Here is a 72089-nt window from a genome sequence, read left to right on the forward strand (position 1 = left end):
TGTTTCAGGTTAAAGTACCTTTCATATAACCAACACAGTGAGACTTACTCGCCCCAAAGTGCTCTCATGTCTTTTTTTTTAAAATTTGAATTATGATAAAACCACACAGTAGGCCCTACATGTATACATAATGATGAGTATTATACAAAATATCTGTTTTATGATCGAAGCAGGAAAACAATACATTTTTAATGTGAGTGCCGAACTTCCAGTGTTTAGAAGCCACGGAGTGCTCTGTTTTGTATTTCAAACGAATGAAAGAAATGAGGTGATCAAAACAAGGCAAGTTATTTTGAAATTTACATCTGTATAGGTATAAAATCGTTTACACAGGATGAAGAAATCGATACTAGTACATAAAGGCCAATAGCTGTGCCAAAAACCTTCCTCTCATGACCATGGAGAAAACATTTAAATGAATTGATACTCCCGTTGCTGAAACCTAAACCACGTGATTACAATATTCTAAATTACAATACAAAGCTCTCAAAATATGGAAACATAGCAAACCTGAAGACAAGAGACACAATTTTCTTCTACACTGATTGTAGCAGGTGTTCATTTCTTTTTATTGGATAGAATATAGAATGGTATTACAATGGACATTCCTAATAATGCATTTTCGTTTTCCATTTTTACATGCACTTCTCTTCTGCGTATAAACATTCTGGACAATCGTCATGCTGAATCTACTTTGTGAAGATGCATAAAATGGGAATTCAGCTTGAGATGTGATAATGAAAATAACTTTATTATTTCTGATATGGTATAGCCTATAAGACTTATCAATTTATCTATTCTTATTCATTTATTGTACAGTTAATGTGCAAAGCATCTACACAATTTTAGATGTGATATGCAAAGTAAACAGATCCACGTCTGGCCAATGACTGCTATAAAAATTTGAAATGTATGAGTTATTACGAAGTGTGGAAATAGAAGGATTATATAACTTTGATACAACATAGAAAATGGATATGCTCGAAGGTATTGAAATTAATGACTGCCCAATCTGGCCATTTTCGGCAAGATGAATGGTCAGAAATGTCATCGAAGAGAATGAATAGATATCAAAAGACATCAGTACCATTTTACAGATTGTCATTCCTCTAGGTTTACGTAATCTTTATGCAAATAAATGTTATTTGAAAATTCAGAAAGAAGACAAAAATATAGTGGTACATTTTTGTATGACTTATACAATATACACTAAGTTTACGTTATGGTCTTAACATACGAGAACTAAATGTATTATAGCTGGAACCAAAATTTCGTCCCTTTATTTTCTGAAAGATATCTCCGCGTGATGCATTGACGGCATTAACAGAACATGAAATGAAAGGGATTCTGTTTTGTTTTTGTTTTGCTTTGATTCGACTAAAAATCTGAAGTAATTAAGTATTTGATTTGGTCATAAAATTTTGATGAACGGTATTCACATTCAAACTAAATTAGCAGGTTTTCCCTTCTTAGAAATACTCAAACTTTGTTTGCCATAACCTACAATATTTGAGATGATCTGTTCCCAAAGCGGTTGTCTTCAGTACTTAAAACAGACAAGACCTGAATTCCGATTAAAAAGTATTTTGTCTCATTGCAATATCACAAGTTCCATTCCGAGTATCATTAGGCCTACCGACGTTGGTGACCGAGATTAAAATTATTATGAAATGTATTCGCGTGAAAAAAAAATCGCGTATACATGAACCTTGTATAATTTTCCTTATCTAGTGATAGGGTGTCTAATCTATCAAACTCATGTTGAAAGATTCAAGTGAATTTCACATCTGGAGCCCTGTATGCAAATGAGTTTCCCTTGTCTTTCTAGCATCCAGCTGAGTGGTGTTTCTTCTTCATGACGAAGGCAAAGCAAGCTGACATCGACAAGACGAGAACGACGACGATAAGGGCGCCGGTTGTCGATGGTTTTTGGATGAACCCTTTCGAATGCTGCCAAGGATTGATATCCGCTATGACTGTTTGGAGAGACGAGAGTAGGAAAATTTAGTGGTTAGAACAATTCAATTTTCGTGCAAGTAACCGTTTCGTTCTGTGGTAATTCATTACTGAACTTGTAAAATATTTTTCTCAACTTATACGCTGCAAAAAGGTCACGTAGACGATGTTTAAGAAATATAAAAAGCCTTCACAAAGTAACCATGATTAAAACGCAGACATCAAAAAGTGCTTCTAACAGTAATATATGATTTTACTGGTTAAGAATATACTTGATTGTGTTACTTCATATCCTGTACAAATATTTCATGACCTAGAAATATTCAAAACTGTCAGATGTAGGTTGATTTGATTTTTGATTTATTCACAAAATGTAGTACACTACACACATATATAAACGTTTTTATTTTTTCCTACTTGGAATAGTCATAAAAATGTATATATATATATATATATATATAGGTCCTATATGATATATATATATATATAGGTCCTATATGATATATATATATATATATATATATATATATATATATATAAATACATATTATATTATACTCTATATGAATTAGGAGTGGATCGTCATAAGCAATTCAGAGCTTGACTGTGACGTCCATGCAGTGTTATACATCTATGTACACAAACATTATACAAGAAATAATTGCATAGTATATATATATATATATATATATATATATATATTATGCGTTCAGTCACATAATATCATAATGACATACTTCCGGGAACTGGAAAGACATCTGTTATATTGCAGTTGTGTGTCATAATTAATATTCTACAATAGAATGCGCCGTGTTCATTATGTGTTCATTATCGCAAAAGGTTTTTCAATTGTACTTTTGGGCAACAAAGTCAAACTATCTTCTAGAATGATATTGCTTTACCTAGATATTCCTTTCGGTGTATTTATCTTGTTTAAATACTTCTGACCTATAAGGTGACAAAAGATTGCTAATCTCTTTTATAGACAGATATTTATTGGAGTTCGAAATCATCAATCAAATTGACTACTTTCGGGACGTATTTACAACGAAACGGCGGATGTTATCCCATAAAGTAATGTTTGTGATTTTTTTCTATTGATTAGGATTTCGAATTTTTACTAGTTTTTCAAAAAATTACTCACGACATGGGTTACACAGATAGTGATTTTGTTATGCATTATTCGAACACTGGTATCTTTTTCTCCTGTAAACGGCGTCAAAATTGTTTCCATAACTGTGCTGTCACTCCTGTGTTCATTTGATTTACTTTACAGTGCAAACCCGCTATAACGACCACGGTTATAATTCTGGTTACAGCGAAATGAAAATTTAGGTCCCAAAATCACCGTCTATAAATTATATCGTCATATTTTAATATTCGGCTTCAGCAAAATATCGATATAACGAAAGAAAACCACCGATCCAGAGGACTTCATTACAACGGGAGTGCACTTTAATTGTACCTGTAGGGCAGAATGTTCTTGACTTTGTGGTTGATCCGAAGTCGTTTTGACCTGTACAGGTCACCCTGGTGCAGGTCTCAGGACGAGGGTCAAGGGTCACAGATGACGAGTTTGACGATGACAGTATTATACCACTTGCTGTGATGAGAAAGGTGTTGATTGGTGGGGTGGGCTGATACCGATCTTCAACGTGACAGGAAATCGAGAGCACGTTCCGATAATCTTCCCCTATCAGCTCCTCAAACTCAATATCTAGAACATCGCCTGTCCAATTTGTAAAGTAAAAATAAAAGACCTAAAGATAGCCAAGAATTGAAAAGAGGCAACACAAAAATAAAAAGTTACAGGGATGTATCCTGCACAAACATTGTACTAGTATTCAGTAATATCCCTACTGGAAAGAACACAGTGTCCTACAGTGTTTTCACAATCAGTGACAATGTGGTCACATTGTTGATTTTGTGAAAACGCTAGAATTTAACAGTGTGAAATGACATCAGATTAATTGTGGTGTGGTTTTTCACAGAGTGTTCAAACAGTAATGCTCTGTTCACCTTGTTTAGTGATGATTCACACTGTGTACTGATTATTCACAATGTGTTCACGTTGTTAAAACGCATTAAATCTTTACAAGTGAGCTAAACGTACAATAGTTAATATCCTTTCTATTGAAAAGAAATGATACAAGACTGTCAGCGGGGATTTGTCACTCCGTAAGCTTTGGCAAAATATTTCAAACGGATCTGTCTTAGTGACAAATTAATGTCCTCTCATTCATCTCCGTGTTAGAGAATTCTTCATTAAATTCATTTATTAAATATGTATTAAAGATATTCAAAACTGACTTTAGTCATATCTATTTCCCAGACGTTAATACCTCCTCGGCAATATATATCGGAAGAAGTCGTCGCACCTAGGGCGTTTCTCCCCGTACACACCACGTTGATACACCTATCCGAACGTGACGTAAAGACGGCGTAAGGTGCATCTGAAGACGACACAACGACGTCATCGATCTCGATCGTGTATGAGTCGATAGGTATCGGTGATTGATGGACAGGATCGATATGACAAGTGATCGTCAGGTTGTTGTTGTTTTCTTCTGGTTCCTCCGTGTATTGTATGGTTATGATATCTTCAGCAGGAGGGGCTGAAAAAGAGGAATTAACATTAAACAGTCTTATCTCCTATTCAAGATTTCAAAACAAATCTACAACATCACAACTTTGGCAGCTTGTTGGGATATAGTTATTGAATGTCTTCAAAGACATATTCCAGTTAAGCTTTCGATGTCATCATTATTTTTGATGACATGCATTATATATCTTTATACACATTTAAAAAAAATGAAATAAAGATATATTTGTCTGGCCACAGAGATTAGATTCACATTTTTCCCAAAGACTAATCAAAGAAGGAGAAACAAAGAAAAAGCACAAGGAAAACAATGATGACACTTTGTATCAAGAGAAATCATAAAGCTCCGGAAAACTGCATCTAGGACTGCATAATCTAAACATAAACCTTTCGATACATACCTCCTGGACAGTAAGATGAATTTGATGTCGTCATTCCGTACTGGTTTCTACCAATGCATGTGATATCAATGCATTTATTTGGCCCAGGAGATATGATGACGAAAGACTGGTTATGTGAAGCTCGAAGCGTGCTTTCCTCAGTCTGGACCTCATATTCCTCTATAGGAGGATATGGTTGGTCGGCAGGATCTACGTTGCAATGTATAGTTATGTTGCCTGGATAGTCCGCCTGTCGATTTTCTGTAACTCGTATTGATATGATGTTAGCTGCTGGTGAATCTAGAAAGTGGAATGACGAAATAGGATTTTGATAAGCTGAAGGTCATAAAAGCTCACCGAGCAAAGATGAATCTGGTTCTGGAACCTCGAGTGGGGATAGAGTTTTTGTTTTTGTTTGCTTTTTCTATGAAGTAAGGTTGTTATTGGAGTCGGTTCCGCAGCCCATAATCTTTTAAATTTGTTTTACCCTACCTACTGTTTAATGCAAAAATTACATTTGGCACTATCACCAGTTTTGTGTAAAATCACGGCAAATAAGCAATCAACAATAGCAGTATCATAGTCATCATTATTAACTATCATGATAGAAGTTTATGCTGTTCAATGATTACCTTGAGGGCAAAAGTTTCTGGAGCTCCTCGATGATCCGATGTCGTTCAACACGGTACAGCTGACGTCGATACATCTGTTGGGACGAGGGGCGAGGAGGGCTACGGAGCTGTTCGACGATGACAGGGTAATCTCGTCGACTTCGATCTCGTAGGTGTGGATGTACGGGTTGGGCTGGTCGTTGACACCGACGTTACATGTTATGAGTAGACTTTTCAGGGCGGTGCATTCTTCAAACTCCCGAATGTCAATAGAGACAGAGTTCGGACTAGGTGGGTCTATACAAATTCAAATGGTTGCATTATAAATCACTGTGTTCTTCGTGTAAAGCATGTAAAACTTTTTTTTTTCAGAGGTAATGTTTCTTTTTTAGTCTAATTCATTAGAATCACGCCCCCATACAATTATGGTGTTGTCCTCGACAAATTTCAATTGAAAACATTACAGTCGGTCCTACGTCACGCGAAAAAAAATCAAACGCCATGCCACATCATCTTCGATCGAAACTAACAATGAATCTAACAAAGGTATGGAAGAAGTAGTAACGAGTCGGTGATTTTACATCTTCATCAAACAGGAGGAAGCTAGTAAAGTTAGGTGCTTGTTAATGGGAGACCTATAATCATAGACGCTGCATCACCATCTCATCAAATCTATATTAATATTTTGTTGTTGCAACTAATACTAATGTTATGTGAAAGCACGTGAAACTTCAAATCCCTTGAATCCTTGTCTTTTACGCTCGATTCTCTTGGAACTATTATTGTATTTGAACAGCTCATTCAGCTTTTCTATTTCCCTTTATCTTACTCAAATTATCAAAATTAATGTAGATATTCAGAGGTCTCGTGCTTAAATCATTAAATCGGGTAATACTAAACTTACACTGAACGTCCAAGACGTGTGCCGTTTGGTTTCCATAGACATTACACTGGAGAAGCTTTCCATTGAAATCAGAGTTGGGCGTGAATGTCCAAACGCTGAGGACGTTGTACTGTTTAGCCTGATAGTCAGTGTACGTTGCAACCCTGTTGTTGTTACTTTCAACTCACGGCGCAAAGTAGGAACAAACAAGCAAGCAAACAAACAAACTTTTATACTCTTATACTTTTATTGGGGCCTATTGGATTTTGCCGGTGACACATCGTGGAATGAAATGACAGGATTTTGTAGAGCGCAGGGAAATGAATCGGAGATTGCAGTAGACTAACCAACGTCTCTCACCCTGTTATATGGGAAGAATGTATCAGATACTGCTTTTCTTTATAGGTCATTTAACAAGAAAAACAACAAGAAATAAGATCACCCCATCTTTCTTTTCTTAAGAAAACAGTAGACATGTGTGGTCAAAGTAAAACTGCTATCATTAACAAATGATAGCATGCGGGGACTTGGAAGAATACGTTTGATCAACAAGACAGTAATCGAGATTACCAGGAAGCAAAGGAAGTACGAAGTAATAATATTCAATGAGTGATGCGATCTTGTTGAGGTAAATTACGAGTTGCACTGCATTCACATTTTCGTTTTTTTATGCAGGAATACTAACCCCCCTAAAAAAAAAAATAGAGAAAGAATAAGATAAGACGGAATTGAAATGAATACACTGTAGTGCACCATGCCACCTGCATGCCGTGCTAGCTGGGCTCCTGTGAACTTCTTGAACTACTTTATCTGAAGGCACGGTACAATCTTGTCACATCAAAATTTCGACATTTTTACCGGGGCTTATTGCGATTACTATACTTACTGCGTCTTCCACTGCACCTTACACCAACGTCTTCACTGTGGACATCGTCACTATCTTTGCATACCCACGCCCTGTGGAAGCAATCTCCGAAGAAATTCTCATAACCAGAACAATATGGTCCGTCCAGCCAGATTTTGCCCGTCCCTTGTCCAAAATGAAAAGTATTGTCTCCAAAGAACCTCTCTGCAGATTCGAACCCCAGCTGTCTGCACACTACCCGTGCGTCACGAATGTCCCAAGCGTCGTCGGTCAGTGTGCCCCAAACACCATTACACAGAATCTCAACTCGACCCTCGTGATTTCCAGAGCCCCCTTCAAGTCTCACTAGCAAGGTCGAAAGTGACAAAAACAGACACAGTGATTATCTATAGTAATCCCTTGCAGTGACATTGAAGCGATGCATAGATACTGTCAGATGCAAATTTAATTTTAAGTCCGAAACTGGAGCGTTTTGTATTATCATGTTTACAGATTGAAAATGTTGACCAAGCTCGGAAAATTCCTCTTTGTGAGGTGAAGCAATACATTGTGAAAGGAGTTCATATGAATTACTTGGAAAAACACTTGAATAGAAGTATCTCCTCCTAACACGCCCATGACATAATTTAATGCATCTTAATCCTTTGATCTTTCCAATGAATTGAACGAATATTTTAAATTCGTACATTGTTACACAAAAATATGAATTCTGCAAGCTATCAGAATACTTTTACACATGTCCTTATCTATTCATTTCAACACGAAATTTCAGTAGGACCGTGCATAAGATTCATAACAATGTACAATTTAAAGGTAAAAACGGATAAAAACAAACTATACGTGTACAGTGTACATCAAAACAGGAGATGTATACAACATAAGGAAATGTAAAAAGAAAAAAAAATCGTACATAAAATTATCATTTACATGAGGTTGTAATATCATAGTGCAAGTAAAATGAATCAAAAATAAAATAAAAAAGAAAAAGAAAAAGAAATAACATCGGGGAAAGCGGAACATTATGAAATACAAAAGAAAAAATGAAAATAGGACTACCTATTATGATAGTGGTCAGTTTCGTTTGGCAAATAAAAAACAGAAATATATCGCTTTATTTGACTGCAAGGTAAAGAATAACATAATAAATAATATCACATCACAATATCTCCACTAGATACAATCACATATAAATAATATACCTAACATAAATATACAGTTATTCATATAGGCTACATTATATGCTAAAAATTTCCAAATCTACAATCTATTTTTTGAAAGTGTGATTTAAAAGATTCAAAATTAGTAGTACTTATTTCTATCAGGTACTTTGATATCATGTTCCAAACCTTAACCCCTCTATAAAATAAACGTTTATGCATAAAATTAGTCCGAGCTTTTGGTAATGAAAAAATAATTTTCGGACATGACCCTCTGATAATATATTGCACATTAATTATATAAAATCTATCTAAGAGATATACAGGAGCGAAAAATGAGATATCTTATACATCATACTGAATAACTGCTTCTCTCTTCCGAAATCTCATATTAATGTCATCCAGACAGAGGGCTCATTACAGCTTTTGTTGTAAAGACAGTTCATCAAAAAGTGGCAATGATATAGATTGCAACATTCATTGCTTTGTTGAAGCCTAAAGAAGCGATTGTTTGCACCTTTCCGCATGAGCCTTTTAAAAGTAAAAACTAATAGCTTTACAATCCGTTACTGGCATCTTTCCAAATGATACAGGATACTCACGTTTTCCGCCTTGGCACGACCTATCACAGCGTTCATATAGCACGTCCGATGACTTGCGCTCACTTTGTGTCTTCTGTCCTACACGGAGAGGGGTAATTAAGTGTCCGAGTAAAGTGAGAATAAAACGACTGATATTCACAAATTGACGAAAATGGAAGCAACCGAGTGAACCAAATTGGAAACGTTATGACCACCATATAACAAAATACACACGTTTAGATTCATTCGCAATCTCACACTACCAAAATTGCAAATTTAATTGAACTTCATGAGATGATGGACACTGATTAAGAATTAATTGTATCGATGGGTAAAAACTAGCAAAGTAGCAATAGTTGTCGATGTAATTCTGGCAATAATGCTTTTTATGGAACCATTACAAGAGTTTCTTTTCTTTAAGGATTTGATAATTGCGACAATATAGATAAGTTAAGTCACAAAAGCATGATTTATTGAGTTTCAATATACCTGGACATCAGTGTGCCTAAGCTAATGCACTTTTTGAGGAAGAAAAGTCAGCTACATTAACCATTACAAATCTAACGATAATGCATAAAGCCTTGTGTTTACAATTGCATTGATTTTGTGATTTTAATACTGGATAAATTCTTGGCATTATGGACAATGATTTCGAACATTGCAGCCATTTTCAAAAAAAAAAAACAATTCCGGTCATGCTAGCAATAACGCCTTAGAAAGTACGCTGAACAGGCTCAGCCGTCTGCTCGCTGTTTAAAAGATCGCGTTGGCTTTTTGGACATTAAAAAAACCAATTTGTAGACTACCATGGAGATGGTGGTGATCATTTAGGGAGTTTTCAGACATTTTGCTCTGTTTTTGAGAAAAGCATTTAATGATTTAAGACGTTTGTCTAGCCTAAATCGTTGAATATCCACGTCAATATCAGAGACGCGTAGTGAATCATATCCGTCTGTCATTTATTGAATCAACCAGTATTCCTTCAACGTTAGCGAGCCCTCATTGACAACATGATTGTAATGGGTTTTATGCTGACAACCATTATACGCGTTTCTTAGTGAAAAAGGGGAAGAAAATTGAAGCATGAATTTGAAATATATCAGGCATTTCTAGCTATGTACTGTACTTAATGCCTCCGAAAAGTCTTTCAATGAGTAGCTAACCTTAAATACATAAAGCCCGCTCAATTTGGCAAGTATCTTTGGAAAGGCTGCTTTCTAAGCGGTGCCGTTATTGTAAAATATAGCATATCCGCTGACATTTTTGTCGTTTCATCATCAATTACTACTATTGAAAGATATCATTTCTCTTGCTTTTTCCATCTCATACTGTAAAAATATCAGATATACATTTCGCATCCTAACGCCACCCAAATCAATAAAAAGTAGAGAACATCTTTACAACATTTTTCGCAGTTCAAGCCAGGTATTCACAGAGGAATTGCCTGTCAAAATGACTGACGCTCCACTGGATATAGGGGTGACTTCCGTCTTCGAAATTTCAATGTTTGACAAAGGAAGTACTCCTCGTATCACTACGATGGTTCAGACAAACATGATATTGCACAGAAACACTCGACGTTCCTATAACGTTTCTCATTTATAGTAGAGGGAGTATTATCATCAAGTATTAAAGCTTTAGTGTCGATGGATCATGGTTTGGACAAGTTGGACGGGGTTGTGTTTCATCAACATGGGGTGCTGCCCCTTCCGACATCAGAGCACGTACGTACCTTGACGGCAAAAAGAACGAAATAATGCCATATATTGTAGTACTTGTAGAGGAATTTTAAGCAATTTTTCAAAAAAACTTTTGGTTTGAGGTTCCACAATCCTGAATGTATCTCAGATGAACGATCACATCACACAGTCTACATTCTTCAAAAAGAATGTTTTGTTATTTGTCCGTCGTGTCTATGTTTCAATGTAGCCATTTTCTTCAAACGTGGTGTCCACGCCATTTGTAATTTGGACGCCGTCCAAGTACCACGTCATGTCCGTGGAAGCATCGACGCTTGTAGCCGTGCAGACAGCCGTTGTCTGCCGGTTGGCGCGGAGAGGGGTTGAAACTTCCATTTCTATCGTCGTGGAACCTGAAAGAATAAAATACGTTTCAGATAATGACTATACTTGACATCATTTTCATTCGTGCATATCGTGACAATTTTTCACGTAATCATTTACTGCTGTATATTTGTTAGTACTTTACATGCTCTAGATTGTGACAACTGTTGTTAATGCTGTTGGAGAATGTGTTGTATACTATCATGGCACAATAAAAATGCACTTACCACTAATTTGAATGAGCAGTTGTAGGAAGCCAAGAATTAGCAAGGTTCGGCTTTCCATCTTGCTTCTTACAGCCCTGAAAGAGAGGGATGAGAAAGAACATTATCAAAACTGACAAAATTAATGAAATATTGGCAAGCAATTCGTACTGTCCATAACAATCCATAAAGTCTAGAACATCCTTCGCGAAATAGAAAAAAAGGAGGGGAAATAATCATAATGATATCACAAAACAACCACGGATCATGGATATTAATATAATGTCAAATATCTATCACCTGGATACGAACTACTGGATCATAGGCAGACTCCAAAATGCAGACGTGTATCTCATGAAATCTCTATGCCAGCTGATGGCCGGAAAGGCTGTGACAAAGGTATACGCCTTGCGAACATGGTTAACAAGCATGTTATATAAGTCCACATTGCATATCAATCCGCGGTGTAAACCGCCCTCAATATTCTTTCGCCGATATAGAAGAGCTCGTGATGATGTCAGCGCGGGTTGTGTCTCGTGTCAGATTAGATCGCGTCAGTTTGTTAACAAGGGGAAAAAATATTGCATATCGTCAGTCCGCCGCGCAAAGCGTTCCCAACTTTGAATATTCAAGTTGCATACAACAAAATATCGATTGAAATATGAATATAAATGTCCGCCCGATGCGTGCTGTCAAAGTCTGTTAAACCCTCTCTTCGATATCTTTAATACAATGGTATATTCGAAAGTAGTCAATGATTACTATCGCACACTTTTTTTTTCTTTCAACCAGTATTAATTTCTTTTTCCAACTCACTGATCATTTCTATTTCAAACATTTCATAAACGGACCCCAATTTTACGTTTCTCCTTAATCACTAATACCTTCATTCCGTGACTTTTTCGTTTTGCGTCGAAACTTCCTGAGTGTCTCATGTATATATTCTATCTGATGTATTCAACAAGTGCTGCGTGCGATTTCTGTGTCAACATTGTGAAAAGAACAAAACTCATACTTGTTTCCTGCCTCGCTGATTCGACCGATGTGTATGATATGTTTGATAAATGGAACGATCACACGAAAATCCATGACAGTTCAAGTTTCTGATTTGGATAGATAAATTCAGAAGGACTCATGTGAAACCTTTTCGGATTCTTAAGAAAAAAAAAGAAACATGGAAACCAATAAAGATTATACCACATGCTCTGTTATGTAGAAACATTATAACATATAAATGCTTGATTATTTTCTATTAGTCTGTAAATTTTCGTGTTGAGATTTTTTTTTGATTGTTTGGGGTCTTGGGGGTTGATCTTGAATATATAAACTTTAGATATTATATATATATGATACATTTTGATTAAACTTAACTCACAGGAATCATCAAATTATGTCAGCCACAATATTCATTTAGTTTGTTCACATCTAGACGAATGACATATTACAGATACAACTGTTCAACTATTTCGTTACTAAAATGTCGGATCAGAAAAATCATCTACACACGTAATCTCCAATATTAGATACGAGATGTTCATTTTTTAAAGTTATGTTCACGTTATCAGAGCTGAAGTACAACAATCGATATTGTTGAAACACGGCCAATCGAAGGCTTTCATGTCATGTCCTATTAAAAACACGAGTTATCTTTCAACTTGAGGAACTTGACCTGAAATTAAATATTTTCATTCAAGTTTTTACAACACGATTAAATGATCAAATTGTGATAGAAATAACAAAAATGCTGATATAAGTTACTTCTCCTGTGATCTATGATGCTATGTGTTTAACATGGCTACATGGCTTGTATTATGTAATACACTTAAACAGTCAGCACAAAGTTTCATTTGCATGGTCAGGAATTGTTCTCACGAAATCAGTTCTTTCGTATATCCTCTTCTCCACAGTTTGTAAATGACAGCTTTCAGTGTAAAGATACCACGTCGTCATGTTACTGTAGAGTACTGAGCACTTTTAGATAATTTCTCTTCATAATGATCAGATACTAGGTGTTTCAAAAAACATTTCCCACTTTTTATTCTTAATTATTCATAAACTATATATTAGATAACATTGTCATTGATAAGAGTAATAGCTGAATAGTGTACAATTTGGTTGAAGGTGGTTTAAATATGAAAACATAAATCAGTTTCATGAAATCCATGATTAATTTCACAGTTAGGTTCCAGATTTTGCTCTATTTTCAACCCTCTGTACAAAATTTCACTTTGCACAGGGGTCAATGGGTGTGTATGGGAGTGTGTGGTTAACACCCTGACAATGGTCCTGAACAATGGTTAGGGTTTGAATGCTTCATTATTTATTCATGAGAAATTCCACTATCACAACTAGTCTTTATTCAGCCTCTGGCAGTATCTGTATAAAGTCAAACGCCTGCCGATACTGTCGTTGGGTCTCGACAGTGCTCTCCCTATGCTTCTGAAAAACGAAATTACAATAAATACCTTCTGTTCTATCGTAAACATGGTGACAGGAAGCAAAGAAAATCAATTAGATTATACACTCGTGTAAATGGAGCCTTAAATAAATCTACTGTGAAACATATCGCCCCAATGATTAATGCTGCTGAACTCGTAACCAAAAATGATTTCTTTTTATCAAAAAGCGAAAAATTTGTCAGACTATTTAACTAGTAGACAGTTGTATTAAAATGAGGAACTTTAGATCATTTATGCTTATCTATATCCCAAATTTAGTGATATGTGAAGCAAAAATTGAAATGATTGCCAGCTGGAATGGAATGTGGTGTTTGCAGGCACATGGAAACGTGTGCTTCCTTTTTCCATGTGCATGCAGTTTACCCTTTACCATGCATGAATCCAGACTAGCAGTGCCAGGGCAATCCACATGAATTATTGATTAAGCATTCATGTGCCTGGGAGCACGAGACTGACGCCTAGTCAGCAGGTGGTTCAGGCATGTTCATTCTTAAAGACCTAATAAAATGCTTGCAAAATGTTTTAATATGCAAAAGAAATGTAAAATATATGTCATGATTATCAATGTAAATATGTTGTCAGTGTCGTTCCGGTTTTTATCGCTTCTAGAAACTCCCCCAAATATCACATTTTTGGAGGACCCCGTTGCAGCTTTTGCGAAAAAGATAGTCACGTGACCAACACCCCTGAACCGATTGATGACGTATAAGCACGGAGTTGTGCTCAGTTAGCAGACGCCGCTCAGCACAAGCACTCAGATTACTAGCATGGTACACGCGCGTACACGATAGCTAGCCCGGCCAGGCCCGGGCCCCGCGGGATGTGCGCTCCCGGTCGACCCACTGACTGTCGACATGTACGCATTACCACGTACATTATCACTAAGTTAGCTTGCACAGATACCTGGTACCTCGAGCATAATGTCTTCCCCTATATGGGTAAACCTCGACATTGATGATGATGATGAAGACTGCAGCTCTGACGATAGCGGAGAAGAAGAGGAGGCACATGAAGTTGAAGGGGAAGATGGGGAGGGAGAGACAGCCGATGAACCAGAACGTTATCGTGGGGCTGCACCGTACCTTACCGATATGAACCAGCTGCATCTCCCCCGCTGCCAGTGCAAGAGCGTATGAACATGGCACCAAGCCCGAGAATAGACCTCACGGAAACGATCGCCTGGGAAATACAGAGTGGTATGTCTGGTGTGCCCCCATATAGTTTAACGTTAGAAAAGATATACTGTATTCTACATGATTGACATTGTAAGTTGTAACTGTTTGTCTAGTAAGTAGATTAGAAGAACAGGCCCAGCTCGCTCACAAAGTGAGCGGCTACTTCGGCCGCAGCAAGCAAGCGGGAGCGTCCCGGCCGTGGCCTGGCCCGTCGGCCGGCGCTTACAAGTTAAACTACCAGTAGTAGTCTAGAAGTAGATCTAGTAGCAGTCTACTAGTAGTTATAGTAGTCTACTAGTATAGTCTACTAGTACTACTACTAGTAGTAGTACTATTACCACTACGGCACTAGGTCTAGTAGACTAGTAAGTAGTAATAGCAGAATCTTTGGTAGTAGTACAGAGGCTACACTCTAACGCCTAACGGTTAGGGGGATATGTTGTTACAGGGTGGGTCATGGCTCAAAAAAAAAAAAAGAAAAAAAAAGGCCTAACCAGTTTCCCATAGTCAGTTTCTGCAATATTTGTTATCAGTAATTTAGATGCGCCATTTTTAAAGAAAAACGATACCAAGAATTATCGTCAATTTTGGTCGAGAAGTTTTTGTTTTATGCTAAAAATCATACTGTGGAAGGAAGCCCAAACGCCGTGCTTATCTACCGATGAATGCCACGGTGGGGCTGGATTCACGAGTAGGTCTAGGCCTATAAAGCAGGCAAGTCGCCGTAGTATTAGTACAGACACGCAATGGTGGTGGGGCTATCGTGAAATAGGCCCCACCGCAGTGCGCGTGCACCGTACCCGTGCGTTTATAGCTAGCAAGGGTTGGTCCTCCTTGGGTTTAGGGTTAGGTAGGGTTGTATTTATGGTTAAATTGGCCGTTAAATTAGTCGAGGGCCATATTATAAAGTCATTTTCGCCGCATTCACGAGTATTCACTGTGGAAGGCAGCCCCACCGCCGTGCTTACCTACCGAGATGAACGCCACACGGTGGGGCTGAAACAGGCGAGTCGCCGTAGTATTACACTATTTTTTAGTACAGACACGCAGTGGTGGGGCCTATTTCACGAGTTTGCCGAAAATAATGGATATCCAAGCGTACCACAGTTGTAGTCTGTATTATTGGCAGTATTAAATCCGATACAGTTCATGAAATATTCTTTTGTCTAAAGGCTTAGCCAATGACAATAGTGCAGCGCAGCACCTGCTATGCGCTCGCTAGCTCGCTCCCCCGCCAGCGCTAGCCAGTGCAGCCGCCGGCCGCGCCGGCCGGCTGTCGCTGCGCTGCGCTAGCATAGCCTTGCCAGCTCGCTGGCTACGGCTAGACTGGTCGTGAACGACTCCGTTCTTAGACGTCATCACAATTTAGAGGTGATAGTGCGCCGCATGCGGTGAAAGTATAGCAAGTTTTCCAAAACTGAGGAAATTGCATCCATTATGCTAACAAATATAGAACAAAATTCAGAACAGTAAAAAAACCCGCACAACCATAGAATTACTTAGAATTTAACATTTAATATTATTACATCATTGAGAAAAAAATGCCTAAACCATTTTATTAGGTCTTTAAGGGCCATTGTCAGCACACACTCACATACACATCACTGGTTCCTGTGCAAGGTTCAATTTTTGTACAGAGGGTTAAAAATTGACCAAAATCTGAAACCTTACTTCAAAATCAATCTTAGATTTAATGAAACTGATTTATGCTTTCACATTGAAATTACCTTCAACTAAATTGTACACTATTCAGCTATCACTTATATCAATGACAGTTTTATCGGATGAATAGTTTTTGAGCTATTAATGATCAAAAGTGGGAAATGTTTTTTAAAACACCTAGTACACATGGACATGATACATATTTTGCCTATGTAGAATAAATTACAGTGCACACAGCTATCCGATCGCTTTAACTTGAATAGCATCATGTACCCAATCTCACATTACGAATGAAAATATTATTCTGTTTAGTTCTCCGTGCTGTTTAACACCGGACATATCCTTTATCCATGATCAAGTTACTTTCAATACCACGACAATTGTAAGCACATTACTCTATCACAATACAAGCGATAAATGCATTTTTAAAACTGTCTATCGTTGATAGGAGACAGACAAAAGCTCGTAATTCAAAATTCATATCAGGGTTTGTCCTATCAATTTCTAAACTGTATCGAATATCAAGTGCAAGTTTGCGAACTTCCTTGTAAGTTTATATAGGCATTTCACGTTTATAGTGTATATATATATATATATATATATACATAATATCGAAAGAGAAAGAGACAGAGAGAGAGAGAGAGAGAGAGAGAGAAGCAGAGAGAGAGAGAGAGAGAGAGAAGCAGAGAGAGAGAGAGAGATGTATGTAGATGTATTATTTTGCATGCATGAATCAAAAACACAAGAAGATGCGGTGAAGATAATTGAAGACCTGAATATAAGAACGACCCTGGTCCAATTTTGGGCCAAATTCAGTTTGACATGGGAAATTGTAGCTTATGCATGGACTCATCTTGTGTATAAATGATAAATCCTAATTACCCCCGCAAGTACCTGAAATGAATGAGTTAAATCTTATATTAATGTTAGAATGAAGGACTTGGGTCATTCTTACATTCATATTATAGCGCCCTCTATCATCCTTCTCTTATCTCTATAGCAGAATATCATTAAAGAACGACCCAAGTCCATATATGATTAAAAGAACGACCCAAGTCCATCACACAAAATGGCCTCTCCACAATAAATGTAAATGTTAATTGTCATGATAATATATGTTCTAATTTGTATATACAATGTTGCCTTCCCATCACAGTTAAATAGAAAATTTTTGGAAAAACATAAAAGATATGAAGTTTTTTAAAGTTTACTCGAAATGATCTTCCATGGACTTGGGTCGTCCTTATATTCATATACTCAATTCCACTGTTCAACGAAACTTTGTTCGAAATTGTACAGGGATAGAAACGTGTCTAAACAAATTACTGAACAAGATTATCTGGCTCAGGTTTGGGATGTGAAGTCAGTTTCGATCTATTTACCATTGACAGATCGTCTTCACTTGTTTTCTAATCAGAGATCAATAAGATTATGTCACAAAATCAGAAATTAAGAGATATTTCCTCTCTCTCTCCCTCTCTCAAATATTTATTCCTTTTCATCATATAACTAATTTTGATGTTTTGAAAGATTTTGTGCATGTTGATGCCAGGAGAAATTTTCGGTTAGAATTAGAGAGAAACTCCATTCAGTATTCTAGACAGAAAACAAAACAAGCGTAAAAAAATGTGAAGATTGTAAAAGATAAATGAAAATTTTCAGATAATTTCTTTCTTCCACGTTAAGAATTAGTAAAAAAAAATGATTGAAGTACTTCCCATAGATTTAGTAGACCTGAAATGTAAACGACGGCTTTTTGAAATGGAAATCATATTAGTAAAAAATAAATTATTGCCGAAAATCATAAAATATTCTTTACTCTTTTTTTTTGCAAGTTTAAAGCAGCTATTTTCCAATTGTACTACGAAATCGCCCCCTTTAAAAAATCTACGTGTGTTTTATTTTTCCTCGACATTATTAGTCATATTATTTAAACAAGGTAAGTGCTTCATCAAGTGATTTTAAAATTTTCAAACTTTCAAATGCTCTTATTCGTGCTGTACAAATAAAGATGGATTATCAAAAATCATTAAATCATGCCTTGTATACACCCCATTCATATTTCTGAATCTTCTCCGAAACCATGTAGTTCCCTGATTTTTAAAGAATATCTCGGGGCTCGGCTGGTCTGCTTAATTGACAGGTGTGAGACGTATTACAAAATCCGCCACTTGACTTCCTTCTTCTTGATTGTTTTTTTCGTTGATTTTTTTTTTTTTCATTCCACAGTGCTATCTTCTGGTTTGCTAGTGTGTTTCTAGGTTCTTTCAACTTGTATCTTCGTCTGTCATAATTCGTTTAGCATGGTAAGAGGATTGATGATAGATTGCTGTAAATTACTCTAATAACATTTTTACAAGGGAAGATTACTCCCCCACGGATGTCGTACATGCCACATCATTTTTAAGTTTCAGCAAAAGAAATTTCGAAATTTTCAGAAGGCTAAAAATGCTTCACAATTTTACTTTGGCTTCGTGTACATCTTTTTTGCGATGAATATCCTTATCATGAAAACAATAGTTTCAAACCAATAAAGAACGGGAGGAGTGACTCCCTCTGTTACTGTGACAACGTTTCGTTTTCAGTTTGTTTGTTGTTATATATATATATATATATATATATATATATAAAGTATAAAAGCGTCCATAGGGGGAATTACGTCCGAAAAAAAAACAATATTGGCATTTTTAAAAGTATTTTCATGCTTTTAATCAAAATTTCCCCAAACTATCATTTATTCCGCATTTCCCTTATGGCTGGAAATAACGTGTATGAAGAGTCTTTGCACAAGGGGCTAGATCCATGTTTAGTACTTTGGAGAAAAATTGGTTTGTTTGTGAGAATTTGTACACAAGTGTATGGAAAATCTAAATCTAATTTTGCAATAATTTCTATTCAAATGGTTGTCTGCAGTTGAAATTTTCACTGTAACTGACTGAAACGGAATTCTGTGCAGTGATGCTAATAACTCAATTTTCATCAAAAATTGATCTAGCCCCTTTTGCAAATAAGCTCTTCATATATATATATATATATATATATACATATATGTATGTATATATACATATATATATATATTTACATATATATATATATATATATATATATATATATATATGTATGATACTTGTAGTCCGCGTGTTGGTACCAATACAGAAAAGATGACGAAGTAGAGTGGTAATGCATTTCAGTCCAACAGTGATAGAATAGAGTTATCTTGTTTGCTTTCAGAATTGTCATTGTCGACCCTGAGGAAGACGAATGTATTCGTCGAAAATTTGGTCTGAATAAATAGCACTGTTGGACTGTACTGCATTACCACTATACTTCGTCATCTTTCCTATATATACATATATATATATATATAAATAACAGCAAATAATAGTTTCTGCTCGGAGTCATAAGAAAGTATAGATTCACAACAGTAGGTCAATATAAACTCCGTTGAAGACGTAAATTTGACGAATTTTCGCCCATAGGGCTTTGTCAAGTCAATACATTTGACACTTTATTTTGAAGCAGATCAAAATAAAAGATGCGTCGTCACTGTGATGGTAGCGCGTCCATAACAAGATGCGCACAAACACAAAAAGCGCACAAGGGCGCACATAGACAAATAGCGCACAAGGTCAAATTCGTCAAATTTACGTCTTCAACGGAGTTTATATTGACCTACTGTTGTGAATATATATATATATATATATATATATATATATATATATATATATATTCATAGGTATTCTCCATTTGTAGTGTACATCCCGCTCCACCAAAAATCTGAGACACAGTAGACACCTGGTATCAATGAACACAGAAACGAGTTTCCAAACATTAAGCAGACTGTAAATACATCTATTCTGTAGTTTGCCGGTAATGTCGACCATGGAGAAAACAAACATGGATGCTCACGTTGCTGAAACCAGAACCACGAGATTACAACTCTAAATTACAATACAAGACAACGATAGAATAGAAATGACACTGCACTGCATCCTTAGCATCATTAGAGTTTCCACAATATGCATGCACGATGCCTTCTAGGTATAACATTCTGGACATGCTGAATCTCAAACGGTTGTGAAGGTGCTTAAAATCTGAATTCATTTCGTGATCCCAGAATGAAAAAGTAAAGGATATTCCTATTTAACCTGTAAGTTTTAATTTATACATTAGATGAGATGCCCAAACCCATTCTAGATTGGATAGACCAACCAATTCGCAAACAGATCCAAAATGTCAAGCAAATGTCTGCTATGACATGTAAGAGTAATTATGTACGAAAATGTACGAATAAATAAAATACGTAACTTTGATATTACATAAAAAATAAAGAAGTATATCAATAAAGATACTAGAACTAATGACTGTCCAATTTGGCCTTTTTCACCCAGAGATATCATACTTAATGCTCGTCAAAGATTCAGAAGGGAGGTGAAAATAGTTGGTAATTTCATATGATATATGCAATATGTACCAAGTAATATAGGAAACCAACATATTCTTGTCTTTTGTTTATATTAATAATTTTTCTAAATACGTTAAGCAAACATGGTAGGAACAAACATTTCAACCCTCTATTCTCTGGAAAGGTATTTATGTGTGATGCAATCACATAACATAACGTAACTTTTGATTCAAGTCAAATAGTTAAAAAACAACCAAACGCAATTTCATCAAATAAATCATGGAAAACATGAAACAGTCCTCACTCTCTTTTACAAAGAAAAGTTTATTGTGTGCGAGTTTCAAGCTCTCAATAAATTTATAATGTGTGTACAAAGAGACGCATGAGTATATATCAGAATCATCGTAATGACGATTCCACCTCACATCACACATTTTTAAAAGGAAATAAAACGGTTCCCTGTGTTTCATTTCAAATATCAACAATATATCTAAATTGGTTATAAAATCTAACTAAAGCTAATTCTCAAGTAGAAAACGTTAACGTTTCTCTCTTTCAACAAAACACTCATATTTTGCTTGGCACAAGCAACAATAATTGAGATCTGTGCTCAAAACTTGTGTCTGTCCTGTTTAAAACAGGTAAGATTTGATTTCCGATTATTAAAACAAAAATACAGATCACTGCTATATCACAAGTTGTATTCCGAATAATTATCAACGATATTAAAATCTGACATTCCCCGTAAAGAACCTCTTATATCATTTTCCTCATCTCGTGATGAAAGTGCCTAGTTCATCATGTCAGTTGAGTAGTGTTTCTTCTTCATGAAGACGGCAAAGCAAGCTGCCATCGACAGGACGAGAACGACGACGATAAGGGCGCCGGTTGTCGATGGTTCTTGGATGAATCCTTTCGAATGCTGCCAAGGATTGATATCTGCTATAACTGCTCGGAGTGACGAGAGTAAGAAAATTTGGTGGTTAGAACAATTTCAATTTTCGTGCAAGTAACCGTTTCGTTCTGTGGCAATTCATTATTGAACTTGCAAAATAATCTTTTTCAACATAATACTCTGAAAACAAAAGCTACATATACGATGTTAGAAAGTATAAAGGCTCTGAAAACAAAGGCTACATATAGGGTGTTAGAAAATATAAAAAGCCTTCATAAAGTTACCTGATTAAGACGCAGACATCAAGACGTGCATCTGACAGTAATATTATATGATTGTAATGGGTAAGAATACGTTTCCTTGTGTTACCTTATCTCCTGTTCAAATTTCAAGTCTTAAAGCCATTCAAAAATTTCAGATGCAGACGGATTTGATTTTTGATTTATTCACAAAATGCATATACATCGTTTACACACATACGTATAAATGTCTTTTTTTTAATAGATTGGACTAGTCATTTTTGTAATATAAATTTATATGAATTAGAAGTGGATCGTCATAAGCAATTCAAAAGTAGACAATGACTTCCATAATGTGTTATATACATCTACATACACATGCATTAAACAGAAAATTGTATCATATATATATATATATATAGCAATAATAATGTCACAACAGAGGAATGCATTAAATGCCAATCTTGATTTTAATGATTTTAATGAATAATCCTATTCATTAAAATCAAGATTGGCATTTAATGCATTCCTCTGTTGTGACATTATTATTGATATTTCTAGTACTGCCAATACGCGGAGCAACTACAATATATATATATATATATATATATATATATATATATATATATATATATAATGTCACTATATTATGCGCGTTCAGTCGATGTACTTCCGGGAACAGGAAAAACCTCTGTTAAATCACAGTTTTGTGTCACAATGAATATTCTACAATAGATATGCGCTGGTAAATGTGTACATTTTCGCAATAGGTTTTTCAAGTGTTCTTTCTTGGTTGAGCAACATATTTCTTGTTAAGATACATCTGACCCATCAGGTGACAAAAGATGTCTAATCTCTTTGAGAGACAGATATCTACTGGAGTTCGAAATCATTAACAAAATTGACTACTTGCGGGACGCAGTTACAGCGAGACAGGGCATAGTATCCATTAGAATAATGTTTGTGTGTGGTTTTTTTTTCATTTGATTTGGATTACTTTAATTAGCATTTCAAAAAATTGCTCACGACATAGGTTACACAGATAATGAGTTTGTTTAGCATTATTCGAACACTGGTATCTTTTTCCCTGTAGACGGCGTCAATTGTTTCTATGACTGTTTTACAGTGCAAACCCGTTACAACGAACACGGTTATAACGAAATTCTGGTTACAGCGAAATAAAGATTTAGGCTCCAAAATTACCGTCTATATATCCTTATATATTTTACTGTTCGGCTTTAACGAAATATCGATATAACGAAAGAAAACTACCGGTGCACAGAACTTCGTTATAACGGAGGTGCACTTGTACCTGTAGGGCAGAATGTCCTTGATTTTGTGGTTGATCCGAAGTCGTTTTGACCTGTACAAGTCACCCTGGTGCAAGTCTCAGGACGAGGGTCAAGGGTCACAGATGACGAGTTTGACGATGGAAGTATTCTACCACTTGCTGTGATGAGAAAGGTGTTGATTGGTGGGGTGGGCTGATACCGATCTTCAACGTTACAGGAAATCGAGAGCAAGTTCCGATAATCTTCCCCTACCAGCTCCTCAAACTCAATATCTAGAACATCACCTGTCAAGTTTGTAAAGTAAAAAGAAAAGACATACTGATGGCCAAGAATTAAAAAGAGACAACACAAACATAAAAAATTACAGGAATGTATCATGCACAAGCATTATATTCAGTAATATCCCTACCGGAAAGAACACAGTGTCTCACAGTGTGTTCACAATGTATTCACATTGTCGGTTATGTGAAAACACTCGAAATTTAACAATGTGAAGATGATTTCAGATTGTGGTGTAGTTTTTCACAGAGTATTCACATAGTAACGCTCTGTTCACCATGTGTAGTGATGATTCACACAGTGAACGAACTGATTATTCACAATGTGTTCACGTTGTTAAAACGCAATAAATCTTTACAAGTTAGCTAAACAATGCTAAACGTGGTTAATATATCCTTTCTATTAAAAGAAACAATGATACAAGACTGTAACCGAGAACGGATCTGTCTTAGTGACAATTGATGTCCTTTGATTCATCTTCGTCTTAAAGAATTCTTTCCAAATTCATTCATAGAAATATGTATCAATGTACGGTATTCATATCTGACTTAAGTCATATCTATTTCCCACACGTTAATACCTCCTTGGCAATATATATCGGAAGAAGTCGTCGCACCTAGGGCGTTTCTCCCCGTACACACCACGTTGATACACCTATCCGAACGTGACGTAAACACGGCGTAGGGTGCATCTGAAGACGACAAAACGACGTCATCAATCTCGATTGTGTAGGAGTCAATAGGTATCGGTGATTGATGGACAGGATCGATATGGCAAGTGATCGTCAGGTTGTTGTTGTTGTTTTCTTCTGGTTCCTCCGTGTATTGTATGGTTATGATATCTTCTGCAGGATGGGCTGAAAATGAAGAATTAACATTAAACATTGGTATCTCCTATTTCAACAAAAATCCATAACCTCACAACTTTGGAAGCTTGCTGGGAGTTGTTATTGAATGTATTCAAAGACAATAATATCATATTCCAGTCAAGCTATCAATGTCAGTATTATTTTTTATGACATACTAATATGAGAGATATGAATATATAGGCATCTTTGAAAAAAAAAAAGAAACATAAAAATATATTTGTCTGACCACAGATATGGGATTCATGTTTTTCTTTAAAAAGACTAGTCAAAGAAGGAGAAACAAAGAAAAAAACACAAGGAAAAGAAAGCTGACACTTTGTATCAAGAGAAATCATAAAGATCTGGAGAACTGCATCTAGGACTGCATAATCTAAACATAAACCTTTCGATACATACCTCCTGGACAGTAAGATGAATTTGATGACGTCATTCCGTACTGGTTTCTACCAATGCATGTGATATTAATGCATTTATTTGGGAGTGGAGATATTATGACTGAAGACTGGTTACGTGAAGCCCGATGAGCAGTTTCCTCAGTCTGGACCTCATATTCCTCTATAGGAGGATATGGTTGGTCAGAAGGATCTACGTGGCAATGTACAGTTATGTTGCCTGGATAGTCCGCCTGTCGATTTTCTACAACTCGTATTGATATGATGTCTGCTGCTGGTGAATCTGTACATTGGAATGATGAAATTAGGATTTTCATCTGCCAAAAGTCACAAAGGGACGCTGAGCGAAGAGGAATCTGGCTCTGGAACCGAGAGTGGGGAAAGGGTTTTTGTTTGTGCGTGTGTGTGTGTGTGTGTGTGTTTTTTTTTTTACGAAGTAAGATTATTATTTGAGTGGGTTCGGCAGCTCCTAATCTTTTAAGTTTGTTTTACTATACCTTCTGTTCAACGTAAAAACTACATTCGGTACTATCATCAGGTTTGTGTAAATTACGTAAAAGCAATCAATAATAGCAGTATCATCATCATCATCATTTTGTGTCATAACAGAAGTTTAGCTGTTCAATGATTACCGTGAGGGCAAAAGTTTCTGGAGCTCGTCGACGATCCGATGTCGTTCGAAACTGTGCAGCTGACGTCGATGCATTTGTTGGGACGAGGGGCGAGGAGGGCCACGGAGCTGTTGGATGATGACAAGGTAGTCTCATCGACTTCGATCTCGTAGGTGTGGATGTACGGGTTGGGCTGGTCGTTGACATCGACGTTGCATATGATGAGGAGACTTTTCAGCGCTGTGCATTCTTCAAGCTCCCGAAAGTGAACAGAGACTGCCCTCTGATTGGGTGGGTCTGTACAAATCAAAATCAGGATATTTTCCCTCAGTTCATTCTTTGTGTTATGTGTTGTTCTATTGGTTTCTTTGATCTTTTGAAAACCATACTCGTAAAGTAGTAATACGGCGATGTAATTTGTGGTACTGCATGAAGCACAGGCGAAGTAATTTGACTTTCACGTCATAAGCAACTTATCATTAAATTGTAAGAGTGGATAGCAAAACTCACACTGCACGTCCAAGTCGTGTGCCGCCTGGTTTCCATAGACATTGCACTGGAGAAGTTTCCCGTTCATATCAGAGTTGGGTGAAAACGTCAAAACGCTGCGAATGTTATATTTCTTGGCCTGATAGTCAGTATACGTTGCCACCCTGTCGTTGTTATTGTGAACTGAGGTTGGAAAGTAAGGGGACAGAAAAGACAGTGAAGGACACGAAATAAACAAGTCAGCAACATGCAAGCCTTGCTGCGACTTTTTAAGTCTTTTGTTGTTAATCAGTACAATGATGTTTTTTACAATGAAATGACAGCTATTCAAATTTGAAGTATGAAAAATGAGGGATGAAGTTAGTATTGATGATATAACTGCATATAGTAAGGTTTGACATTTACTTTTTTCATGTTTGCCAGAACGAAATTTAATGGCTGGACACAAAGAAAAGAAAATCAAACATATAATAATCTATAAACCACGATGATTGTGTAACCATCTTAGGGAGTGCTAAAGAAAAATAACAAAATAGATTAATTTTAGAAAACATTAAAATTGATATGAATCATCATCAGGTGTGAAAGAGGGATTCCGATACTATGAGTAAGTTTAATAACTCCTACAATTTGAATTACACACCGAAGTCAGGGCTCGACACTAACGGTGGCCCGGTGGTCCGGGGCCACCAAAAATGAAAATCGGGCCACCAAATTTAAAAAAAGGGCAAATTTGGTGGCCCACCTCGGGCCACCAAAGTTTTTTGAAAAGTATGTCAATAAATTCGTAACTTTTTGCGCCGGAAATTAGCAGTTACATTTGTTCAAAGGATGGATGAAAAGGACTGAATGAATGCCTGAGAGTGAGTGTTGCAAGTTTGTTGAAGTTTATTTATGAGTAGATCTGTCCAACTTCTAATTCTTACTATCATAAATCTTAAATATTTGACTCATTAAAAAAAAGGACTTTTAATGTTTTTTATTGGGTTTTTTTCGGGACACCAAATTTTTCTCTCGGGCCACCAAAAATTTGAAATTTAGGATTTTGGTGGCCCGATGGGCCACCAAACAAATAAGTTAGTGTCGAGCCATGCGAAGCATAAATATGATTTTTATGTTTCAGTGGCACAGTACATTCAAGAAATGATTAAAGGTATACCTACGGGTGTTTGCAGTTAGATAAAATTTGGGAGTAAACTTAAGCCGTGAAAAAAAAAAAACCACTTTACCTTAATTTGTCGCGGCCTCTAACTGAAATGCATACAGTAACTAAGTTGCAAATTATTTTTTCCTCTTTTTTTTTTTTTGGACGAAAAGTACACATAAAAAATGTCTTGGTAGCCCGATCGGGCCACCAATACATTAATTTCTTCAGTAATGGTGGCCAAACATCTACTTCTGGGGGCCGCAGACCATCGGGCAACCGGTAATGTCGAGAGCCTTGGATATGTTTTTAGGTTTGGATTTGACAATTTCATTGTTTTGTCATATTTTTTATTGAATTAGGAGCATTCATTAACATCAAATACATTCATACATCGAAATATCGTCTTGTAAAATCTTCTTAATCATTTTAATCAACTAATGTAGCATATGCGCATTTGCGTATTCCTTTGTTTGTGTCGTTTTCTATCTGATGGCTCTATAGCCCATATTCAGCTGCACGAGCTGGTCTTCCTTGCATGGGTCCAGTTGGATGTGAGGCGAGTCACTTTATCGTGTTATGCACCCTGTTATTTACGATGAATGAATTGAGCAGGATTGTTTACGTCCATGAGCTGTGACTCTCACACACTGGACTTCCATTTTATGTTCTATCCGAGGGACTGAGTGTTTTTCCTCTTACTGCAGGGGGCGATAATTATGATTACACGCAACATATTGCTTAGTTAGACTCTGGAAATGAACCCGACCGATGATAAAAATCACGAGTCAATTTCGATTATAAAAATAATGGGTAAAATCACTCTTGCTTATACATATCTGTATTATGAAATTGAACACTTATTCGAAATCTATCTTGAAAGTGCTGTCCAGCGTTTACTTGTCCCATCGCAATAATCAATGCATAAATGTGTTAATGAAATGATATGAAATCAAATCAGATCAAACCATATCAAATCAAATCAAATTATTCATATTCCACTTTGTGGACATTGTATACATACAACATACAGTGACATTTGTTAAAGTACTATTATTATAAATGTGGAGGAGACTGCTAAGAAGCAGTGCTTGTAAAATTTAGATCCCCTGGTATATATCAAGGAAAATAGACAAATTTATATGATTTAACGATATCAAAAGAAAAAGCAAAGTGCTAACGATGTACAAAGGCCCTGGGCATATTGAATACATTTTAGAAGGTTACATAGGATTATATCAAATGGGTTAGTCAAATACCAGTTAGTGATTGGCTAAACACAGTCACGTGATAGAGGTACATTCGTTATGTTCGCCTATGGGCGAACATTCTTGAAATGTTCCCCCATGGGAAAACATTTTCACGCGTAACAAATGACAGAAGGCATAGGACCGCGCGCGCACAGTCAGCTGACAGTGCATTTGGCTCTGCGCGATCAACGAGCGAGCGATCGAGTGCGTTGTGCTGCTGGTGGTTGACGTTGACGTATTTGACTAACCCATATACTAGTAATATAACAGATGATGACTTTTGTTGTCGGGAAAATGTACCAAACGTTCCACCCTCGGGGTTTGAAATGCTATTTCGGGAGGCTGTAAGTCCCTCGATTTCGTCTCGGGACTTATAACCTCCCTCAATAGCATTTCAAACCCTTCGGGTGGAACATTCGGTATGTTCCCTCCCCCGCCAATGTGCAAGGTACTTCGGCCTTACATGATGATCTTAAGTATGCAGGTTTCACTATACAAGACATCAGTATATTGTGAACTATAAGCGGCATTGAAATGGCATATCAATCGCATTGCTCTTTTCTGTCACAGAAGTATAATGTATTATCTTTTTCTCACTGTATTGGCCCCATTTTTTTGCGCAGTTTCATGACGGAAGATCAGCATGATGACTTTTACAACATTTCTCACAGCAGTAAATAACAATGCTTACCCCGACGTCCACTACACCTCACGCCCACGTCCTCGCCATGACTATCATCTGGTGAACCATGCTTGCACCCCCACGCCCTGTGGAAGCAATCTCCCAAGAAACTCTCATAACCAGAACACCACGGTCCGTCCAGCCAGATTTTGCCCGTCCCTTGTCCAAAATGAGCCCTCCCAAAGAATCTCTCTGCGGATTCGAACCCCAGCTGTCTGCACACTACACGTGCGTCACGTATGTCCCAATCGTCGTCGGTCAATGTGCCCCAAACACCGTTACACAAGATCTCAACTCGACCCTCGTGATCTCCAGAGCCTCCTACAAGTCTCACTGGTAAGGTGCCGACGTGACAAAAAAAAAAAAAAAAAAAAAACAGACACAGTAAGTGTCAGTAATCCCTTGCAGTGACATTGAAGAGATGTATAGACACTGTCAGATGCAGATTAAATTTTAAGTCCGAAAGGGGGAGCATTTTGTATCATCATGTTTACAATCATGTTGAAAATGGAATGTTGACTAAGCTCGGAAAATTGCTCTTTGTGAGTTGAAGCAACACATTGTGAAAGGAGTTCATATAAAAGACTTAGAAAACACTTGAATACAAGTGACATGATTTAATGCATCTTAATCCTTCTTGCCAATTAAATAGATTAAACAAATGTTTTAAATTTGTGCTCTCTAACACATGAGAACTCTATGAGCCACCAGAATACTTTGACACATGTCCTTATCTATTTATTTCAACACGAAAGACCCGTTCAGTACTAGCTGTTTTTCAGTCGGTCCGTGCATAAAATTCATAACAATTTACAACTTAAAGGTAAAAAAGGATAAAAACAAATTACATACAGTACATCAAAACAGGAGATATATGTATACAACATAAGGAAATGTAAAAAAGAAAAAAAAATCGTACATAGAATTATCATTAGCACGAGGTTGTAATAACAAAGTACAAGTAAAAGGAATTAAAAAAAGATTTAAAAAATAACATTGGCGAAAGTGGAACATTATGAATACAAAAGAAAAAAATGTATATATCTATTATAAGTGATAAGTTTCGTTTGGCAAGTACAAAAACTGATATATATATATATATATATATATATATATATATCGCTTTATTTAAGTACAAGGTAAAGAGTAAAATAACAAATAATATTACATCATATATATCTCCACTAGATACATTCGCATATACATGATATACATGATAAATATACAATTATTCATACACATATGCTAAAAATTTCCTAATCTACAATCTATTTTTTGCAGGTGTGATTTAAAAGATTCAGAATTGCTGAATTGCTGAAGATTCAGAATTCCTTCAGGTACTTTGGTATCATGTTCCGAACCTTAAAGGACGAGTCCTGTATTGGTTGATGATGGCACGTCGAGACGATTTTTTTTTTGTGCAAGATAATGACAAACTACTTATGAAATATAAAAGGTCATTGAAATTTATGGGGAATTCAAAGTTTGTTTGACAAAAATCTGTTTAGAAAAGGTGATAAAAAATAAGATAAACGTTTATGCATAACATTAGTCCGAGCTTTTGGTAAAGAAAAATAATTCGGCGAGAACCTCTGATATTATACTGCACATTAATAACATAAAATATATCTAAGAGATATGTAGGAGTGGAGAATTAGATATCTCATACATCATACTGAGTAACTGCTTCTCTCGTTATTTCATATGCGGTTATAGAAATAACTGCTTGTTTTTGCGAAATAAAACTGCGAATTTGCTTCAACAGATACAGACCACTTTTGCGTACAGCCTTTATAATATGATCTACATGTATGTAGACTCCAGTCCAAATTCTGGTCTAAAATCATACCAAGATATTTACATAAACATGCGTGATAAACGAACTCTGGGTATATTTTCATCATTTAGAACAACAGTCATATTAGGAGATAACATTCTAGATTCTATGCTTAGATCCCATAACAATAAATTCACATTTCTTTATATCGAACTTGTTTATTGAAATCGAGTTTATTGGAAATAAGCCACCCTGATATTACATTTATGGGTTTCAGTGACGCAGCGTTTTTGGCACTTCAATATAAAGACGTGTCATCAGTGTATAACTGCACTTGTATTGAACCAATGTGTGAAGATCATTGATTCTTGTATCTGTACTAATGACCTGGGACAAATCAACACAACAACGTGCTGGTAGAAATGTTTCCTGAATGTTATCGCTAGCATTAATATCAATACTAAAGTCACCTATCGATATACATTAACCTCATAATTTCTCCATGGCAGATAACAAACTACTTTAAAACTGTTCAATATCAGTACTCGGCTTTCTGTAAAGAACTATTACAATGATAGAAAATTTGTCGATAATAATCTCAACCCATAGTGATTCAGCATACTTTACATCTCCATGTAGTACCTTATATTCTCATGAAGAATGAAATATAGACCTGTACCACCACCTCACATACTGCCATTGCGACAGTTTACCTCCAATCTAAAACCCTCAACAACAACAACAACAACAACAACAGAAAAGAGGTTCGGGGATGTAACTTTCCACACTTCAGACACGCCAATTGAATGGAATTTACATTCAAGTAAATCTTCCTATAGTAACATTAAATCCTCAAAATTCTTATTCATAGAGCTGATATTAAATATTCAAATAGTCACTGAGTTTGTACATTCTGACATAATTCACTATTAGAATTAAATGGGGAAAGTTGATGAAATTCAAGAGAAATGGCAGTGCCTCTCGACACAAGTGCAACATAACATTGTCAATGTCGCTTGTGGTCAAACTCCATGAAACCATTTTTATGGTTCTTATGCCATTATCATATGATGATGTTTACATAACATGTAACATCAATTTCACCCATAAAGAAAACTAAGTATAGGTACACTCAATTAATTCTATGACTTATTTTTTTATTCAATAGACGTAATTGCAATCAATTTCCTTTTTTTGGGAAATGAATTCATCTTTAATAGCCAATAGTCCTACGTCTAACCACTGGTAACATGTAGAAAAGTTGAAGAGCCACAGCCAAAGGGTTCATTACAGCTTTTGTTGTAAAGGCAGTTCATCATGTTTTGGTGGAACCTAAAGAAGCAATTGCTTGCATCTTTCCGCAGAAACCTAAAAAAAAAAACTAAACCAATAGGTTTTCATTTAGTTACTGGCATCTTTCCAAATGATACAGTATACTTACGTTTTCCGCCTTGGCACGACCTATCACAGCGTTCATAATAATAGCACGTCCGATGACTTGCGCTCACTTTGTGTCTTCTGTCCTACATAGTGAGGGGTAATTAATTGTCCGAGTAAAGTCAGAATAAACCGACTGATATTCACAAATGGACGAAAACGGAAGCAACCGAGTGAACCAAATTGGAAACGTCATGACCACCATATCACAAAATATGCATGTTAAGAATTATGTGTAATCACACACTACCGAAATTGCAATTTTGATTAAACTTGAGATGATGGACACTGATTAAGAATTAATAGTATTAATGGCTGAAATCTAGGACAGTATCGACAGTTGTCGGTGTAATACTGGCAATAGCGCTTTTGATGGAACTATTACAAGAGTTTTTTTGTCTTTAAGGATTTGATAATTGCAACAATAAAGATAAGACAAGATACAAAGGCATGATTTATTGAGTTTCATTATACGTGGACATCAGTGTGCATAAGCTAATGCACTTTGTCAGGAAGAAAATTCAGCTGTTGTAACCAATGTAAATCTAACAATAATGCATAAAACATTGTGTTCACCATTATATTGATTTTAAGATTTTATTATTGGATAACTTCTTGGCACAATGGACAATGATTTGGAGCATTGCAGCCATATTCAATTTTTTCCGATCATGCTATTAATACCCGTTAGAACGTACGTTGAACAGGCACAGCAGTCTGCTCGCTCTTTAAAAGATTGCGTTGGTTTTTCGGACATTAAAAACACATTTGCAGATTATCGTAGAGATGGTGGTGATGATTTATGGCGTTTTCAGACATTTGCCCTGTGTTGACAAAAGTATTTGATGGTTTAGGGCGTTTATCTAGCCTAAATCGTTGAATATCCATGTCATTGTCAGACACGAGTAGCGAATCATATCCGTCTGTCAATTATCGTATCAAGCAGTATTCCTTCAACGTTAGCGAGCCCTCATTGACAACATGATTATAATGGGTTTTATGCTGACAACCATTATACGCGTTTGTTAGCGAAAAAGGGGAAGAAAATAGAAGCATGAATTAGAAATATATTGGGCATTCCTAGGTATGTACTGTGCTTTATGCCGACGAAATGTTTTTCAAAGAGCAGCTAACCTTGAATATGTAAAGCCCGCTTAATATGACAAGTATCTTTCGAAAGGCTGTTTTCTAGGCGACGTTGTTACATCCAAAAGATAGCATATCCGCTGACTTCTTTGTCGTTTCGTCACGAATTACTACTTTTAAAAGATATCATGTCTCTGACTTTTTCCATCTCATACTGTAAAAGTATCAGATATACATTTCGCATCCTGAAACCACCCAAATTAATACAAAATAGAGAACATCTTTACAAAATTGCTCGAAGTTCAAGCTAGGCATTCACAGAGAAAATGCCTGTCGAAATGATTGACGCTCCACTGGATATAAGGGTGACTTCCGTCTTCGAAATTTCAATGTTTGACAAAGGAAGCACTTCTCGTATAACTACGATGGTTCAGACATACATGGTAGTGCACAGTCACACTTGACGTTCCTATAAAGTTTCTCATTTATAGTATAGGGAGTATATCATCAAGTATTGAAGCTTTATTGTCGATAGATCATGGTTTGGACAAGTTGGACGGGGTTATGTTTCATTAACATGGGGTGCTGCCTCCTCCGACATCAGAGCACGTATGTTCCTTGACATCAAAAAGAACGAAATAATGCCAGATATTGTAGTACTTTTTGAGGAATTTTAAGCAACTTTATGAAAACATTTGGTTTGAGGTTCCACAATCCTGAATGTAACTCACATGAACGATCAAATCACACAGTCTACATTCTTTAAAGAGAATGTTTTGTTATTGTCCGTTATCTCTGTTATTTGGATATAGCCATTTTCTTCAAATGTGGTATCCACGCCATTTGTAATTTGGACCCCGTCCAAGTACCACGTCATATCAATGGAAGCATCGACGCTTGTAGCCGTGCAGACAGCCGTTGTCTGGCGGTTGGCGCGGAGAGGGGTCGAAACTTCCATTCGTATCGTCGTGGAACCTGAAAAAATAAAGCATGGTTCAGATAATGACTATACATAATTATCATTTGTGCATATTCTGACAATTTTTCACGTAATCATTTACTGCTGTATATTCTGTTAGTACTTTACATACTCTAGATTGTGACAACTGTTGTTAATGCTGTTGGAGAATGTGTTGTATACTATCATGGCACTATAAAAAACACTTACCATCAACTTGTATGAGAAGTTGTAGATAGCCAAGAATCAGAAATGTTCGGCTTTCCATCTTGCTTCTTACAGCCCTGAAAGAGAGGGGAAGAGAGAATGTTTGCTAAATTGACAAGTGAAACAATATGCCAATCAATCGATGCTGACCATATCGATCCATAACGTCTACAGCATCCTTCACGAAATAGAAGAGTATAAAAAAAGCCAAGTTTATCACAACATCATGTAACAACCACAAGAGGATTTGATGTTATAATGTTTAAGATTTATAACCTGAATACGAACTACCTGATAGGCAGACTCCAAAATGCAGACGTGTATCTCATCAACTTTCTATTACAGACGATAGGAAAGGCTGTGACGAAGGTATACGCCCTGTGAACTGGATTAAAGAGGATTTTATATAAGTTCCATATTACATATCAATCCGCGGAGTAAACCGCCCTCAACATTCTTTTGCCGATATAGAACAGCTCATGAGGATGTCACCACGGGTTGTGTCTCCTCTAAGATGAGAGAGTGTGCGTCATTTTATTAACGCGGAAAAATCTTTCATATCAGTCCGCCGCACAAACCGTTCCCAAGTTAAGTTATTCAAGCTGCATACCACAAAATATCAATTGGAATCTTAACATAAATGTCCACATGTTGGGTTTTGTTGTACCTGCCTTTTCGATATGTTTGATATAATGATATTTTTGAAGGAAATCGATAACTACTATCGCAAACCTTTTTTGTTTTCTGTAATAATAATAATAATAATAATAATAATGATAATAATAATAATGATAATAATAACAATGTCTTATTTATCCAGGGTAGCCTCTTCAGTGTTGTCACTGCTCTACCAGAGGGCCCTGCCATTATTATTACTCCAGCGTTGCCAGGTACCCATTTATACACCTGGGTCGAGAGGGACATTGTGGGTAAAAACATTTTGTCCAAGGACGTAAGCACTGGGCGGGAATCGAACTCGGGTCCTCCGATCGGGAGTCGGGAGTCTTATCAACTATGCCACAGCGCCCCCTAAAGCAGTATGAATTTCTTTCTCCAACTCAATGCTCATTTCTACTCCAAAGTATTCTATAAACGCACCCCTATTTAGCATTCACCTTAATTACCATTACCCTCATTCCCTGACCTATGTACTTATACTATAGCGTCATACCTTCCTGAGGGTCTGATGTGTATGCTATATTGTGTGTTAATCGAAATTAGAAAGCGTGCCGCGTGATGTTTGTGTCAACATGGTCAAAGGGACAAAACTCATTTTATGATTCTTCTTCTTCTTTCCTCGCTGATTCGACCGATGTGTTTATATGCTTGATAAATGGAAGATTCCCACGGAAATCTACCACAGTTTAAGTTGCTTATTGGGATATAGATAAAATGCGAAGGACACATGATAATCCATACCAGATTTTTGTAGAAAAAAAAGAAACATGGAAACCAAATAAACATTACACCACGTGCTTTGTACTGATCATGTATGAACGTAATGATAGTATATATACTACGTATGATGAGATATATATAGTTTTGTCAACATTTTTTTTTTTTTGGGGGGGGGGGTTATGTTGATCTTGCGTATATTATATATATATATAGGGCCTATAATATATGTACATTATATATATATATATATTATATATATATATATATATATATATATATATATATGTCATACGTATGTTTACATACAGACATATTACATCAATTTGACCAGGGAGGTGACCTCCTGATTTGACTGGCCCTAACTCACAGAAATCATAAAGGGATTGAAGCCATAACATTCATTCCAACTATTATACACATCTATCGATACATAATACACAATATGCAAGTATTTAGCCATTTCATTGCCGAAGTATCGTTTCAAAAATCATCTGCACAAGTAATCTCCACTGGAATATGACATGTCTAATTTTTAGTTATGTCCACGTTATCAAAGCTGAACTACAACAATTAGTATTGTTGAAACACATAGGCTTTCACGTCATGTCCCATTAAGACACGCGTTTATATATTTCGTTGAGGTACTTGACCTGAAATTAAAGATTTTCATTCAAATTTTCACAACACAGTTAAATGATCAAATGATGTAGAAATAACTAAAATTGTGATGCTGTAATAACTTCTCGTAGAATCTACGATTGTATGCGTTTCGCATGCCTTGCATAAGCCTACGTAAAACACTTAAACAGTCAGAACAAAGATTTACGCGGTCAATTGTTCTCACGAATTTAGTTCTTTCTTACCCTCTTCCCCACAGTTTGTAAATGAGAGCTTTCAGCAATTGATACCACGTCTTCATATTACCGAAGAGTACTTAGCACTTTTAGATGATGAGTTTTCCTTCCTGATACCGTAAATGTAGGCCTATATAATCACTGGTGATATTTGCTTATGTAAAATGAATTGCAGTGCATAGCTATTACCGACGGTCTTAACTACGCATCATGTACCCAATCTCAGATCGCGTTACGAATAAAAATATTGTGTTTGGTTTTCAGTGCTGTTTAACACCGGACATACCTTTTATCCATGATCAGGTTACTTTAAATACCACAGAGACAGAGAGACAGAAAGAGAAAGAGAAAGAGAGAGAGAGAGAGAGGGAGAGAAAGATGTATGTACAGTGCATGTCGCAAAAATCAAATACATGAGAAGACGCAATGAAGATATTTCAGGTGTTCGATGCAACTTTGCTCGAAACCGTAGAAGACTAGGAACGTGTCTAAGGAAATTACTGAACAAGATTACCTGGGTCAGGTTTTTACCTATACCAGTGACAGATTAGCTTCGCTTGTTGTGCTATCATATTTTCAATCAGATTTTCTCACTAATCAGATAAAAATACATGACTTACAGACAGATTCTTTTTTTCTCTCTCTCTCTGTCTTTCTCTGTCACACACACACACACACACACACACACACACACACATATATATATATATATATACCTGTTTATCCCTTTCGGATTGTAATCTGATGTTTTGAAAGCTATTGTGCATATTGATGGCTGTATTTTAGTATTTTAGATAAAAAATGTTTTTTTTTTTAAATCAAAACTCGAGCGAAGGAAATATTGTGGAGATGTCATTGCATCATACGCAATTGTGCAAAAATCTTCATGTCATTTGTTTCTTTTAAATTAGGAATTACTAAAGAATAATTGATGTTCTTTCCGTTGGTTAAATTTAACTGAATTATAAATGACGGCTCTTGGATGGGAAGTTATATATGTCATGACTAAACTAATGACCGAAACTATGAAACATTCTTTATTTTGGTTAAGTTTAATCCATTGAATCATGCGATGCCACGAAATCATCCCCAAGGTAATTTCAGCATGTGTTTTCCTTAGTCCTCATTATTCACACAAAGTAAGTTGCAATTAAGTAATTTACATATTACTTTGCGATTTACTTAATCTTGAAGAAGAAAGAAAGATGGGTTATCAAAATATCATTCGACCATTTCTTGCATACACTCAATCTAAATTTCTGAATGTTTTCTGAAACGATGTACGTCCTCTGATTTTACAAGAATATGTAGGGGCTGGCTGGTCCACTCTATTGACGGGTGTAAGACCTGTTATTTTTTCAATTCATTTTTTTTTTTTACGACAAAACATATATGTTTCACTTCCTTTGATAACATAGAATAAGGTAAACAGAACATTGTGTAATGAAAAGACTGTACAATAATTGAGGACCTTATAGTAATTATACATTGTAGTAAAAACGAAACAGAAATGGTCGAACTGAAGTACACTTGTACATGTATAACCTTGCTTGAAGTGCGAAAAATGGAGAGACCCACTAAACAATTGCTAAAAAGACAGAGCTTGTAGAATGTGGGCCTCCTCTTGAGTTCTATCAGTGAGTTCCCTCTTTTTAAGTTCTGTTCGTTTGACAAGTTTTTGTTCCACAACGCCATCTTCTGGCGGCCAGTATATTTCTAGATTCATTCATTTGCTTCGCCTGTTGTATTCTCATAACTCGGTAAGAGGCTGGATAATGGCTCGCTGTAAGTTACGCTAACAAACTTCCTACACGGTAAGGTTACTCGACCCCCACAGACGTCATGTCACATCAGTTTCAAGTTTTAGGGAAATGAATTGTCAAAATTTGTAGAAAGCTACCGATGTTTCACAATTTTATTTCTTTTGTCATTTCGTGTTCACCTTTTTTATGAGTGTCTTTTGATAATGGAAACAATAGTCAAATAAAGTAACGGGAGGAGGGGTACGATCTGATACCATGACAACATTTCGTTTTCAGTTTGATGCTTGATGACATATAGTCATTCTTTATGTAGGTAACAGCATTTCAAGCCAGGAAAATGCACATCGATACTGTACAATATCATCTAAAATATGAAGATAAAATAATAGAAAAATGAAATTTATTAATAGACTGAACGCTTAAAGGTAGGGGATACCTTTTACAGACCTCCCAAAATGCAGCAAAACATTAAATATAAATCTCAGGGGACTTTCTTAGGCCACTGCTTAGAAAGTTGGAAGTCAACAGTTATCTAAAATTTGAATTATGCACAACACTCAACTACTCAGTAGTTCTGTGTGTCAGCCACACTTAAGCCTTTTTGTTGCATTCTTCTGTATTTGTGATCTATAAACACAAATCTAAAAGTACAAGAGCTGATGTAATAACATATAGAGTGTGTGGCAAGAATGTATATAGAAATGTTTGTAAGTGTTGATGAACTTTCTTCACAAAATATACATGATGGACACACATGCAGTACATGGGTCTGCAAAGGTAGCCTAGTAATGTACTGGAATTTACGGTGAGCCCCGAAAACAATTCAATTCAAAATCTAACGGTCAATAAAAATGTACTAAATGTTACCTTCCACTTTCAATACTTTATGGGAGTTTCTAAAATGATACTCTCTTCAACATACCACTGTATTTATACAACTCTTCATTTAAGGCGTGCAAATGGGATTCCCTACCTTTAATGAATGACAAACAAGTAAGGACTACGGAGAGTATGGTAGATTAGTTTGTGGCTTTCCACACGACATACCAACGTCACGGTAAAAAAAAAATAGCAGAAAATGATTAATGACAATGAATAATTCCAGCGCTGACCCATTTTCACTGGAAAATCAGCAAAACACATTTTTTAAACTCCTATTCAACAAGAAAACGGCCGAGTTGCGTGCATGCGCATGACCAGCCAGAGGTATGGCGGGGTCACTCACGGTCGTCTGGTGGGAGGTACCTAACAGCAAAAATAGCTGAATGTTCAACGAAACCCATCGGACAAAGGACCTTTTGCCTTTGGATTCCACCGAAACAACCTCAAAGTAATTAAAAATGATGACCTCGTCATCCAACAGATACCAGGTAGTTGTCATGAGAGCATTTTACCCGATATATTTCACGTTGTCTTCCAAAAATCTCAATTGTCACTGGTCATTGAATGACTATAACTGTATAAAGTGCAAACGACTTGTCATGCCATGACAAATGATATGGGCTGATGTTTTCATAATACGAAGTCCTTAATTTCAAAACATGATCCTTGCCGCTATTTTTTTTTTCAATCGAAGTTTGTTTTTCTCTCTCCTTACCCATTTATTTATTTTTCTGCAACGATGATTCATATATATATAAATATATATATATAGTGTGTGTGTGTGTGTGTGTATGTGTGTGTGTGATAATGAGAATTTGATTTCACGCGTTACTTCAACTTCTCAAAACAGATGAAGAGATCAGTAATTCATTATTAACGTCCAACAACTTTTAGTCACGGTTGCAACAAATCTTTATGCATTACGCGCGTCTTTTTCCGGATTACATACGACAATTCGTTGGACATTAATAATGCATCACTGATTTCTTCCTTTTACCTATATGTATATATATATATATATATATATATATATATATATATATATATATGTGTGTGTGTGTGTGTGTGTGTGTGTGTGTAGATAGATAGATATATATTTCTCTCATTTCTAGTATGCGTCCCACTCCACCAAAAATCTGAGACACAGTAGACACGTGGCATAAATGAACACAGAAACGAGTTTCCAAGAATCAAGCACACTGAAAATACATCTATTCTGTAGTTTGTCGGTAATATCGACCACTGAGAAAACAAAATTGAAATGGATACTCACGTTGCAGAAACCAAAACCACGAGATTACAACTCTAAATTACAATACAACACAACGATATAATAGAAATGGCACCGCACTGCATCCTTAGCATTAGAGTTTCCACAATATGCATGCACGATGTCTTCTAGGAATAAGATTCTTGACATCCTGAATCTAAAACAGTTGTGAAGATGTTTAAAATCTGGATTAATTTCGCGATCCCAGGATGAAAAGATATTTCTAATATGCAACCTTTAAGTTTTGCTCTCAATACATTAGAGGGAGAAGCTCCTACTCAATTTCAGATCGAGACCAACCAATTCGTAAACAGATCCACGATATCTGGCAAATAACTTGTATGAAATGTAAGAGTAATTATGTAAGAAAGTGTACGAATAGAAAAAAAAAAAAATGGCATTGATATGATATAAATATAAGTAAGTATATCCGTCAAGATATTAGAATTAGTGACTGCCCGATTTTGCCTTGTTCAACCAGAGAGATGTCATCTATCAGAACGAATCAATGCCATCTTTATGAAAGTGGTTCCTAATTTTCACTTATCTTTACCGCCTACTTTATGCTCTGCGGAAATTTAGAAAGAAGATGAAAACAGTTGGAAATTTTTGGATGACATATGCAATGAAAACAGTTGGAAATTTTTGGATGACATATGCAATATGAATTAAGTAATGTAAGAAAACAATACTTTTTTTTTCTTTCTGGTCATCATATTTCTATTCGTTAACAAAATGTGGTAAGAACAACAAAAAAATTGCCCTCTTATTCTCTGGGAAGGTACATAACGTAGCTTTTGATTCAATACGAAAAAAAATGAAACAAAATATCCCGCGATTTCACCAAATTAAACATGTAACAGTTTTCACTCTCTGTGACAAAGAAAAGACTTTCTAGTGCCAGTTTTAAGCTCTCGCTTAATTTATATTGTTTGTACAAAGAGACACATGAACGTGTACAAGAATTCATTATCCTAATGACAATTATCCCACATACCACATGTTTTCAAATTAAATAAAGCGGCTTCCTGTGTTTTGCTTTACTTTGCTTTGGTATAGTTGAAGCGTTTAACTCTACATCTACTTCGGTTATAAGTTTTTTCTCTTTCAACAAATATTCAATTTTTACTTGAAACAAGCAATAATAATTGAGATAATCTGTGCTTAAACCTATGGTATTTCCGAATAAATACAGATGACAATTGATTCCGAATAAAGAATTAGCTCGCTGCTATATGACAAGTTCCATTCGGAATAATTTTTACGCAGATGAAAATCTGGCATTTACTCTAAATGAACCTATCATATAATTTTCCTCATCTGGTGAATGAAAGTGCCTAGTTCATCATGTCAGCCGAGTGGTGTTTCCTCTTCATGAAGAAGGCAAAGCAAGCTGCCATCGACAGGACGAGAACGACGACGATAAGGGCGCCCGTTGTCGATGGTTCTTGGATGAATCCTTTCGAATGCTGCCAAGGATTGATATCCGCTATGACTGTTTGGAGAGACGAGAGTAGGAAAATTTAGTGATTAGAACAATTTCATTTTCGTGCAAGTAACCGTTTCGTTCTGTGTTAATTCATTATTGAACTTGTAAGCTATATTTTTTTCAACTTATCCTCTGAAAACAAAGGCTACAAATACGATGTTAAATGATATAAAGGCTCTGAAAACAAAGGCTACCCATACGATGCTAAAAAAATTATAAAGGATCTGAAAACAAAGGCTACCCATACGATGTTAAAAAAATTATAAAGGCTCTGAAAACAAAGGCCACATAATAAATACGATGTTAAAAAAATATCAAAAAGCCTTCACAAAGTATCCCTGATTAAGACGCAGACATCAAGACGTGCATCTAACTGCAATATATATGATTGTAATGGGTAAGATTACATTTGATTTTGTTACCTGATCTCCTGTTCAAATTTCAAGACCTAAAACAATTCAAAACTGTCAGATTTAAGTTGATTTTATTTTGATTTATTCACGAAATGCATGTTATACAGTATAAACACATGATAATATTGATTTTAATGTGTGTTTTTTTACATGGAATAGTCACTTATGTGTCATATAAATGTGTTTGAATTAGGGTGGATCGTCCTAAGCAATAACAAAGCTTGACTGTGAAGTCCACGCAGTGTTATACATATACATAATAAATTTTATATAAAATATGCTCTACAATATTTTGCGTGTTCAGTACATGATATGGGTTTTCAAGTGTTAGTTCTGGGTTGGGGAACATTATCTTAACTATCTCCTGTTATGATACTGATGTAAACATTATTTTTTGGTGGTTTTTATTTTTGCTTGTTTAGATACTTCTGACCTATCTTATCAGGTGATAATCTATAATCTAGGTCCCAAAATTACCGTCTACATACATGTGGGTCTACATATTTCACTGCTCGGCTATACCGAAATTTCGAAGTAACGAAAGAAAACCGCCGGTCTAGAGGACTTCGTTATAACGGGAGTGCATTTGTACCTGTAGGGCAGAATGTCCTTGACTTTGTGGTTGATCCGAAATCGTTTTGACCTGTACAGGTCAACCTGGTGCAGGTCTCAGGACGAGGGTCAAGGGTCACAGATGACGAGTTTGACGATGACAGTATTCTACCACTTGCTGTGATGAGAAACGTGTTGATTGGTGGGGTGGGCTGATACCGATCTTCAACGTGACAGGAAATCGAGAGCACGTTCCGATAATCTTCCCCTACCAGCTCCTCGAACTCAATATCTAGAACATCACCTGTCAAGTTTGTATAAAAGTAAAAAGAAAAGACTCAAAGACAGCCAAAAAAAAAAAGGAAACACAAAAATAAAAAGTTACAGGGATGTATCATGTACGAGCATTATATTCAGTAATATCCCTATACCGGAAAGAACACAGTGTCCCACAGTGTGTTCACGATGTATTCACATTGTCGGTTATGTGAAAATGCTCGAAATCTAACAAAGTGAAGATGACAGATTGTGGTGTAGTTTTTTCACAGAGTGATCACATAGTAATCAAATGCTCGGTTCACCTTGTGTTATGATGATTCACACTGTGTACTGATTATTCACAATGTGTTCACATTGTAAAAACGCATTAAATCTTTAAAAGTAAGCTAAACGTGTAGTTAATATCCTTTCTGTTAAAAGAACTGATACAAGACTGTCACCGAGAACGGATCTGTCTTAGTGACAAATTGATGTCCTTCGATCCATCTTCGTCTTAAAGAATTCTTTCCAAATTCATTCATAGAAATATGTATCAATGTACAGTATTCAAAGCTGACTTTAGACATATCTATTTCCCATACGTTAATACCTCCTCGGCAACATATATCGGAAGAAGTCGTCGCACCTAGGGCGTTTCTCCCCGTACACACCACGTTGATACACCTATCTGAATGTGACGTAAACACGGCGTAAGGTGCATCTGAAGACGACACAACAACGTCATCAATCTCGATTGTGTATGAGTCGATAGGTATCGGTGATTGATGGACAGGATCGATATGACAAGTGATCGTCAGGTTGTTGTTGTTGTTTTCTTCTGGTTCCTCCGTGTATTGTATGGTTATGATATCTTCTGCAGGAGGGGCTGAAAATGAGGAATTAACATTAAATATTGGTATCTCCTATTTCAACACAAATCCATAACCTCATAACTTTGGAAGTTTGCTGGGAGTCGTTATTGAATGTATTCAAAGACAATATATTCCAGTCAAGCTATCAATGTCAGTATTATTTTTTATGACATATTAATATGAGAGATATGAATATATATGCATCTTTGAAAAAAAAGGAAACATTAAAATATATTTATCTGACCACAGATATTAGATTCATGTTTTTCTTAAAGACTATAGTCAAAGAAGGAGAAACAAAGAAAACCACAAGGAATAGAATGCTGACACTTTGTATCAAGAGAAATCATAAAGCTCCGGAGAACTGCATCTACGACTGCATAATCTAAACATAAACCTTATCATACATACCTCCTGGACAGTAAGATGAATTTGATGACGTCATTCCGTACTGGTTTCTACCAATACATGTGATATTAATGCATTTATTTGGGAGTGGCGATATGATGACGGAAGACTGGTTACGTGAAGCCCGAAGGGTAGTTTCCACAGTGAGGACCTCATATTCCTCTATAGGTGGATATGGTTGGTCAGAAGGATCTACGTGACAATGGACAGTTATGTTGCCCGGATAGTCCGCCTGTCGATTTTCTACAACTCGTATTGATATGATGTCAGCTGCTGGTGAATCTGTACATTGGAATGATGAAATAGGATTTTCATCAGCCAAAAGTCACAAAAGGGCGCTGAGCGAAGAGGAATCTGGTTCTGGAACCCAGAGTGATGAAAGGGTTTATGTGTGTGTGTGTGTGTGTGTGTGTGTGTGTGTGTGTGTGCGTGTGTGTTTTTACGAAGTAAGATTATCATTTGAGTGGGTTCGGCAGCTCCTTATCTTTTAAGTTTGTTTTACTCTACCTTCTGTTTAACGTAAAAACTACATTCGGTACTGTCATTGATCAGGTTTGTGTAAATTATGTAAAAGCAATCAATAATAGCAGTAGCAGTATCATCATCATCATCATCATCATCATCATTTTGTGTCATAACAGAAGTTTAGCTGTTCAATGATTACCGTGAGGGCAAAAGTTCGTAGAGCTCGTCGACGATCCGATGTCGTTCGAAACTGTGCAGCTGACGTCGATGCATTTGTTGGGACGAGGGGCGAGGAGGGCCACGGAGCTGTTCGATGATGACAAGGTAGTCTCATCAACTTCGATCTCGTAGGTGTGGATGTACGGGTTGGGCTGGCCGTTGACATCGACGTTGCATATGATGAGGAGACTTTTCAGCGCTGTGCATTCTTCAAGCTCCCGAAAGTGAACAGAGACTCCTCTCTGATTGGGTGGGTCTGTACAAATCAAAATCAGGATATTTTCCCTCAGTTCATTCTTTGTGTTATGTGTTGTTGTTCTATTGGTTTCTTTGATCTTTTGAAAACCATACTCGTACAGTATTAATACGGCGATGTGATTTGTGGTACTGCATGAAGCACAGGCGATGTAATTTGTGGTAGCATGAAACACAGGCGAAGACTTTCACGTCATAAGCAACTTAAAGAATGGATAGCAAAACTCACACTGCACGTCCAAGTCGTGTGCCGTTTGGTTTCCATAGACATTGCACTGGAGAAGTTTCCCGTTCATATCAGAGTTGGGTGAAAATGTCAGACCGCTGCGAATGTTATATTTCTTGGCCCTAAAGTCAGTGTACGTTGCCACCCTGTCGTTGTTATTGTGAACTGAGGCCGGAAAGAAGGGGGGGGGGGGCAGAAAAGACAGAAAAGTACACGAAATAAAAAGTCAGCAACATGCACGCCTTGCTACGACTTTTTGAGCCTTTTGTTGTCAATCAGTATTAAATGATGGTTTTATGCAATGAAATGACAGCTATTCAAACTTGAAGACTCTATAGTATTCTCATTCCAGATATGAGGGATGAAGTATTGATGACATAGCAAGGCTCGACATTTACTTTTCTTTCTTGTTTGCCGGAACGAAATTTGATGGCTCGACACAATGAAAAGAAAATCAAATATATGATAATTTATAAACCACGATGATTATGTAACGATCTCAGGAAGTGCTAAAGAAAAAATAACAAAATAGATTAATTTGAGAAACATCAACATAAATATGAATTATTTCAGGTGTGAAAAAGAGATTCAAATACTATGAGTAAGTTTAAAAACTCCTACAATTTGAATCACAAACCGAGGCATAAATATGATTTTTATTTTTCAGTGGCACAGTACATTCAAGAAATGATTAAAGGTATACCTTGTGTGTTTTCAGTTAGATAAAATTTGGGAGTAAACTTAAGCCGTGAAAAAAAAAAAAACACTTTGGCCAAATTTGGCTGTTGACTAGACTGTATTTGTTTGCGAAGAGTAGCGGTGAGCTGGCGACCTTAATTTGTCGCGGCCTCTAACTGAGATGCATACAGTAACTAAGTTACAAATTATTCTTTCATTTTTTGGACGAAAAGTACACATAGAAAATGTCTTGGTAGCCCGATCGGGCCACCAATACATTTAATTTCTTCAGTAATGGTGACCAAACATCTACTTCTGGGGGCCGCGAAACATCGGGCAACCGTTAATGTCGAGAGCCTTGGATATGTTTTTCAGGTTTGGATTGACTAATTTCATTGTTTTATCATGTTTTTCATATTAAGAGCATTCATTTACTTCAAATACACTCATACATCGAAATATTGTCTTGTAAAATCTTTTTAATCATTTTAATCAAATAATGTAGCATACGCGCATTTGCGTATTCCTTTGTTTGTGTCGTTTTCTATCTGATGGCTAGATAGCCCATATTCAGCTGCACGAGCTGGTCTTCCATGCATAGGTCCAGTTGGATGTGAGGCGAGACCACTTCACCGCAGTGTCAAACACCCTGCTCTTTGCGATGAGAGAATAATTGAGCAGGATCTTTTACGTGCATGACTTTCTCACACACGGGACCTCTATTATGTCCTATCCGAATCCGAGGGACTGAGTGTGTTTCCTCTTACTACAGGAGGCGGTATGATTACACGCAAACTAGTTAGACTCTGGAAATGAACCTGACCGATGATAAAAATCACGATACAAATTCGGTTATAAAAATAATGGGTATGATCACTCTTGCTTATACATATTTGTATCATGAAATCGAACACTTATTCGTTAAAAGCTATTGCCGAAATCTACCTTGAAAGTGCTTTCCAGTGCTTACTTGTCCCATCGCACTAATTTCAGTGCATAAATGTGTTAATGAAATGATATGAAATCAAATCAAATCAAATGAAAGTATTCATATCCCACTTTTGGACATTGTGTACATACAACGTACAGTGACATTTGTTAAAGTATTATGATTATAAATGCGGAAGCAGTGTTTGTAAAATGTACATTCCCTAGTATATATCAAGGAATACAAACAAATATATATGACTTAACGATATCGATAGAAAGAGCAAAGTGCTAACAATGTAAAAGGGCTTAATTATGAGTCTTGTGAATAAATACATTTTAGAAGGTTACATAGAATAGGAATATGTACAAGGTGCTTCGGCCGTACATATACCTATACAATCAAAATCATAAATCAAATAAAATATTTTCATCCGAATAAACCTTTCTTTTTTTCAATGCTACTTGTAAAGAATGGCTAAAGCACAGAGACTTAAAACTATCAGAAAATAATTTGTTAATACTTTTCAAGAAAAAGTCTAAGCTAATATTTAAAGCTATCAAAGCTTCGTGTTTGTTTCAATTATCAATCGGAAGAATTCTATTCAAAGCTTAGGACCAATAAACATAAAACTTATATTGCCAAACCTTGTTTGCCTTGTTGAGTAGTTATGCATAACTTTTTTTTTTGGAACATTTCCTGAAATACAGCGGAAGTAGCATTTTTATCTACATCATGTATAAAGCAACCCAGCCGAAGTCGATAGAAATCAACGATCTTAAGAATGCAAGTTTCTCTACACAAGACATATATCAATGTATGTAGTATATTGTGAACTATAAGCGGCATTGCAATGGCATATCAATCGCATTGCTCTTTTCTGTCACAGAAGTTTAATGGTTTTTTTTTTTGCGCAGTTTCATAAAGGAAGGTCGACAAGACTTTTTTCAACATTTCTCACAGCAGTAAATAACAATGCTTACCGCGACGTCCACTACACCTCACGCCCACGTCCTCGCCATGACTATCATCTGGTGAATCATGCTTGCACCCCCACGCCCTGTGGAAGCAATCTCCCAAGAAACTCTCATAACCAGAACACCACGGTCCGTCCAGCCAGATTTTGCCCGTCCCTTGTCCAAAATGAGCGTTCCCGAATGCTCGCTCGGCGGATTCGAATCCCAGCTGTCGACACACCACTTGGGCATCCCGAATGTCAAACCAGTCATCCGTCATCGTGCCCCAAACCCCATTACACAGAATCTCAACTCGACCCTCGTGATTTCCAGAGCCTCCTACAAGTCTCACTAGTAAGGTGCCAACGTGACAAAAACAAACACAGTTAGTGACAGTAATTCCTTGTAGTGACATCGAAGCGATGCATGACAGACACCCACAGTTGCTGATTAGATTTAAAGGGATCGTACAGTTTTGGTTGAGACCTAATTTCAGGTTTCTAACATTTTTCGGTGAGATAATGAGAAACCTCTTATGAAATATGAAAGAGCATATAATTCTATGAGGAATTCAACGTTTATTTAATGAAAATTGGTTTTGAAATGGCTGAGATATCCAAAAAAGAGCGATTCTAATAAAGTGTGGGACCCACACTTTATTACGATTGCTTTGTTTTACTTTGTTTTTGGATGTTTCAGTCATTCTAAACCTGATTTTCATCAAATAAACTTTGAATTCCTCTTAAAATGGTATGCTCTGTACTATATCATAAGTGTTTTCTTGGTTGTAATAACATATTGCAAGTAAAATTAATCAAAATAAAATTAAATCTAAAAAAGAAAAAGAAAAATAAATAACATAGGCGAAAGTGGAACATTATGAAATACGAAAGAAAAAAATGTAAATACCTATAAGTGATCAGTTTAGCTTGGCAAATACAAAACAGAAATAAATGGCTTTATTTGATAGCAAGGTAAAGAGTAACATAAGAAAATGATATCACATCACAATATACAACTCCATTAGATACAATCACATTATAGATAATATACCTGACATAAATATACAGTTATTCATATACATATATGCTACAAGTTTCCAAATCTACAATCGATTTTTTGAAGGTGTGATTTAAAACATTAAACATTACTGATTTCTTTCAGGTACTTTGGTATCATGTTCAGAACCTTAACCCCTCTATAAAATATACGTTTATGCATAAAATCATTCCGAGCTTTTGGTAAAGAAAAAAAAAATGAAATTTCGCACATGAACCTCAGACAATATATTGCACATTAATGATATGAAATCTCTCTAAGAGATATAATAGGAGCGAAAAATTAGATATCTTATACAATACACATAATGAGTAACTGCTTCTCTCTTCCGAAATCTCATATCAATATCATCCAGACAAATGGCTCATAACAGCTTTTGTTGAAAATACAGTTCATTAAAATGTGGCAATGATATAGATTGCAACATTCGTTGCTTTGTTGAAGTCTAAAGAAGCAATGGTTTGTACCTTTCCGCATGAGCCCTTTAAAAGTAAAAACTAATAGCTTTACAATCCGTTACTGGCATCTTTCCAAATGATACAGGATACTCACGTTTTCCGCCTTGGCACGACCTATCACAGCGTTCATATAGCACGTCCGATGACTTGCGCTCACTTTGTGTGTTCTATCCTACACGGAGAGGGGTAATTAATTGTCCGAGTAAAGTCAGAATAAACCGACTGATATTCACAAATGGACGAAAATGGAAGCAACCGAGTGAACCAAATTGGAAACGTTATGACCACCATATAACAAAATACACACGTTTAGATTCATTCGCAATCTCACACTACCAAAATTGCAAATTTAATTGAACTTCATGAGATGATGGACACTGATTAAGAATTAATTGTATCAATGGCTAAAAACTAGGACAGTAGCAAAAGTTGTCGGTGTAATTCTGGCTCTAATGCTTTTGATGGAACCATTACAAGAGTTTCTTGTCTTTAAGGATTTGATAATTGCGACAAGAAAGATAGGTCAAGTCACAGAAGCATGATTTATTGAGTTTCAATATACCTTGACATCGGTGTGCCTAAGCTAATGCACTTTGTCAGGAAGAAAATTCAGGTACGTTAACCATTACAAATCTAACAATAATGCATAAATCTTTGTGTTTACGATTGCAGTGATCTTGTGATTTCAATACTGGATAACTTCTTGGCATAATGGACAATGATTTCGAACATTGCAGACATTTACAAACTTTTTTCCAATCATGCTATTAATACCCCTTAGGAAGTACGCTGAACACGAACAACAGTCTGCTCGCTGTTTAAAAGACTGCGTTGGTTTTTCGGACATTAAAAACAAATTTTTAGACCTATGAAAGAGATGGTGGTGATCATGTTTGGCGTTTTAAGACATTTTGCTCTGTTTTGACAAAAGTATTTGACGGTTTAAGGTTTTTACCCACCCTAAATCGTTAAATATCTATGTCATTTTGCAGAGGCGCGTCTTGAATCATTTCCGTCTGTCATTTATTGAATCAAGCAGTATTGCTTCAACATTAGCGAGCCCTCATTGACAACACGATTATAATGGGTTTTATGATGACAACCACTATACGCGTTTGTTAGTGCAAAATGGGAAGAAAATGGAAGCATGAATGGGGAATATATTAGGCATTCCTAGATATGAATTGTAATTTATGCCGGCGAAATGTTTTTTCAAAGAGTAGTTAACCTTGAATATATAAAGCAAGCTTAATTTGACAAGTATCTTTCGAAAGGCTGTTTTCTAAGCGGCGTTGTTAAATCCAAAAGATAGCATATCCGCTGACCTCCTTGTCGTTTCATCACCAATTACTACTTTTAAAATATGTCATATTTCTTACTTTAACCATCTCATACTGTAGAAATATCAGATCTACAGTACGCATCCTAAAGCCTCCCCAATAAATGAACAGTAGAGAACATCTTTACAACGGTTCAAGTAGTTTAAGACAGGCATTCACAGAGAAATTGCCTGTCGAAATGATTGACGCTCCACTGGATATAAGGGTGACTTCCGTCTTCGAAATTTCAATGTTTGACATAGGAAGTACTCCTCGTATTAATACGATGGTTCAGACATACATGATAGTGCACAGGGACACTTGACGTTCCTGTAACATATCTCAATTATAGTAGAGGGAGTATATCATCAAGTATTGAAGCTTTAGTGTCAATGGATTATGGCTTGGACAAGTTGGAAGGGGTTATGTTTCATTAACATGGGATGCTGCCACCTCCGACATCAGAGCACGTATGTTCCTTGACAGCAGAAAGAACGAAATGATGTCATACATTCTAGGACATTTTGAGGAACTTTCAGCAATTTTACAAAAAACTTTTGGTTTGAGGTTCCACAATCCTGAATGTATCTCACATGAACAATCGAATCACATTCTACATTCTTCGAAGAGAATGTTTTGTTATTTGTCCGTCGTGTCTATGTTTCAATGTAGCCATTTTCTTCAAAGGTGGTGTCCACGCCATTTGTAATTTGGACGCCGTCCAAGAACCACGTCATATCAGTGGAAGCATCGACGCTTGTAGAAGTGCAGACAGCCGTTGTCTGGCGGTTGGCGCGGAGAGGAGTCGAAACTTCCATTTGTATCGTCGTCGAACCTGAAAGAATAAAATACGTTCAAGGTAATGAGCACATTGTACCTGACATCATTATCATTTATAAATATTGTGACAATTTTCTATGTAATCATGTACTCCTGTATTATTTGTTAGTGCTGTACACGCTCTAATATTAATTTTGTTGAGGCTGTTGGAGAATGTGTTGTATACTATCATGGCACTATAAAAAACCACTTACCATCAACTTGTATGAGAAGTTGTAGATAGCCAAGAATCAGAAATGTTCGGCTTTCCATCTTGCTTCTTACAGCCCTGAAAGAGAGGCAAAGAGAGAATATTTGCTAAACTGACAAGTGAAACAATATGCCAATCAATCGGTGCTGACCATAACAATCTATAATGTCTTGAGCATGGCGTGAAATAGAAGAGAAAAGAAGGAGCCAGAATTATCATAACATCATATAACAACCACGAGTGGATGTTGATAATATGATCCTTAAGATTTATAACCTGAACACGAACTACCTGATAGGCAGACTCCAAAAAGCAGACGTGTATCTCATCAACTTTCTATTACAGACGATAGGAAAGGCTGTGACGAAGGTATACGCCCTGTGAACAGGATTAAAGAGGATTTTATATAAGTCCATATTACATATCAATCCGCGGAGTAAACCGCCCTCAACATTCTTTTGCCGATATAGAACAGCTCATGAGGAGGTCACCACGGGTTGTGTCTCCTCTAAGATGAGAGAGTGTGCGTCATTTTATTAACGCGGAAAAAATCTTTCATATCAGTCCGCCGCACAAACCGTTCCCAAGTTAAGTTATTCGAGCTACATACCACAAAATATCAATTGGAATCTTAACATAAATGTCCACATGTTGGGTTTTGTCGTACCTGCCTTTTCGATATCTTTGATATAATGATATGTTTGAAGGAAATCGATAACTACTATCGCAAACCTTTTTTGTTTTCTGTAATAATAATAATGATAATAATAATGTCTTATTTATTCAGGGTAGCCTCTTCAGTGTTGTCACTGCTCTACCAGAGGGCCCTGCCATTATTATTACCCCAGCGTTGCCAGGTACCCATTTATACACCTGGGTCGAGAGGGACATTGTGGGTAAAAACATCTTGTCCAAGGACGTAAGCACTGGGCGGGAATCGAACTCAGGTCCTTCGATCGGGAGTCGGGAGTCTTATCCACTATGCCTCAGCGCCCCCTAAAGCAGTATGAATTTCTTTCTCCAACTCAATGCTCATTTCTACCCCAAAGTATTCTATAAACGCACCCCTATTTAGCATTCACCTTAATTACCATTACCCTCATTCCCTGACCTATGTACTTATACTATAGCGTCTTACCTTCCTGAGGGTCTGATGTGTATGCTATACTGTGTGTTAATCGAAATTAGAAAGCGTGCCGCGTGATGTTTGTGTCAACATGGTCAAAGGGACAAAACTCATTTTATGATTCTTCTTCTTCTTTCCTCGCTGATTCGACCGATGTGTTTATATGCTTGATAAATGGAAGATTCCCACGGAAATCTACCACAGTTTAAGTTGCTTATTGGGATATAGACAAATCTTGCGTATATTATATATATATATAGGGCCTATAATATATATATAGGGCCTATAATATATATATATATATATATATATATATATATATATATATATTATACGTATGTCTACATACATACATATTACATCAATTTGACCAGGGAGGTGACCTCCTGATTTGACTGGCCCTAACTCACAGAAATCATAAAGGGATTGAAGCCATAATATTCATTCCAACTATTATACACATCTATCGATACATAATACACAATATGGAAGTGTTTAGCCATTTCATTGCCGAAGTATCGTTTCAAAAATCATCTGCACAAGTAATCTCCACTGGAATATGACTTGTCTAATTTTTAGTTATGTCCACGTTATCAAAGCTGAACTACAACAATTAGTATTGTTGAAACACTATAGGCTTTCACGTCACGTCCCATTGATACATGCGTTGATATTTTTCGTTGAGGTACTTGACCTGAAATTAAAGATTTTCATTCCAAGTTTCAAAACACAGTTAAATGATCAAATGGTGGTAACTAAATATGTGATGCTGTAATAACTTCTCGGAGGATCTATGGTTGTATGTGTTTCGCATGGCTTGCATAGGCCTACGTAAAACACTTAAAAAGTCAGAATAAAGTCTTACATGGTCAGTTGTTCTCACGAATTTAGTTCTTTCTTATCCTCTTCTCCACACTTTGTAAATGAGAACTTCCAGCAATTGATACCACGTCTTCATATTACTGAAGAATACTCAGCACTTTTAGATGGTGGTTTTCCTTCCTGATACCGTACATCTAGGCCTACATAATCACTGAAAATATTTACCTATGTAGACTGAATTGCAGTGAATGCAGCTATTACCGACGCGTCGGTAATAGCTGCAACGGTCTTAACTACGTTTCATGTACCCAATCTCAGATCGCGTTACGAATAAAAAATATTGTTTGGTTCTCAGTGTCGTTTAACACCGGACACGTCATTTAGCAATGATCAAGTTACTTTCAATACCAAAGGCAGAGAGAGAGAGAGAGAGAAAAAAAAAGACAGAAAAGATTGTATCTATAGATGTACTGTATATCGCAAAAATCAAATACACGAGAAGACGCAGTGAAGATAATTCAGCTGTTTGAAGGAACTTTGCTCAAAACCGTAGAAGACTATAGGAACATGAATAAGCAAATTACTGAAAAAGATTACCTGGGTCAAGTTTTTACCTATACCAGTGACAGATTGTCTTCGCTTGATGTGTAATCATATTTTCAATCGGATTTTCTCAATAATCAAATTAAGAAATTACATCACTTACACAGTGATCCTTTCATTCTCTCTCTCTCTCTCTCTCTTATATATATATGTATATATATATATATATATATGTATATATATATATGTATGTATTTATAATATACATTTACATATTAGATAATTTTTTTTTTAAATCAAGCCACCAGCAAAGGAAATATTGTGAAGATGTCATTGCATCATACGCAATTGTGCAAAAATCTTCATGTCACTCCTTTCTTTTAAGTTAGGAATTTACTAAAGAATAATTGACGTTCTTTTCATTGGCTGAATTGAACTGAATTACAAACGACGGCCTTTGCAAGGAAAATTAAAGTCATGACTAAACTAACGTCCGAGACTATGAAATATTTGTTATTTTGGTTAAGTTTAATCAACTGAAACATTGATTTTAAAGAACGGGAGGAGGGGTGCGATTTGTTACCGTGACGTTTTGTTTTTAGTTTGTTGCTTGATGAGATATTGTCATCCTTTTTAAGTAGGATTGTTAAAATCCTATTCAACAAGAAAACAGTTAAGTTGCGAGCATACGCATGACCACTCAGAGCTCTGGCGGGGTTACTCACGGTCATCTGGTGGGAGGTATCTAGCAGCAGAAATGGCTGAATGTTCATCGAAACCCATCGGACAAACGACCTTTTGCCTTTGGATTCCACAGAAACAACCTCAAAAGAAATTAAAAATGGCGACAAACGTCATCCAACAGATACTAGGTAGTTGCCATTAGAGCATTTCACGGTGTCTTCCAAAAATCTCAATTGTCACTGATCATTGAATGACTAAGTGCAAATGACTTATATGGGCTGATGTTTTCATAATATGAAATCCTTAATTTAAAGACATGATCCCTGCCGCTATTTTTTTTTTAATCGAAGTTTGTTTTTCCCTCTCCTTACCCATTTGTTCCTTTATCTACAACGATTATTATATATATATATATATATATATATATATATATATATGCGTGCGTGTGTGTGTGTGTGTGTGTTATAATGATAATTTGATTTCACACGTTACTTCCAGTTCTCAAAAGAGATGAAGAGATCAGTAATTCGTTATTACCGTCCAACAGCTTTTAGTCATGGTTGCAACGAATTTTTACGCATCACGCGCGTCTTCTCCAGGATTACGTACCACAATTCGTTGGACATTAACAATGCATCATTGATTTCCTCCTTTTTCCTTTATATATATATATATATATATATATATATATAGATATAGATATTTTCTCCATTTCTAGTATTCACCCCGCTCCACCGAAAAATCTGAGACACAGTAGACACCTGGCATAAAATGATCACAGAAACGAGTTTCCAAGCATCGAGCAGACTGAAAACACATCTATTCTGTATAATTGCCGGTAATGTCGACCATGGAGAAAACAAAATTGGAATGAATACTCACGTTGCTGAAACCAAAACTACGAGATTACAACGCTAAATTATAATACAACACATCGATAGAACAGAAATGGCACTGCACTTCATTCTTGGCATTAGAGTTTCCACAATATGCATGCACGATTTCTTCTAGGAATAAGATTCTTGACATGCTGAATCTAAAACAGTTGCGAAGATGCTTAAGATCTGAATTCATTTCGTGTTCCCAGGATGAAAACTACAAGATATTTCTAATATGTAACCTTTTTGTTTTATTTTCAATACATTAGAGGAGAAGCTCCTACTCAATTTCAGATCGCATAGACCAACCAATTCGTAAACAGATCCACGATATCTGGAAAAATTATTTCTATGAAATGTAAGAGTAATTATGCAAGAAAGTGTATGCGAAGAGAAAAAATATCAAGAACTTTGATATGATATCAAAAATGAGTAAGTATATCCGTCAAGATATTAGAATTAATGACTGCCCGATTTCGCCTTATTCAACCAGAGATGTCATCTGTCAGAACGAATCAGTGCCATCTTTATGCAAGTGGTTCCTAATTTTTAGTTATCTTTACCTCCTACTTTATGATCTGCGGAAATTTAGAAGGAAGATGAAAACAGTTGGAAATTTTTGGATGACATATGCAATATAAATTAAGTAATGTAAGAAAATACCGTGTAATACTTTTTTTCTTTCTGGTCATCATAGTTCTATACGTTAATAAAATGTGATAAGAAAAAAAAAATTGCCCCCTTATTCTCTGGGAAGGTACATAACGTAGCTTTTGATTCAATACATAAAAAATGAAACAAATATCCCGCGATTTCAGCAAATTTAACTTGTAACAGTTCTTACTCTCTGTGACAAAGAAAAGATTATTTAATGCCAGTTTTAAGCTCTCAGTGAATTCATATTGATTGTACAAAGAGACACATGAACGTGTGCCAGAATTCATTATCTTAATGACGATTTATCCCACATACCACATATTTTCAAATTAAATAAAGCGGCTTCCTGTGGTTTGCTTTACTTTGCTTTGTTTTAGCTGAAGCGTTTAACTCTACATCTACTTCGGTTACAAAAATTTTCTCTTTCAACAAATATTCATATTTTACTTGAAACAAGCAATATTAATTGAGATAATCTGTGCTTAAACCTATGGTATTTCCGAATAAAAACAGATGACAATTGATTCCGAATAAAGAATTAGTTCGCTGCTATATCACAAGTTCCATTCGGAATAATTTTTACGCAGATGAAAATCTGGCATTTACTCTAAAAGAACCTATCATATCATTTTCCTCATCTGGTGAATGAAAGTGCCTAGTTCATCATGTCAGCCGAGTGGTGTTTCCTCTTCATGAAGAAGGCAAAGCAAGCTGCCATCGACAGGACGAGAACGACGACGATAAGGGCGCCCGTTGTCGATGGTTCTTGGATGAATCCTTTCGAATGCTGCCAAGGATTGATATCCGCTATGACTGTTTGGAGAGACGAGAGTAGGAAAATTTAGTGATTAGAACAATTTCATTTTCGTGCAAGTAACCGTTTCGTTCTGTGTTAATTCATTATTGAACTTGTAAGCTATATTTTTTTCAACTTATCCTCTGAAAACAAAGGCTACAAATACGATGTTAAATGATATAAAGGCTCTGAAAACAAAGGCTACCCATACGATGTTAAAAAAATTATAAAGGATCTGAAAACAAAGGCTACCCATACGATGTTAAAAAAATTATAAAGGCTCTGAAAACAAAGGCCACATAATAAATACGATGTTAAAAAAATATCAAAAAGCCTTCACAAAGTATCCCTGATTAAGACGCAGACATCAAGACGTGCATCTAACTGCAATATATATGATTGTAATGGGTAAGATTACATTTGATTTTGTTACCTGATCTCCTGTTCAAATTTCAAGACCTAAAACAATTCAAAACTGTCAGATTTAAGTTGATTTTATTTTGATTTATTCACGAAATGCATGTTATACAGTATAAACACATGATAATATTGATTTTAATGTGTGTTTTTTTACATGGAATAGTCACTTATGTGTCATATAAATGTGTTTGAATTAGGGTGGATCGTCCTAAGCAATAACAAAGCTTGACTGTGAAGTCCACGCAGTGTTATACATATATGAAAATAAACATTACATAATAAATTTTATATAAAATATGCTCTACAATATTTTGCGTGTTCAGTACATGATATAGGTTTTCAAGTGTTAGTTCTGGGTTGGGGAACATTATCTTAACTATCTCCTGTTATGATACTGATGTAAACATTATTTTTTGGTGGTTTTTATTTTTGCTTGTTTAGATACTTCTGACCTATCTTATCTGGTGATAATCTATAATCTAGGTCCCAAAATTACCGTCTACATACATGTGGGTCTACATATTTCACTGCTCGGCTATACCGAAATTTCGAAGTAACGAAAGAAAACCGCCGGTCTAGAGGACTTCGTTATAACGGGAGTGCATTTGTACCTGTAGGGCAGAATGTCCTTGACTTTGTGGTTGATCCGAAATCGTTTTGACCTGTACAGGTCACCCTGGTGCAGGTCTCAGGACGAGGGTCAAGGGTCACAGATGACGAGTTTGACGATGACAGTATTCTACCACTTGCTGTGATGAGAAACGTGTTGATTGGTGGGGTGGGCTGATACCGATCTTCAACGTGACAGGAAATCGAGAGCACGTTCCGATAATCTTCCCCTACCAGCTCCTCGAACTCAATATCTAGAACATCACCTGTCAAGTTTGTATAAAAGTAAAAAGAAAAGACTCAAAGACAGCCAAAAATAATTAAAAAAAAAGGAAACACAAAAATAAAAAGTTACAGGGATGTATCATGTACGAGCATTAAATTCAGTAATATCCCTATACCGGAAAGAACACAGTGTCCCACAGTGTGTTCACGATGTATTCACATTGTCGGTTATGTGAAAATGCTCGAAATCTAACAAAGTGAAGATGACAGATTGTGGTGTAGTTTTTTCACAGAGTGATCACATAGTAATCAAATGCTCTGTTCACCTTGTGTTATGATGATTCACACTGTGTACTGATTATTCACAATGTGTTCACATTGTAAAAACGCATTAAATCTTTAAAAGTAAGCTAAACGTGTAGTTAATATCCTTTCTGTTAAAAGAACTGATACAAGACTGTCACCGAGAACGGATCTGTCTTAGTGACAAATTGATGTCCTTCGATCCATCTTCGTCTTAAAGAATTCTTTCCAAATTCATTCATAGAAATATGTATCAATGTACAGTATTCAAAGCTGACTTTAGTCATATCTATTTCCCATACGTTAATACCTCCTCGGCAATATATATCGGAAGAAGTCGTCGCACCTAGGGCGTTTCTCCCCGTACACACCACGTTGATACACCTATCCGAACGTGACGTAAAGACGGCGTAAGGTGCATCTGAAGACGACACAACAACGTCATCAATCTCGATTGTGTATGAGTCGATAGGTATCGGTGATTGATGGACAGGATCGATATGACAAGTGATCGTCAGTTGTTGTTGTTGTTGTTTTCTTCTGGTTCCTCCGTGTATTGTATGGTTATGATATCTTCTGCAGGAGGGGCTGAAAATGAGGAATTAACATTAAATATTGGTATCTCCTATTTCAACACAAATCCATAACCTCATAACTTTGGAAGTTAGCTGGGAGTCGTTATTGAATGTATTCAAAGACAATATATTCCAGTCAAGCTATCAATGTCAGTATTATTTTTTATGACATACTAATATGAGAGATATGAATATATATGCATCTTTGAAAAAAAAGGAAACATAAAAATATATTTATCTGACCACAGATATTAGATTCATGTTTTTCTTAAAGACTATAGTCAAAGAAGGAGAAACAAAGAAAACCACAAGGAATACAATGCTGACACTTTGTATCAAGAGAAATCATAAAGCTCCGGAGAACTGCATCTAGGACTGCATAATCTAAACATAAACCTTTCGATACATACCTCCTGGACAGTTCAAGATGAATTTGATGACGTCATTCCGTACTGGTTTCTACCAATACATGTGATATTAATGCATTTATTTGGGAGTGGAGATATGATGACTGAAGACTGGTTACGTGAAGCCCGAAGGGTAGTTTCCACAGTCAGGACCTCATATTCCTCTATAGGTGGATATGGTTGATCAGAAGGATCTACGTGACAATGGACAGTTATGTTGCCCGGATAGTCCGCCTGTCGATTTTCTACAACTTGAATTGATATGATGTCAGCTGCTGGTGAATCTGTACATTGGAATGATGAAATAGGATTTTCATCAGCCAAAAGTCACAAAAGGGCGCTGAGCGAAGAGGAATCTGGTTCTGGAACCCAGAGTGAGGAAAGGGTTTATGTGTGTGTGTGTGTGTGTGTGTGCGTGTGTGTTTTTACGAAGTAAGATTATTATTTGAGTGGGTTCGGCAGCTCCTTATCTTTTAAGTTTGTTTTACTCTACCTTCTGTTTAACGTAAAAACTACATTCGGTACTATCATCGATCAGGTTTGTGTAAATTATGTAAAAGCAATCAATAATAGCAGTAGCAGTATCATCATCATCATCATCATCATCATCATTTTGTGTCATAACAGAAGTTTAGCTGTTCAATGATTACCGTGAGGGCAAAAGTTCGTGGAGCTCGTCGACGATCCGATGTCGTTCGAAACTGTGCAGCTGACGTCGATGCATTTGTTGGGACGAGGGGCGAGGAGGGCCACGGAGCTGTTCGATGATGACAAGGTAGTCTCATCGACTTCGATCTCGTAGGTGTGGATGTACGGGTTGGGCTGGCCGTTGACATCGACGTTGCATATGATGAGGAGACTTTTCAGCGCTGTGCATTCTTCAAGCTCCCGAAAGTGAACAGAGACTGCTCTCTGATTGGGTGGGTCTGTACAAATCAAAATCAGGATATTTTCCCTCAGTTCATTCTTTGTGTTATGTGTTGTTGTTCTATTGGTTTCTTTGATCTTTTGAAAACCATACTCGTACAGTAGTAATACGGCGATGTAATTTGTGGTACTGCATGAAGCACAGGCGATGTAATTTGTGGTAGCATGAAACACAGGCGAAGACTTTCACGTCATAAGCAACTTAAAGAATGGATAGCAAAACTCACACTGCACGTCCAAGTCGTGTGCCGTTTGGTTTCCATAGACATTGCACTGGAGAAGTTTCCCGTTCATATCAGAGTTGGGTGAAAATGTCAAAACGCTGCGAATGTTATATTTCTTGGCCCTATAGTCAGTGTACGTTGCCACCCTGTCGTTGTTATTGTGAACTGAGGCCGGAAAGAAGGGGGGGGGGGCAGAAAAGACAGAAAAGTACACGAAATAAAAAGTCAGCAACATGCACGCCTTGCTACGACTTTTTGAGCCTTTTGTTGTAAATCAGTATTAAATGATGGTTTTATGCAATGAAATGACAGGTATTCAAACTTGAAAACTCTATAGTATTCTCATTCCAGATATGAGGGATGAAGTATTGATGACATAGCAAGGCTCGACATTTACTTTTCTTTCTTGTTTGCCGGAACGAAATTTGATGGCTCGACACAATGAAAAGAAAATCAAATATATGATAATTTATAAACCACGATGATTATGTAACGATCTTAGGAAGTGCTAAAGAAAAAATAACAAAATAGATTAATTTGAGAAACATCAACATAAATATGAATTATTTCAGGTGTGAAAAAGAGATTCAAATACTATGAGTAAGTTTAAAAACTCCTACAATTTGAATCACAAACCGAGGCATAAATATGATTTTTATTTTGCAGTGGCACAGTACATTCAAGAAATGATTAAAGGTATACCTTGTGTGTTTTCAGTTAGATAAAATTTGGGAGTAAACTTAAGCCGTGAAAAAAAAAACACTTTGGCCAAATTTGGCTGTTGACTAGACTGTATTTGTTTGCGAAGAGTAGCGGTGAGCTGGCGACCTTAATTTGTCGCGGCCTCTAACTGAGATGCATACAGTAACTAAGTTACAAATTATTCTTTCATTTTTTGGACGAAAAGTACACATAGAAAATGTCTTGGTAGCCCGATCGGGCCACCAATACATTTAATTTCTTCAGTAATGGTGACCAAACATCTACTTCTGGGGGCCGCGAAACATCGGGCAACCGTTAATGTCGAGAGCCTTGGATATGTTTTTCAGGTTTGGATTGACTAATTTCATTGTTTTATCATGTTTTTCATATTAAGAGCATTCATTTACTTCAAATACACTCATACATCGAAATATTGTCTTGTAAAATCTTTTTAATCATTTTAATCAAATAATGTAGCATACGCGCATTTGCGTATTCCTTTGTTTGTGTCGTTTTCTATCTGATGGCTAGATAGCCCATATTCAGCTGCACGAGCTGGTCTTCCTTGCATGGGTCCAGTTGGATGTGAGGCGAGTCACTTTATCGAGTTATGCACCCTGTTCTTTACGATGAATGAATTGAGCAGGATTGCTTACGTGCATGAGCTATGACTCTCTCACACGCTGGACTTCCATTTTATGTTCTATCCGAGGGACTGAGTGTTTTCCTCTTACTACAGGGGGCGGTATGATTACACGCAACATTGCTTAGTTAGACTCTGGAAATGAACCCGACCGATAATAAAAATCACGAGTCAAATTCGATTATAAAAATAATGGGTAAAATCACTCTTGCTTATACATATCTGTATTATGAAATTGAACACTCATTCGTGAAAAGCCATTGCCGAAATCTATCTTGAAAGTGCTTTCCAGTGTTTACTTCTCCCATCGCAATAATTTCAATGCATAAATGTGTTAATGAAATGATATGAAATCAAATCAGATCAAACCATATCAAATCAAATGAAATTATTCATATTCCACTTTGTGGACATTGTATACATACAACGTACAGTGACATATGTTAAAGTGTTATGATTGTAAATGTGGAGGAGACTACTAAGAAGCAGTGCTTGTAAAATGTAGATCTCCTGGTATATATCAAGGAATATAGACAGATTTATATGATTTAACGATATCAAAAGAAAAAGCAAAATGCTAACGATGTACAAGGGCCCTGTGCATGAATACATTTTAGAAGGTTACATATAGGATTATATTAAATGAGTTAGTCAAATACCGGTTAGTAATTGGCTAAACACAGTCAGGTGATGGAGGTACAATCGTTATGTTCGCCCATGGCAAACATACTTGTAATGTTCTCCCATGGGAAAACATTTTCACGCGTAACAAATGACAGAAGGCCTAGGACCACGCGCGCACAGTCAGCTGACAGTGCATTTGGCTCTGCGCGATCAACGAGCTGTGCTACTGGTGGTTGACGTTGACGTATGTTGGACTAACCCATATGATATAACAGATGATGACTTTTGTTGTCGGGAACATGTACCAAACGTTCCACCCTCAGGGTTTGAAATGCTATTTCGGGAGGCTATAAGTCCCTCGACTTCGTCTCGGGACTTATAAGCTCCCTCATATAGCATTTCAAACCCTTCGGGTGGAACATTCGGTATGTTCCCTCCCCCGCCAGTCATCATCTAATGTACAAGGTACTTCGGCCGTACATATGCCAACGATCAAAATCATGAATTAAACAAAATATTTTCAGTCGACTATACCTTACTTTTTTAATGCTACTTGTAAACAATGGCTAAAGCACACAGACTTAAAACTATCAGAAAATTATTTGTTAACACTTTTCAAGAAAAATTTCTAACCTTAAAGCTATCAAAGCTTCGTGTTTGTTTTTAATGATTGATCGGAAGAATTCTACTCATAGCTTAGGAACGGTAAACATAAAATTTATATTGCCAAACCTTGTTTGCTTTGTTGATTAATTATGCATAACTTTTTTTTGGGTACATTTCCTTAAATACAGTGGAAGTAGCATTTATATCTACATCATGCATAAAACAACCCAGCTGAAGTCGAAAGAAATCAACGATCTTAAGAATGCAAGTTTCTCTAAACAAGACATAATTATATCAATGTATATAGTATATTGTGAACTATAAGCGGCATTGAAATGGCATATTAATCGCATTGCTCTTTTCAGTCACAGAAGTATAATGTATTATCTTTTTCTCACTGTATTTGCCCCATTTTTTTTTTGCGCAGTTTCATAAAGGAAGATCGACAAGACTTTTTTCAACATTTCTCACAGCAGTAAATAACAATGCTTACCGCGACGTCCACTACACCTCACGCCCACGTCCTCGCCATGACTATCATCTGGTGAATCATGCTTGCACCCCCACGCCCTGTGGAAGCAATCTCCCAAGAAACTCTCATAACCGGAACACCACGGTCCGTCCAGCCAGATTTTGCCCGTCCCTCGTCCAAAATGAACGGTATTGCTTCCAAAGAGTCTCTCTGCAGATTCGAACCCCAGCTGTCTGCACACTACATCTGCGTCACGTATGTTCCAACCGTCGTCGGTCAGTGTGCCCCAAACACCATTACACAAGATCTCAACTCGACCCTCGTGATCTCCAGAGCCTCCTACAAGTCTCACTAGCAAGGTCCAACGTGACAAAACAGGCACAGTTAGTGACAGTAAACCTTTGTAGTGACATTGAAGCAATGTATAGACAATGTCAGATGCAGATTAAATTTGAAGTCCGAAAGGGGAGCATTTTGTATCATCATGTCTACAGATTGAAAATATAATGTTGACTGAGCTCGGAAAATTGCTCTATGTGAGGTGAAGCAATACATCGTAAATGGAGTTCATATAAATACTTTTGGAAAACACTTGAATAGAAATATCTCCTACTAACACGCCCATGACATAATCTAATGCATCTTAATCCTTCTTTCCAATCAATTGAAAGAATAATTTATTTCAAATTTGTACTCTCTTCAAACACAAAAATATAACGAAGCTACCAGCGTATGTTGACACATGTCCTCATCTATTTATTTCAACACGAAAGACCCGTTCGTTATTAGCTGTTTTTCAGTGGGTCAGTGCATAAAAGTCATAACAATTTACAATTTAATGGTAAAAACGGATAAAAACAAACTACATACAGTACATCAAAACAGGAGATATATGTATACAACATAAAGAATTGTAAAAGGGGAAAAATCGTTCATGAATTTTCATTAACAAGAGGTTGTAATAACATAGTGAAAGGAAAATGAATCAAAAATAAACTTAAGAAAAGGAGAAAAAGAAATAACATTGGTGAAAGTGGAACATTTTGAAAAACGAAAGAAAAAATGTAAATACCTAGTAGTAATGAGTTTATAGGCAAATACAACACAAAAATATATCGCTTTATTTGACTGCAAGGTAAAGAATATGAAATACTATAATATACCATCACAACATATATCTCCACTAGCACGATGACTAGATACAATCACAAGTCATACCTAACATAGATATACAGTAATTCATATACATACATGCTAAAATATTCCAAATCTACATTCTACTTTTTGAAGGTGTGATTTAAAAGATTAAAAATTACTAATTTCTTTCAGGTTCTTTGGTATCACGTTTTGGTAAAGAAAACAAAAAGAATTTCGGACATTAACCTCTGATAATATATTGCACATTAATGATATAAAATATATCTAAGAGATATGGAGAGAAAAATTAGATATGTTATACATCGTACTGAGTAACTGCTTCTCTCTTTCGAAATCTCATATTAATTTATCCAGACAAAGGGTTCATTACAGCTTCTGTTGTAAAGACGGATGATCAAAAAGTGACAATGATATAGATTGCAACATTTATTGCTTTGGTGGAACCTAACTAAGCAATGTTTCCATCTTTCCGCATGAGCCTTTTAAGAAAATAAAAACTAATAGGTTTACAATCCGTTACTGGCATCTTTCCAAATGATACAGGATACTCACGTTTTCCGCCTTGGCAAGACCTATCACAGCGTTCATATAGCACGTCCGATGACTTGCGCTCACTTTGTGTGTTCTGTCCTACATGGTGAGGGGGTAATTAAGTGTCCGAGTAAAGTCAGAATAAACCGACTGATATTCACAAATGGACGAAACCGGACGCAACCGAGTGAACCAAATTGGGAACGTCATGACCACCATATAACAAAGTATGCACGTTTAGATTTATTCGCAATCTCACACTACCAAAATTGCATATTTAACCAAACTTCAGATGATGGACATTGATTAGGAATTAATAGTATTAATGGCTAAGGTCTAGGACAGTATCGATAGTTGTCGGCGTAATTCTGGCAATAGCGCTTTTGCTTGAACCATCATAAGGGTTTCTTGTCTTTAAGGATTTGATAATAGCGACAATAAAGATAAGTCAAGTCACAAAACATAATTAATTGAATTTCATCACACCTGGACATCAGTGTACATAAGCTAATGCACTTTATCAGGAAGAAAATTCAGCTGCTGTAACCAGTGCAAATCTAACAATAATGCATAAAACCTTGTGTTCACCATTGTATTGATTTTATGATCTTATCATTGGATAACTACTTAGCACAATAGACAATGATCTGGATTATTACAGCCATTTTCAATATTTTTCCGATCATGCTATAAATATGCTTTAGAAAGAGTGCTGAACGAGCACAGCAGTCTGCTCGCTGTTTAAAAGATTGCGTTGCTTTTTCGGACATTAAAAACACATTTGCAGATTTTATCATAGAGATGACGGGGATCATTTATAGCGTTTTCAGACATTTTGCTCTCTTTTGACAAAAGCATTTGATGATTTAAGGCATTTGTCTAGCCTAAATCGTTGAATATCCATGTCATTGCCAGAGACGCGTAGTGAATAACATCCGTCTTTCATTTATTGAATCACGCTGTATTCCTTCAACGTTAGGACATGGTTAGCGAGCTCTCATTTACAACACGATTATAATGGGTTTTATGCTGACAACCATTATACGCGTTTGTTAGTGAAAAAGGGGAAGAAAATAGAAGCATGAATGGGGAATAAATTAGGCATTCCTAGGTATGTACTGTACTTTATGCCGACGAAATGTTTTTCAAAGAGCAATTAACCTTGAATATATAAAGCCCGATCAATTTGACAAGTATCTTTCGGAAGGACGTTTTCTAAGCGGCGTTGTTAAATCCCAAAGATAGCATATCCACTGACTTCTTTGTCGTTTCATTACCAATGACTCCTTTTTAAATATATCATGTCTCTTACTTTTTCCATCTCATACTGTAGAAGTATCATAATACATTAGGCATCCTAAAGCCTCCCCAATAAATGAAAAGTAGAGAACATCTTTATAACATATTTTCGTAGCTCAAGCCAGGCATTCACACAGAAATTGCCTGTCGAAATGACTGACGCTCCACTGGATATAAGGGTGACTTCCGTCTTCTAAATTTCAATGTTTGACAAAGGAAGTACTCCTCGTATTAACACGATGGTTCAGACACACATGACAGTGCACAGGGACACTCGACGTTCCTATAACGTTTCTCATTTATGGTATAGAGAGAATATCATCAAGTATTGAAGCTTTATTGTCGATGGATCATGCTTTGGACAAGTTGGACTGGGTTATGTTTCATTAACATGGGGTGCTGCCACCTCCGACATCAGAGCACGTATGTTCCTTGATATCAAAAAGAACGAAATAATGCCATATATTGTGGTACTTTTTGAGGAATTTGAAGCAATTTTACAAAAACTCTTGGTGTGGAGTTCCACAATCCTGAATGTAACTCACATGAATGATCAAATCAAACAGTCTACATTCTTTAAAGAGAATGTTTTGCTATTTGTCCACTATCTCTATTATATTTCAATGTAGCCATTTTCTTCAAACGTTGTATCCACGCCATTTGTAATTTGGACGCCGTCCAAGTACCACGTCATGTCCGTCGAAGCATAGACGCTTGTAGCCATACAGACAGCCGTTGTCTGACGGTTGGCGCGGAGAGGGGTCGAAACTTCCATTTGTATCGTCGTGGAACCTGAAAGAATAAAATACGTTTCAGATAATGACTATACTTGACATAATCATTTTTTTCTTGCATATCGTGACCATTTTTCATGTAATCATTTACTGTTGAATATTTGTTAGTACTTTACATGCTCTAGATTGTGACAAGTGTTGTTAATGCTGTTGGAGAATGTGTTGTATACTATCATGGCACAATAAAAATCCACTTACCATCAACTTGTATGAGAAGTTGTAGGTAGCCAAGAATCAGAAAGGTTCGGCTTTCCATCTTGCTTCTTACAACCCTGAAAGAGAGGGAAAGATAGAATATTTGCTAAACTGACAACTGAAACAATATGCCAATCAATCGGTGCTGACCATAACAATCTATAATGCCTTGAGCATGGCGCGAAACGTATAGAAGAGCCAAGAAGGAGCCAGAATTATCACAACATCATATAACAACCACGAACGAGTGGATATTGACAATATGATCCTTAAACCTGAATACGAACTACCTGATAAGCAGACTCCAAAATGCAGGCTTGTGTCTCATCAACCTTTTATTACAGACGATGGGAAAGGTTGTGACAAAGGTATACACCCGATGAACAGGGTTAAAGAGGATGTTATATAAGTCCATATTACATATCAATCCGCGGTGTAAACCGCCCTCAACATTCTTTGGCCGATACAGGACAGCTCATTAGGATGACAGCACGGGTTGTGTCTCGAGTATGCGTTATTTTGTCAAGACGGAAGAGAAATATTGCATATCAGTCCGCCTCTCAAACCGTTCTCAACTTTAACTATGCAAGTTGCGTACCACAACATATCGACTGGAATTTACATATAAATCATGTAAATATTAATATACTTGTCATGAATTGTGCACATCTATACATCATACGCATTATAAAAGTGTTTAGCCATTTATGAATAAATTTCTTCTCATTTCATTTTGTTGCCGAAATATCGTTTAAGAGAAATCATCTGCACATGTATTTCCATTGGCATACGAGATGTCAATTGTTTAGTTTTGTCCGCGTTATGAGAGTTGAACTGCAAAAATGCCAATCAAAGGGTTTTCATATCATTTCCTAATATGCGTTTTCTGCGTGTCGTTGAGATATACTTGACCTGAATTTAAGAATTGCCCAATAAAATTTTTACAACACAGTTAGATAATCAAATCATGAAAAATCACAGCAAATGCAGATGCTGTATTATAATGACTTATGAATATATGAATGATTATATGAGTCTATACGAATCTTAGGAATCTATATACTTGTGTGTGTTTCGCATGTATGCGAAATGCACATACATAGTCACGACATACGTCCATTTTGCATGGCCATTTGTTCTCCCGAAATTAGTTGTTTTGTATCTTCTTCTCGGCACTTTGTAAATGAGAACTTTCAGCATTTAGTATTACGTCTTCATATAAATTTTTATACTAATAATCAGATATAGGCCTTGATATGCATATGATAGTTATGTACTTATGTTAAGTAGAATGAATCACACTGCATAGAGCTAACAAATCCTCTCCACCACGCGTGATGTAACCAATCTCAGCCTCTCGTTACTAATAACAATATTGTGTTTGGTTCTCTGTGTTGTGTAACACTGGACACGTCTTCTATCAATGATCGAGTTACTTTCGATTCCACAAAGACAGAGAGGGAAACACGGAGATGTATACGGATGTATATCGCAAAAATTAAATACATGAGAAGACGTAGGGAAGATAACCGTAATTCGATGAAACTTTGTTCGTAGTCGCAGCAAGAAAGAAATGCAACCAAGCAATATTTTAGACACGTTTCTATCCTCGTACGATTTCAAACAAAGATTCATGGAACAGCGGAATTATCTTCACTTCGATGAAACTCTAAAAAGAAAAAAAATGCATTTAGTGTGATACAGCGATGTGCGTACAAAGTATTGAAAGTAACTTGATCATGGATGAAATATACGTCCGGTGTTAAGCAGCACTGAAAACCAAACACAATATTTTTATTCGTAACGCGATCGTGAGATGGGATACATGATGCGCAGTTGAGACAGTTCGTTAGTTGTATGCACTGTGATTCATTCTATATCAGTAAATAATATGTAGGCCTACATGCGTATCTGATTATCAGGGAGACAAACATATCATCTTAAAGTAGGAAGTAATATGAAGCCATGGTATCAAATGCTGAAAGCTCTCAGTAACAAACTGGGAAGAAGAGGATGTGGAAGAACTTTATTCGTGAAAACGACTGACCATACGAATCTTTGTTCTGACTGTGTAAGTGTATTACGCATTCAAGCCATGCAAAAAACATAGCATCATAGATTCCAGGAAAAATTTACAGCATCAACATATTTGTTATTTTGTCACAATTTAACCATTTGTGCTGTGAAATTCAAATGAAAATAATCATACGTAATTTCAGGACAAGCATCCCTCTACAAAAGATAACGCGTGTTTGATATGATAGAAAGCCTCTGATTGGCTCTTTTTCAATTGTATAGATTTTTTTTTTTTGTAATTTAGCTCTTATAAAGCAGACATGCCATGACCAAAAAATGCAGCTGGTGATTTCGGAAAGATATTTCGGCAACTAAGTTGCTGAACTCTTGCATTGTTTATGACGTAGGCATATTGATAGTTGTGCACTATGGTTGGAATGAATATTATGGCTGCAAATGACCTCTGTTAGTTAGATTTAGTCCGAATGAAGCAAAATATTGTATATATATATATATATATATATATATATATATATATATATATATTTATTTATTTACTTATAAAGATCAACCCCCCCCCAAAAAAGTTATCACAAATATTTACATACACACGATTAAACATATACAATGCCAACTGTTATTACGTTCATACAAAGCATGTAGACCATATGCCATGTGGTGTAACGTTTATTTGGTTTCCGAGTTCTTGTCGAGTTTTTCTTCTTTTTTTTTTTAAAGAATGTGGTGTGGATTATCGTGTTTACTTCTGAGTTTGTCTATATCCAAATCGGCAAATTGATCTGTCATAAATTTTCGTGGGAATCTTCTATCTACCAAGCATGTTATGTATACATATCGGTCGATTCAGTTATAGGCAAGAAATAAGAAGAATCATAAAATGAGTTTGGTCCCTTTGACCATGTTGAAACAAACATCAAGCGGCACTCTTTCGAATTCTGATTAACATAGGATAAAGCATAACATGAGACCCTCAGGGAGGTATGACGTTAAGTACATGGGTCATGGAATGAGGGTAATGGTAATTAAGGGGAATGCTAAATAGGGGTGCGTTTATGAAATATTTTGGAGTAGAAATGGGCTACTGAGTTTGAGAAACATGTTCATATTGCTTTACAGAAAAAAAAGAGGTTTGCGATAGTAATCATCGATTTCTTTCAAACATATAAGGAATTCAAAGATATCGAAGAGACGGTTAGTTTTTTAAAGAATGCATTACGCGGATATTTATGTGTAAATTCCAATCGATATCATGGTATGCAGCTTGAATAGTTTAAGATGAGAACGGTTGCGTGGCGGACTGATATACAGTATTTTTTCCGTGTTAATATAATGACGCACACTCCTTTATCTACAAGTATATTTAGACACAGCCCGTGCTGACATCTTCATGAGCTGTTCAAGACATATTGATAAATGAATGATGAGGACGGTTTACACCGCGGATTGATATGCAATTTTGGTTGATATAACTT

At 36.3% G+C, this 72089-nt stretch overlaps 2 protein-coding genes and 2 long non-coding RNA genes across 4 annotated transcripts; all 4 read right to left on the bottom strand.

The window, feature by feature from the left end:
• Positions 1-21792: 21792 nt before the first annotated feature.
• Positions 21793-29645, bottom strand: LOC139714230 (uncharacterized). The gene is made up of 7 exons (XM_071625949.1): positions 29153-29645; positions 26089-26250; positions 25600-25875; positions 24972-25250; positions 24288-24563; positions 23449-23712; positions 21793-21950 (listed from the first exon to the last, which is right to left on the bottom strand). Exons 2-7 carry the CDS (start codon positions 26153-26155, stop codon positions 21793-21795), a joined length of 1320 nt encoding a protein of 439 aa, XP_071482050.1. The 5' UTR covers positions 26156-26250; positions 29153-29645.
• Positions 29646-34248: 4603 nt separating this feature from the next.
• On the bottom strand, positions 34249-34982 carry LOC139714617 (uncharacterized). The gene is made up of 3 exons (XR_011709729.1): positions 34900-34982; positions 34612-34685; positions 34249-34418 (listed from the first exon to the last, which is right to left on the bottom strand). It is a non-coding gene; the product is annotated as an uncharacterized lncRNA (long non-coding RNA).
• Positions 34983-57693: 22711 nt separating this feature from the next.
• LOC139714240 (uncharacterized) lies at positions 57694-61601 on the bottom strand. The gene is made up of 5 exons (XM_071625958.1): positions 61560-61601; positions 61056-61317; positions 59770-59970; positions 58898-59161; positions 57694-57883 (listed from the first exon to the last, which is right to left on the bottom strand). The coding sequence occupies exons 1-5, from the start codon at positions 61599-61601 to the stop codon at positions 57726-57728; spliced, it is 927 nt and encodes a 308-aa protein (XP_071482059.1). The 3' UTR covers positions 57694-57725.
• Positions 61602-61607: 6 nt separating this feature from the next.
• On the bottom strand, positions 61608-68936 carry LOC139714624 (uncharacterized). Its single transcript, XR_011709730.1, has 5 exons — positions 68871-68936; positions 68584-68657; positions 66314-68383; positions 64625-64954; positions 61608-61721 (listed from the first exon to the last, which is right to left on the bottom strand). It is a non-coding gene; the product is annotated as an uncharacterized lncRNA (long non-coding RNA).
• Between the last annotated feature and the right edge of the window lie 3153 nt (positions 68937-72089).

The sequence above is a fragment of the Diadema antillarum genome, unplaced genomic scaffold, assembly GCF_040938485.1.
Source record: "Diadema antillarum isolate AM-2024a unplaced genomic scaffold, OU_Dant_1.0 scf00000045, whole genome shotgun sequence".
In the NCBI taxonomy this organism is placed as follows: domain Eukaryota; kingdom Metazoa; phylum Echinodermata; class Echinoidea; order Diadematoida; family Diadematidae; genus Diadema; species Diadema antillarum.

Excerpts from the sequence above, each read along its gene's own strand:
- LOC139714240 (XM_071625958.1), bottom strand. The coding sequence starts at position 61,601 with ATGTCTATGGAAACCAAACGGCACACGACTTGGACGTGCAGT. Across the intron at positions 61,318-61,559 it reads ACACGACTTGGACGTGCAGT|AGAGCAGTCTCTGTTCACTT; the intron begins GTGAGTTTTGCT and ends CCACCCAATCAG. Across the intron at positions 59,162-59,769 it reads TACGGGGAGAAACGCCCTAG|GTGATGTTCTAGATATTGAG; the intron begins GTGCGACGACTT and ends CAAACTTGACAG.
- LOC139714230 (XM_071625949.1), bottom strand. The coding sequence starts at position 26,155 with ATGAACGGGAAACTTCTCCAGTGCAATGTCTATGGAAACCAGGCGGCA. Across the intron at positions 25,251-25,599 it reads CAGAAACTTTTGCCCTCACG|ATTCACCAGCAGCAGACATC; the intron begins GTAATCATTGAA and ends TCCAATGTACAG. Across the intron at positions 21,951-23,448 it reads AAGGACATTCTGCCCTACAG|TTATAGCAGATATCAATCCT; the intron begins GTACAAGTGCAC and ends CACTCCGAGCAG.